Raw genomic sequence first — 72,089 nt, 5'->3', positions numbered from 1 at the left:
GTGTTGTTTGGATTCCTTTTTCTTTTCTGTGTGCATATCTATTATAGATTTTGGGGTTTTGGTACCATGAGAGTTTGTTTGTTTGTTTATTTTGCCATACCATGCAGCTTGTGGGATCTGTTCCATGACCAGGATTGATCCCGGGCCAAGGCAGTGAAAACCCAGAATCCTAACCACTAGGCCACCAAGGAACTCCTTACCATAAGGTTTTGATATAGCAATCTATATATATACAACATTGTTTTAAATTGCTGATTTCTTACTTTCAAATGCATTTCAAATATCCAGCATTTGTACTCTCCTTTGTTGATTACTGGTTTTGATATATTTGTGTGTGAATGATTTCCTACCTTTATTGGTTGTTTGCATTTACCAGTGAGCTTTCTTATTTTGTAATTTTTTTTGTTTCTAGTTGTGGCCTTTTCTTTTCTGCTTAGAAAAGCTCCTTTAGCATTTGTTGTAAAGCTGTGTTGTGGTCCTGAGTTCCCTTAGCTTTTGCTTTTCTGTAAAGCTTTTGATTTCTTCATCAGATCTGAATGAGAGCCTTGCTGGGTACAGTATTCTTGGTGTAGGTTTTTACCATTTCATCACTTTAAATATATCATGCCACTCCCTTCTGGTTTGCAGAGTTTCTACTGAAAAATCAGCACTTAACCTTATGGGGATTCCCTGTAGATTATTCGTTGCTTTTTCCCTTGTTGCTTTTAATATTTTCTCATTATCTTTAATTTTTCAATTTGATTACTGTGTGTCTTATTGTATTCCTCCTTGGGTTAATCCTGGATGGGACTGTCTGCACTTCTTGGATTTAGATGACTGTTTCCTTTCTCACGTTAGGGAAGTTTTTGGCTATCACTTCTTCAAATATTTACTCAGGCTTTTTCTTTCTCTCTTCTCCTTCTGGGACCCCTATAATGTGAATGTTGGTGCATTTGATTTTGTCCCAGCAGTCTTTTAAACTGTCCTCATTTCATTTTAATCTTTTCTTTATTCTGTTCCATGGCAGTGGTTTCCACCATTCTGTCTTCCAGCTTACTTATTCGTTCTTCAGCCTCATATTCTGCTATTGACTTCTAGAGTATTTTTCATTTCAGTTACTGTATTCTTCAAGTGTGTTTAGTTGTTTCTTTATGTTTTCTAACTCTTTGTTTAAAAAAAATCTTGTAACTTTTCACTCTGTAATCCATTCTTTTCCTGAGGTCTTGGATTATCTTTAAGATCATTACTCTAAACTCTTTCTTAGGTTGATTTTCTTATCTCCACTTCACTTTGTTGTTCTTCTGGGGTTTTATCTTGTTCCTTCGTCTGGAACATATTCCTCTGCCATCTCATTTTGTCTAAATTTCTATTTGTATTTTTATGTGTATGGAAGGTTAGTTATGTTTTCAGCTTTGGAGAAGTGGCTCTTTGTAGGGATGTCCTGTGTGTCCCAGAAGTACACTCCCCTCTTGTCACCCAAGGATCAGGGGCCAGCTGTTCCCAGGGTAATGTCTGGACTGTGTTTGCAGACTCAGTTCTGCAGGCCTCAGGCTTGTAGTTTTCTTCTGGTGTTTTACCCTTGGTGGGTGAGGCTGGTCTAGAGGCTTGTGCAGGCTTCCTGATGGGAGAAGCTAGTGCCTGTCCACTGAGGGGTGGAGCTGGATCTTGGCCATCTGGTGGGCAGTGCTGTGTCAAGGGGTGTGTCTAGAGGTGGCTGCAGGCTCAGAAAGTCTTTGGCAGCCTGTCTGCTGATAGATGTGGTGGTGTCTCCACCCTATTGATTATCTGGCCTGAGGCATACCAGCACTGGAGCCTACAGGCTGATGGGTGGGACTAGGTCTTGGTGCCAAAATGTCAGCCTCCAGGAAGGCTCACAGCAATGCATACCATTCTAGTGCCTCCACCACCAGTGTCCTTGTCCCCAGAGTGAGCCATAGCCACCCTCTGACTCCTCAGGACACCCTCCAAGACAAGCAGGTCGATCTGGTCCAGGCTCCTATGAAGTCCCTGCCTTTGCTGTGGCTCATGGTGCACACAAGACCTTGTGTACACCCTCCAAGAGTGGAGTCTCTGTTTCTTCCAGTCCTGTGAACTTCCTGCAATCAAGCCCTGCTGGCCTTCAAAGCCACATGCTCTGGAGTCTCTTCCTCCAGACCCCACATCAGGCTCCCAGAATTCTCACTCCTGTGGGAGAACTTCATCCATATAAATGTTCTCCAGTTTGTGGGTCACCCACCCAGTGGGTACAGGATTTAATTATATTGCAAGTGCACCCCTCCTACCATCTTGTGGTTTCTTCTTTATGTCTTTGAAAATAGACTATCTTTTTTGGTAGGTTCCAGTCTTTTTAGTTGATGGTTGTTCAGTAGTTAGTTTTTTGGTGTGCTCATGAGAGGAGGTAAGCTCAAGGTCCTTCTACTCTGCTATCTTGTCCCGGAAGTCTTGAGTGAGATGTTTAATGATCCCTCCCACTTTATTATTGTTTCCATTTGTATGAAATATCTTTTTCCGTCCCCTCACTTTTAATCTATATGTACCTTTTGCCCTAAAGTCTGTCTCTTGTAGGCAGCATACTGTAGGTTCTTTTTTTTTTTTAATCCAATCTGCTACTTTGTGTCTTTTGATTGGAACATTTAGTTTTTTGATCTTTAAAGTAGTTATTGACACATTTGTATTTATTGCCACTTTAAACCTTGTTTTCCAGTTGGTTTTGTAGTTCTTCTTTGTTCTTTTCTTTTTTCTTTGTTTTTCCTCCTGTGGTTTGATGGTTTTCTTTTGCATTATGCTTTGGTTCCTTTCTTTTCATTTTTTGTAAATCTATTGTATATTTTTGATTTGTGGTTACTGTGTTTTTCAAGTATCTACTTGCCTTAGACTGATGGTCATATAAGTCCAAACATTTTCTAATGATTCTACATTTCCTTACTCCCCTTTCCCACATTTTGTGATTCTGAAGTTCTATTTTACATCTCACTTTCATCCTTTTGCTGTTCACTGTAGTTACAATTACATTCACAAGTTTAAAAAAAAGTTTTTAAAATCTGTGTACTGGCTTACTTAAGCAATCTTCAGTCCTTTTATGTGTTTTCCTTTCCTATTGTGTTTTCCACTTTCTATAGATTCTTGCTCCTTTATTTAGAGAAGACTTTTCAATACTTCTTTTAGGTTAGGTTCAGTGTTGCTGTGTTCTTTTAGTTTTTGCTTGTCTAAGAAATTCTTAGTTTCTCCCTTGATTCTAAAGGATAATCTAAAGGATAACCTAGACTATTCTAGGTTGTAGGTTTTTCCCTTTCAGGACTTTGAATATATCATACCACTCCCCTCTGGCCTGCTATGTTTCTGTGGAGAAATCATATGATAGCCTTATGGGGGTTGCCTTGTAATTGACTCTGTTTTTCTCTTGCTACCCTTAGAATCCTCTTTTTATCTTTAACTTTTGCCATTTTAATTATGATATGTCTTGGTTAGGTCTGTTTCAGCTCATCTTGTGTCAGACTCTCTGTGCTTCCTGTATCTGAATATGTGTTTCCTTCTTTAGGTTTGGAAAGTTTTAAGCCACAATTTTTTTCAAATACATTTTTAATACCCCTTTCTCTTCCTTCTCCTTCTGAAATCCCTATCACACATAGGTTGCCATACTTTACATTATCTCATAGGCCTTTTGTGTAGTTGTCTGGGTTTTTTTTTTTGTTGTCTTTTTTAATTGAAGTACAGTTGATTTACAGTGCTGTGTTCATTTCCAGTGTATAGCAAAGTGTGTTTGTGTGTGTTTGTGTGTGTGTGTGTGTGTGTGTGTGTGTGTGTGTGTGTGTGTGTATGATATTATGGTCTATTACAGGATATTGAAAATAGTTCTATGTGTTATACAGTGGGACCTTGTTGTTTCATTTGTCTTTCTGTCTGGTAATCTGCTTTGGTGATTTCTATTATTCTATCTTCCAGATCACTTATTTGTTCTTCTGCATTATTTAGTCTGCTATTTATTGCCTTTAGTTCAATTTTTATCTCAGCAGTTGAATTGTCTAATTTTGATTGATTCTTCTTCATAGTTTCTAGTTCCTTGTTACAGAGATCTGCATTTCTGTAGATAGTCTTTCTTAATTCAGTTAGATTTTTATTATCTCTTTTTTGAACTCAGGGTCTGGTAGACTGGAGATGTCTGTTTCATTGTTTGTTCTTTGGGGAATTTCTCTTGTTCTTTTAATTGGGAGTAGATCCTCTGCTTTTTCATTTTAGTCAAATGTTTGTGACTTTATGAATTTAGGAGAAACAGTTATCTACTGTGGTCCTGAAGGGCTGTTTTTATATGGGAGTATTCCTGTGTAGACTGTGTGAGTCCAGTATTTTTGGTGCACAGGCTGTTTTTGGTATGGGTGGATGCCTATCATGTCTTTCCTCAGAGCTGCTTGCTGTTGTGCCCTGATAGGAGGTGTGTTTCATGTTGTGGTGAGCAGAGCCTGCACTGGATGTTGGGCAGGCCCCCTTTTTGCTCTGTGGCTGTCACAGCCCTGTTGGGGGTAGGGACTGCTCCCCAGTTGTTGGAATAGAAGCCCCCAGATCCAGTTCTCAGCTGTGGTATGAGGTAGGTGGTACTGGAGTGCTACTGATGGGAAAAGTTGCCATGTATTCCTTCCCAGGGGCTGTCTGCCAGGAAGTTGGACTCTGATGCTGCCTGCCAACCAAAGTGTGCACCCACAAAGTATGCTGCTGCTGGCGCTACCCCTAGACCCACCCCCATTGCAGGAACTCCAATAATCAGCTTTAATGTCAGGTCCATGTTTATGCTATCAAAGCCCACCAGGGATGGAGCTATGCCCCAACCTTGGGCACACTGACAGTGGAGCTTCTATGGCAGACCTGTGCTCTGTCCTGTGTGCACACTTAATGGTGACCTGGACCACACTGCAGGCCCTTTGGGCTGTCTCCGTGAAGCCAAACAGTCCTTTCCCCAGGTCTGTCTGCTGAGGCTTGAGTTTCAGCACCTAGCCACTCCATGCACCAGCAGCATATGGCTTGGGCTGGGAAGTGTGGCAACATCGCAGCCGTCAGTGCCAGTCCGTCTCTACTCTGCCTGGCAGCAAGCCAGCACCCACACATTTCTCTTAAGCAAATTCCAGACCATTCCAGCTTCCTAAGAGTTGCAGTGGACCTTCCAACCAGTGCAGGAGGTTCCCAGGGTGAGGGGACCTTTCCTCTTTTACAGCTCCCTCTCAGGGGTGCAGGTCCCATCCTGATCCTTTTTTTTTTCTCCCCCCCCCCCCCCTTTTTCCTACCTGGTTATGTGGGAATCCTTCTTGCAGCTTTGGTTGTGTGAAAGATCGTCCAGCTTTCAGTTGATATTATGTGAGAATTGTTCCACAGGTAGATGCGTTTTTGATGTGTTTTGTGGGGGGGGGGGGGGAAGGTGAGCTCAATGGTGTTCTACTCCACCATCTTGATCTCCTTCTCACCTGACCTCTTTAAACCATTGTTTCATTTCATCTCATCTGCACGGACTTGGAGAATATTGGGTCACTGATAAGATGCCTAATGCAGCTCTTCTCCATCTCTCCCAATAGAAGAAGCAGTAACCCTTGTTTTTAAGAAAACATTCTTCCCCTGAATACTGACAACCTCCAGCACTAAGAGGAAAAGGGATAAGCTGAAGCTGGACTGAAAGAACTAAAGGCTCAGTTTGAAGAATCTACTCTGGACCCTTGAGGTAGGTCCAGCTTCCCTGAAGGGGGGAATCTTCTTGTGAAATGCCATCAGGGACAAAGGACTACAACTGATGAGTCCTTCTGCCTTGTTTGGTGTCATGTATAGGTCTTTACTTTCAGATGACATTCACTACAAATGCACACATTTAAAATATACAGTTCACACAATGACTTTCATGGGCCCTAGCCACTTTTGACTTCATGGGTCCCTTCATTCATAAAATATTTTAAAAGTACATTTTTGCCACACTCAGAAAGAATGTATTAGTGTTATGTTAAAACATTTTGTTGACCTAAAAGAAAATTAACTTCTTATCTTAAAATGAATTAAAACCTTTTCCTGTGCTTCCTGGCCCCCTATGTGCCATGATGAGATAGAGGAGAAAGGGAAGGTGGATGGAGATGCAAGACTTGGGAGGAGTACGGGGGGCAGAGGAGGAGGGAGAACTGAATACCAAGGTGGTTTTATTCCCTGGCCCCAGAATGGCAGCCCATCTCTGCAACTCCCCCGTACCTGATGCTGCACAAACACATCCTGCCCTGGTCCCTTATCCTCCAGCTGCCTTTCTTCCCATATAAACAGCCTCTCATTCCTCCTCCCATGCCCTGCTTCTGGGGATTCTTTTCTTTTCCACTAGGTCTCTCCAATCTTAGGCCCAAATTCCTCACCCATAGCAGACTTGTCCCCACTAAACCCTCACCTGCACAGACGTTCATTGCTACTCTTGTCTTGTGGTTCTGGAGAGCCCAAAGCATAAATATCTCCCAAGAGAAAAGGAAGTGAAGCCAGATCTTCTCATGGAGTCATAGGGTCTCCCTGCTGTATTGACACAAGCAGTCCCAGGACATTCAGGTGGATTTCTGAAGATGTCAAACTTTAGTGGAGTGGGAAGTATGTACACAGTAAAGACATTGACTAGAGCTTTAATATGTAACCTTGAATCTATATATCCAACATATCACATACATTCAGTTTTGTTTTTTGATGTTCATATGAATTATATAGCCTGCATACTTTGCTTCATAGGTTTTTTTTAACCTCAGAAAGGCTTGGATAGGCATAACACAGGACCTCAAAATTCCACTCCATGTTCTGTAATCTACTGTGTCCAGGACACTTGCACAAGTAGAGCCATATCTTTCTCTGTAAAAGAGCCCCAAGTTGGAAACAACTCAAATGTCTATCATTAATGGAATGGATAACTAAATAACTAAATTCTGGTATATTTAATTAGAAACAAAAAGGGAGGAATCACTGATGACTATTGAATCTATAATTTTTTAGTGAAAAAGCCAGGTATAAGAGCGTATATACTGTATGATTACAAGTTAATACACAGAACTGGTTGAGGAGTGTATAGTAAACAAAATTATGACATAGAAAACAAACCAGGGGTTACCAGTGGAAAGAGGGGAGAGGAGAGGGACGTAGGTGTAGGGGATTAAGAGATACAGACTACTATGTACAAAATAAACTACAAGGACATATTGCACAGCACAGGGAATATAGCCAATATCTTATAATAACTGTAAATGGAGTATAACCTTTAAAAATTGTGAATCACTATGTTGTATACCAGAAACGTATATAACATTGTAAATCAACTATACCACAACTAAAAACAGAAGAAAAAAACCCACGAATTTGTTTTCTGTATCTGTGACTATATTTCCTTTTTGCTATATATTTTTTAGATTCCACACATAAGTGATATCACACAGTATTTGTCTTTCTCTGACTTATTTCACTAAGCAAACTATTCTCTGGGTACAGACACATTGCTGCAAATGGCAGAATTCCATCCTTTTCATGGCTGAGTAATATTCCATTGTGTATGTGTATATACCACATCTTTATTGCTTCATCTGTTGATGGACACTTGGGTTGCTTCCATTTTTGGCTATTATAAATGGTACTGATATGAGCATTGGGGTCCATGCATCTCTTTGGATTACTGTTTTTGGTGATTTTTATATATGCACCCAAGAGTGAAAATGCTGGGTAATATGATAGTTGTGTTTTTAGGGTTTTTTTTTGGGGGAGGGGTGAGCTCCATATTGTTTTCTGTAACGACCACATGAATTTGCATTCTCACTGGCATTGTACAAAGGTTCCCTTTTCTCCATATCTTCACCAACATTTGTTGTTTGTAAACATTTTGATGATAACCATTCTGATAGGTGTGAGATGATGTCTTGTGGTTTTGATATGCATTTCTTAGAGATGTTATTGGTGTTGTTGAAAACGGTTTCACGTGCCTGTTGAAAACCTATATGTTGTCTTTGGAAAAATATCTATTCAGGTCTTCAGTCTATTTTTAGATCAGGTTCTTTGTTTCTTTTAATAGTGAGTTATATGAGCTGTTTTTATATTTTGGAAATTAACATCTTGTCAGCCATATTTGCAAGTTTTTTTTTCCCCATTCCATAGGTTGTGTTTTCATTTTGTAGATGGTTTCCTTTGCTGTGCAAAAATTTTAAGTTTAATTTATTTTTGCCTTTATTTCTTTTGCTTTAGGAGACAGATACAAAGAAATATTTCTATGATTTATGTCAAAGAGTATGTTCTCTTCTAAGAGTTTTATGGTTTCAGGTCTTACATTTAGGTCTTTAATCCATCTTGAGTTTATTTTGTATATGGTGTGAGGAAATGTTCTAATCTCACTTGTTTACATGTAGTTGTCCACTTTTCCCAGCACCCTTTATTAAAAACTGTGTTTCCTCCATTTTTGCCTCCTATGTTGTAGATTAATTGACCATTGGTGTGCGGATTTTTTTCTGGGCTCTCTATTCTGTGCCATTGATCTATGTGTCTGTTTTTATGCCAGTATCATGCTGTTGTGATTACTGTATAGTGCAATCTGGGAGTGTTATACCTCAGCTTTATTCTTTTATTCTCAGGATTGCTTTGGCAATTTTGGTCTTTTGTGGTTCCATATCCATTTTAGGATTATTTGTGCTAGTTATGTGTGAAACATGTCCTGGGTATTTTGACAGGGATTCCCTTATATCTATAGATTGCTTTGGGTAGTATGGCCATTAATATTAATTTTCCAACCCAAGAGCGTGGCATATCTTTCTATTTCTTTGTATCATCTTCAACTTCCTTCATCAATGTTTATAGTTTTCAGCATATAGACCTTTCACCTCCTTGGTTAAGTTTATTTCTAATTATTCTATTCTTTTTGATGTGATTTTAAATGGGATTGTTTTTAAATTTCTGATAGTTCATTATTGTATAGAAAAGCAACAAATTTCTATATATTAATCCTGTTTTCTTCAATTTTACTAATTTCATTTATTAGTTCTAAGTTTTTTGGTGGATATCTTAGGGTTTTCTTTTTTGTTTGTTTGTTTATTTATTTATTGACTGTGTTGGGTCTTCATTGCCGCATTTCTCTAGTTGCGGCGAGTGGGGACTACTCTTTGTTGTGGTGTGCAGGCTCCTCATTGCCATGGCTTGTGTTGTTGTGGAGCATGGGCTCTAGGCATGTGGGCTTCAGTAGTTGCGGCACATGGGCTCAATAGTTGTGGATCCTGGGTTCTAAAGCACAGGCTCAATAGTTGTGGCACATGGATTTAGTTGTTCCACGGCATGCGGGATCTTCCTAGAGCAGGGATTGAACCCGTGTCCCCTGCATTGGCAGGCAGATTCTTAACCACTGAGCTACCTAGAAAGCTAGGTTTTTCTATATAAAGTATCATGTCATCTGCAAATGAGACAATTTTAATTCTTCCCTTCCAATCTGGATGTCGTTTATTTCTTTTTCTTGTCTAATTACTATGGCTAGGACTGCCAATACTATGTTAAATGGAAATGATGAGAGTGGGCATGCTTGACTTGTTCTGGAATTTAGGGGCAAGGCTTTCAGCTTTTCACTGCTGAGTTTGATGTTATCTGTAAGTTTGTCATAAATAGCCTTTATTATGTTGAGATATGTTCTATCTGTACCCACTTTGATGAGAATTTTTAACATAAATGGATGTTGAATTTTGTCAAATGCTTTTTTGTGTGTCTCTTGACATGATCATGTGGTTTTTATCCTCCCTTTTGTTAATGTGGTGTATCATATTGATCAACTTTTGCCTGTGTTGAACCATCCTTGCATCTCTGGAATAAATCCAACTTGATTTTGGTATATGATCCTTTTAATGTGTTATTGGGTTCTATTTGCTAATATTTTATTAAGGCTTTTTCATCTATATTAATCAAAAGTACTGCCCTGTAATTTTCTTTTTTGTAGTATCTCTGTCTGGTTTTGGTATCAGGGTAGTGGTGATACCTTAAACAATGAATTTAGGAATGTCCCATCCTCTTCAATTATTTGGAATAGTTTGAGAAGGCTAGATGTTGGCTCTTTTTTTATATATTTGGTAGAATTCCCCTGTGAAGATGTCTGGTCCTGGACTTTTGATTGGTGTGAGTTTATTTATTATAAGCTCAATTACACAACTAGTGATCAGTCTGTTCAAATTATCCATATCTTCTTGATTCAATATTGACAGGTTGTGTGTTTTTAGAAATTTGTCCATTTCTTCTAGATGGTCCAATTTGTTGGCACATAGCTTTTCATATTAATGTCATGATTTTTTGTATCTTTGTGGTATCAGTTGTTATTTCTCCTCTTTCATTTATTATTTTGTTGTTTGGGTCCTCTCTCTTTTCATTTTGGTGAGCCTGGCTAAAGGTTTACCAATTTTGTTTTTCTTTTCAAAAAGTCACCTCTTGGTTTCATTGAACTTTTCTATTTTTTACTGCTTTTTTATTTATTATCTTTCTGATCATTGTTATTTTTTTTCCTTCTGCTAACTTTGGGCTTGGTTTGTTCTTTTTCTTTCTTTTATAATATTTATTTATTTATTTATTTATTTATGGCTCTGTTGGGTCTTAGTTGTGGCATGTGAGATCTTTTGTTGTGGCACTTGGGCTTCTCTGTAGTTGTGGCATGCAGGTTCCAGAGCACACAGGCACAGTAGATGTGGTGTGTGGGTTTAGTTGCCCCAAGGCATGTGGGATCTTATTTCCCTGACCAGGGATCAAACCTATATCCCCTACATTGGAAGGCATATTCTTAACCACTGGGCCACCAAGTCCCCTGTTCTTCTTTTTCTAATTCCTTTAGGTGGTAGGTTAGTATGTTTATTTGAGATTTTTCTTGTTTCTTGAGGAAGACCTGTAATGGTCTACATTTCCACCTGAGAACTACTTTTGCTGCATACCATGGGTTTTGGAGTGTAGTTTCCACTTTCGTTTGTCCCAAGGTATTTTCTGATTTCCTCTTTGATTTCTTCGTTGAACCATTGGCTTTTTAGTAGCATGTTGTTAGTCTCCATGTGTTTGTTCTTTTCCAACTTTTCTCTCAGCAATTAATTTCTAGTTTCATACAGTTATGGTTGGAAAAACTGCTTGATATAATTTCTGTCCTCTTAAATTTGTTGAGATTTGTTTTGTGGTCAGCATGAAATCTATCCTGGAGAATATCCTATGTGCACTTGATAAGATTGTGTATTCTGCTGTTTTTGGATGTAATGTCTTAGTATCTGTTAAGTCCAGCTGCTCTATTGTATCATTTAAGACTACTATGGAGTTATTAATTTTCTGTCTGGATGGTCTGTCCATTGATGCAAGTGGGGGGCTCAAATTCCCTTACTATTATTGTATTTTTTTGACATACAATAAACTGCATATATTTAAGGTGTACAATTTGATTTTTTTTTCTTTAGTCCATGAGAGGTTTGGTTTGTAACAATAAAGAGACATTATTTCAACACCTGCAATTTTCTTCGTAGTGTCCTACATGTTACAAGGGCTTAAAAACAGTCACATGAAGGTGAGCACAAGCTTTTTCCTGTGATTCTTTGAATTTTTTGTTTGTTTGTTTTGGTGGGGGGTTCTTTGTTTTGTTTTACTTTACAGGGACTTGCATACATATTTCTAAAAATGAAAAAATCAGGAGAGTAGAGATAAGCATCTGAATTAGTCCCTATCACTGCATATTAGCAGATTACAAAGAGTGTTTAATGCAATGCACATTTGTTATCAATGTTCTATAGAGCAAAAGTCTGGAATGGCGTGGCTGTGTTCTCTGCTCACACAATTGGCCAGTATGTCCTACCCACCTGAATAGGGCTGATATTGACCAGGTTGTGGTGTCACCATCTCCCACGAGGCGCTGCCCTCATGGTCCCGTGCTCCTCTGGGATCCTCTTTATTGACCTGAATTCTATCCCCCACAATTTCTTGCAGCTCACCTGAAAGAAAGTGGCTTAGGAGAAAGCCTGGAACTGTTGAGGCCCAGAACTGATCTCTGCCATCTCTTTCTCCAAGAAGAGAATAAAATAACAGAGGTCTTCATAAAACATGACCCATATGAGGGCTGAGATGCCCCAGTGATTAGAGCAAGGGAGAAAAATCTAAAAGACAGTGGAGGCACTAAAAGCCCAGACTGGGGAATTAAGGTCCTCTTTATTTTTCATCACAGGTGGGGATACATCTTGGGAAAGGCGACATTTCCTCTTGAGAGGCCACCATGACCAGGGACTTGTTTTGATCCAGCTGAATCATTCTTATTTCCACTAGGCTTTTGGGATCTACATTCTAGACTTTATTTAATGGTCAGGCTTTTTCTTTGCATGAGAATCTCCCTGGAATTTTAGCCTGAGATGCAGTTTCTTGGGCCTCATCCCCAAAAGTTTTTAACAGGCCCTGTAGTGACTGTGATGTAAGTGTTCTTTAGTTGTGCAGCCAGTTCCCAAGGATTGGAACCCTGTCTGCTGCATGATACCACAGTTACTTATACAAGGTTAATGCTGCCTTCTCTGTTTTACGATACATTCTTCTCTATTATACATGAGTTCAATATGTTCAAAAAGGGTAATGAAATCATCACATGATGCATAAGTGGTACTTGGTGGAGTTGGTGTTTACATTTTGGACGGCTTTTCCTAGGACTGTGTTTTTATTGCTTTAGCACCGACCTAGGATAAAATCTGAATGGAAATATGGTTGGGACTAGAAGACATTGGTAAAAGTTAGTTACTCTTGGTACCTGGTATTTACCTGCTTGACAAATATTTAATGAATGTTCTATCTGGCAGGCTCTTGAGGAGGCACTGGAGAGGAGGGGTCAACAAGGCACACGGAGCACCTGCTCTCAGGAAGATGACCTCTAGCACAGGAGCCAGATGTTTTACAGAGAATCACATATATATTTTAATAATGACTGTGATGTATTTAATACTTGTGTATTCCTTAGTTCTATTGTGTCAGGAGGATTGAACACTGAGTATAAATATGGGACTGTTGAACAGTGATTAAAAAAATTATTTTTATAAATCGTCCTTAGATATTTTTGTTTTAATGGTGGAAATACAAATTTTGATCTAGTGTCCACTGAAACTCAACCATTGTTGGTTCGTGGCGCTCATGGATAGAAAAGCCTGTGGCCGAGACTTACTTGTGTGGTGGCTCTGCTGCCACCAAGTGGTGTGGGAACGTGGGAATCTGCATATCTCTCTGGGCATTATTTTCCTCATCAGTAAGAGAAGGCTGTTATTCAAAATTTCCAAAGTCCCTTCCTGTTCAGCTTTTTTTTTTTTTTTTTACTTCTGAGTGGATGGAGGACTGAGATGTGTGTGAAATGTGCCTAGGAACTGCAGGCAGTTCCTTGTTTGTGTGTCTCCTGAAGGAGGCTGAACTGAGTCCATACACTGAAAACACAGAACTGAGGCAGGAGATGTAAGAAAGAAAATCAGCAGGTTTGGAAGATAAGAAAAACCCAAAGGAAAGAAAGGTAATGGTGGAGGAGGTAGTTGCCAAGGAAGGTGAGAATAAGGACCAGTTGAGTTCAGAAAAGTCAAGAGAAAATGAAGAATGCACACAGCATCATCCAGATCCTCAAGGAGCAGCCTGAGCTGAGCGGGTAAGCCTGGGGGAGTAACTCCACAGTGGACTTGTGTATATGCCAGGGAGATCCACAGGATGGATGAGGGTTGGTCTATACTGCTGGGAAGCACCAGTTCCAAGAGGAGGGGGATACACCATGAGGCTCTACCCTAGACACCACAGTCTCGAATTGGATCTGCCCTCACGTGGATGCCCACCAAGTAAGTGTGGGCTAAGATGGACAAATGATGTTTGGAGAAGAGTCGGAGATGTTCATTCTTACTCTAAAGAAAGGGCCAGGCTAATGGGACCCTTCCATCTGAAACAGAGATAGTAATAATATTCTGCATTTACGGTTTGGAAGGCTTTACATACAATATCTCTTAAATATATGGAGAGCGCTTAATTTGCCTTATGCTGTGTTAAGTACATGGAGTTCAGTTATCAGTAAGATTTCCCTGAGGAAATCAAAGCACTGAGAACAAATACAAATTGACAGTTTTAACAAAATGTGGTGGCCCTCCTCAGTGGGGGTGTTGTGGCAGCCCAGAGGATGCGAGGGTAGGCTGAGGACATCTCTTCCTAATGACAGTGAACCATTGAGAGGAATCCCTGAGAACAATTGTGTCTTCATCAGAGTTACTACAGGTGAGTGTCATAGGACAAGGATAACGTAGGCAGTCTTCTCCCTAAGGAAAGGGATTGCTACATCTGGGAGTAATCAGAGCATCCCCGACAGGACAGTTGGACAGGAATGTAGTTGAGATGATTGGAGATTTGCAGCCACTTTTATTCAATCAGTGAACTAATGTAGCTGAGAACCTGCACAGTTCTTGACTCAGTGACAGGAGTCATAAACATAGAGGAATAAAATATGATCCCAAATTTTCATGGACCTCTCCATCTAGTAACAGGGAAATCATGAGAGATATAGTGGTGGTGGGTTCAGCTAGGCATGATCTGCTAGGCATGATCTCTTGGATGGTCTTGGTCTTCCTTCTGTTTTCCCAACAGCTATATGGTCTCTCGTGGTCCAAGAACCCTGGTCCTCAGTTAGCTTTGAGCCTCTCAGGATACAGCTAACACCTGTGCTCCAAGTTGGCTTAAATCAGTCAACACTGCCAAGGTCTCCAGAGAAAACTGCTAATATCAGTAGCTACTGACTATGTCCTGGCCAGTTGGAGAAATAACAAGGCAAGTTTAGTATGTCTTAAAGTTTTATACTTGCCATAATGATTAGTGATTAACTGTTTTCTCCCTGAGAAGTTAAATGCTTTCTAGACTTCAAGATTCTCTTAATATCAAAAATAATTTAAATATTGACCATATTCCTAGCATTGAAGAACGTGATGTTTTAACCCCAATTTTTAGGTCAAATGACTAAAATAAAAAAGGAGTAAAGCAAACTCCTGGGACTAAACTCCTGGCTTTCAATATTCAAGTGGTTGAAAAACCCACTGACTTGTGTTCTCTTGATAAGAATAACCTAACACTTCCTAATTCCCTCCATTTCTTATTCTATCAAGTTCTATAAAATATAACATTTCTGCTTATCTAGATAACTTGGATTCTAAATTAATTGAGCTCCAACGAAAGCATTTACTGAGCCCTTGTGGGTAAATCATTGCTAATTCCACTGGGGGATACAGAAAGAGGGTATATAAATCTTTACTGAAAAGAGTTTAAAGGTGATGGTTCTCAGCTCAGCCTGGGTGTCTGTAGGTGAGAATGTCAATAGCAGATACCAATAGGCTCCTCCTGATCAAAGGGAAGATACGGCGAGGAGAAATGACAGTGCCTAGCTTTCTACCTCCTGAAGAGTCTGGTCAAAAGCATCTAGAGAATCTCCTGCAGAAAGTGTCCTGGGTGCCAACTGTCATCCTTGACTGTCATGAATTCTTAATATGGGCTCCCTCCTTGTGTTTCATTTCATAGATTCTATTTAGATTTTAGCAAATTCAAGAGAAAAGGCAGAGGGATAGGCTTGAATGAATAATGCATGATTGGGCAATGACGAAAAATTAGGATCACACTTAGTAAGTGAGGTTTTAGGGAATACAATGCATCAGGGGAGTTTAGTGTCATGTATTGAGAAGAAATTTACTGTATTTAGCAGTATCTAATGACTTGTGAAGGCAACAGGTTCCTCAAGTGAACCAAATGATGGCCCTATCTACCAAATAAGGCAGAGAGCAACTCACTTCCATTGGTTTTATGGAAACAAGAGGCCCTTTAATGCACTTAGATAAGTCAGGAGTCTCTGGACATGGACAGCTAACATCTGGTCCACAGGATCCCAGACATGTTATCTTGACACCTGCTTCTTTACAAGGCAAGTTCCAAGAGAAGGACCACAGTATGCTCTCGTGGCTTCCTGGGGGAGGCACACAAGGATCCCTTTGTTCATGCTAGGGTAGGTCTGAGAAAACCATCCCATATGTCACATTCAGACCAATTGAAAGTTCAAAGTCATAAGTTACTGGGGTCCCAAGTACACTGACTCCGCTGCGAACTTCACATCCTCCGTCACATGCTCTTTGTCTTGCATGAGATTTCTACCATTATAGGCTTTTGAGAGGGAAAAAAAGCCACATCTGGAAAAAAGAAAACAACATAATCTAAAGAGACTAGTACTTGTGCAATTTTGTGGACATCAAGGGAGGACTTCTAGGGTTCTACTTTGGCTTTGTCTTGATTTGCTGTTCTAGATTGTGCCTTTTGTTAGTGTCTTAATTTTACTAAACTTTGTTGACCTTAGAAAAGGTGTTTGTTTATTTCTTTTGTTTTTTGTTCCAGTATTAGTTGGCACCTAATTTAATAGTATTGTGACCAGCAGAATAGTGGCCTCCCAGGATATCCCTGTTGCAATTCATGGAACTTGTGAGTATATCACATCACATAGCAAAGGAGACTTTGCAGATGTGATTAGACCTTGAGATGAGGAAATTCTCCTGGACTGTTCAGGTGGGCCCCATGTAATTACATGAGGCCTTAAAAGTGGGAGGTAGAAAAGAAAGTCAGAATGATGTGTAATGAGAAGAACTCTATCTGCTGTTGCTAGTATTGAAGATGGAGGAAGGGGCCATAAGCCAAAGAATGTGGGAGGCCGCTAAAATTTTTTTAGAAAAAGCAAGGAAACAGATTATTCCCTAGAGCCTCCAGAAGTTAAGGCAGCTCTGTTGATCATTTGATTTTAGTCCAGTGAGATCTTTGCTGGACTTCTAAACTATAGCACTGAAATATAATAAATGTGTGTTCTCTTAAGCCACTAAACTTGTGATTACTTGTTACAGCAGCAATAGAAAACCAATTCAAGTATCTCTTTCATTCACATTAGCAGTATGAAACGCTGTATACATTCTTCAGCTTGTTTGTCTGTCTTAGATTCACAGATCAAGAGATATTTGTACACGTTTAAAGCATTATATTAGGTAACTGCCATCTTCTTTCCTTTCCATTTTTTTCTAGGGGATTCTCACTCTATTTTCTGCACAGGATCCAACATAGTTCTTATTTGAATTAATGGCAAATCTGAAGACACAGGTAGCCACACAGGTTGATTTCTTTTGTTTTTCAGAATGGGCTCTTTCTCTGACACATGGAAGGAAAGAATATAATTTATGAAAAGTTAAATATTGGAGAATCATCCATTTAAAAGATATATTTTTAGCAACTTTTTTTTTTTAGAGTGAAGTACTACTTTTCAAAGAGTGAAACACCAGAATGGCTTTTAAGACTTTCCCCCCAAATAATTTGTGACCAGATCCTGACAAGGTCTGAGATTTATATGATTAAATGCTGTTGCTTTCATAAATGTTATGTCCATACAATGATGTTCTTAGAAGTAATATTTGAGTTCTCCATTGATTACTGATCATATCATCAATGCCTTCCAGCCTTGGAGGCACAGGGATGAGGGAAGAATTGCTGGGATGCTTGAATAACTGCAGGGCAAGAGGCACTCAGATTTGCCTACTTTGTCTTTAAGTAATACTTCATAGTTTGGCTGACTTTTCATCCATTCTGCTGATTCTTCCAATGAGTTCCTCTGTATTGACAGCCAGGGGCGCTCATGGAAAATACTTAAAAAGACCAAGTCTAAAAGCAGAAGTCGAGGTCACTCCATCTACTGTGAAAGTGGAGCATGTGTCTACCTCAGGGCTGAGTCTACTGATGAATCTTATTGTTATTGTTGGTGGTGGTTGTGATGTTCATGGTTGAGTTTTTTGTTCGTGTTGTTGCTTTAATTTATTACTGCCTCTAGGATATAAATGCAGGGTGATAGTTTTATTTTAATTCTGGAAGGCAAAAGAACATAACTGAGAACTTTTTCCCAAGGAATGTTTTAAGATCTCTATGTCAATATTTATGGTGTGACTTATACACTTTTCAATTAAAGTTTCTTAATGAAAGGAAAATGTATTTATTTATAGTTTTGTTTCAGTGTGATAGAATTATATGTTTTAGACTATGGTCTGCAGCCCACCTGCATCAGAATCACCTGGGGAACCTCCAGACTGTTTTCCATAGAAGCTGCATCATTTTACATTTCCTTCAATAGTTTAGGAGGGTTGCCTTTTCTCCACACCCACTGCAGCATTTATTATTTGTACGCTTTTTTTAAAGCTCTTTATTGGAATATAATTGCTTTACACTCTTGTACCAGCTTTTAAGGTACACCAAAGTGAATCAGCTGTATTTATACATATATCCCCATATCCCCTCCCTCCCACGACTCCTTCCCACCCTCCCTGTCCCGGCCCTCTGAGGCAACACCCATCATCAAGTTGATCTCCCTTTGTTATACAGCAACTTCCCACTAGCTATCTATTTTACAGTTGGTAGTGTATATAGGTCTATACTACTCTCTCACTTCGTCCCAGCTTCCCCTTTGCTCCCCACCCCCTTAACCCCGTGTCCTCCAGTCCATTCTCTGCATCTGCATCCTTATTCTTGACCTGCCACTGGGTTCATTAGTACCTTTTTCTTTTATCTTTTTTGATTCTGTATATATGAGTAAGCATACAGTATCTGTTGTTCTCTTTCTGGCTTACTTCACTCTGTATGACAGACTCTAGGTCTATCCACCTCATGACATATAGCTCCATCTCATTCCTTTTTATAGCTGAGTAATATTCCATTGTATATATGTGCCACATCTTCTTTATCCATTCATCTGTCGATGGGCATTTAGGTTGCTTCCATGTCCTGGCTATTGTAAATAGTGCTGCAATAAACATTATGGTACATGTTTCTTTTTGGATTATGGTTTTCTCTGGGTATATGCCCAGTAGTTGGATTACGGGATCATATGGTAGTTCTATTTGTAGTTTTTTAAGGAACCTCCAAACTGTTTTCCATAGTGGCTGTACCAACTTACATTCCCACCAACAGTGCAGGAGAGTTCCCTTTTCTCCACACCCTCTCTAACACTTATTGTTTCTAGATTTTTGGATGATGGCCATTCTGACCAGTGTGAGGTGATACCTCATTGTGGCTTTGACTTGCATTTCTCTAATGATGAGTGATGTTGAGCATCTTTTCATGTGTTTGTTGGCCACCTGCATGTCTTCTTTGGAGAAATGTCTATTTAGGTCTTCTGCCCTTTTGTGGATTGGCTTATTTGCTTTTTTGGTGTTAAGCTGCATGAGCTGCTTGTACATTTTGGAGAATAATCCTTTGTCTGTTGCTTCATTGGCAAGTATTTTCTCCCATTCTGAGGGTTGTCTTCTTGTCTTGTTTATGGTTTCTTTTGCTGTGCAAAAGCCTATAAGTTTCATTAGGTCCCATTTGTTTATTCTTGATTTTATTCCCATGATTCTAGGAGGTGGGTCCAAAAGGATCTTACTTTGATGGTTGTTATAGAGTGTTCTGCCTATGTTTTCCTCTAGGAGTTTTATAGTGTCTGGCCTTCCATGTAGGTCGTTAATCCATTTTGAGTTTATTTCTGTGTATGGTGTTAGGAAGTGTTCTAATTTCCTTCTTTTACATGTAGCTGTCCAGTTTTCCCAGCACCACTTATTAAAGAGGCTGTCTTTTCTCCATTGTATATCCTTGCCTCCTTTGTCATAGATTTGTTGACCACAGTTTATCTCTGAGCTTTCTATCCTGTTCCATTGACCTTTATTTCTGTTTTGGTGCCATACCATATTGTCTTGATTACTGTAGCTTTGTAGTATAGTCTGAAGTCGGGGAGTCTGATTCCTCCAGCTCTGCTTTTTTCCCTCAAGATTGCTTTGGCTATTCCGGGTCTTTTGTGTCTCCATACAAATTTTAGGATTTTTTCTTCTAGTTCTGTAAAAATGCCATTGGTAATTTGATAGGGATTGTGTTGAATCTGTAGATTGCTTTGGGTAGTATAGTCATTTTCACAATGTTGATTCCTCTGATCCAAGAATATGGTATATCTCTCCTCTGTTTGTGTCATCTTTGATTTCTTTCATTAGTGTCTTGTAGTTTTCTGAGTACAGGTCTTTTACCTCCTTAGTTAGGGTTATTCCTAGGTATTTTATTTCTTTTGTTGCAATGGTGAATGGGATTGTTTCCTTAATTTCTCTTTCTGATCTTTCATTGTTAGTGTATAGAAATGCAAGACATTTCTGTGTGTTAATTTTGTATCCTGCAACTTTACCAAATTCATTGACTAGCTCAAGTAGTTTTCTGGTGGCATCTTTAGGATTTTCTATGTATAGTATCATGTCATCTGTGAACAGTGACAGTTTTACTTCTTTTCCAATTTGGATTCCTTTTATTTCTTTTTCTTCTCTGATTGCTGTGGCTAAAACTTCCAAAACTATGTTGAATACTAGTGGTCAAGTGGACATCCTTGTCTTGTTCCTGATCTTAGAGGCAATGCTTTCAGTTTTTTCATCATTGAGAATGATATTGGCTGTTGGTTTGTTATATATGGCCTTTATTATGTTGAGGTAGGTTCCCTCTATGTCCACTTTCTGGAGAGGTTTTTTGTTTGTTTGTTTGGTTTTGTTTTGTTTTGTTTTGTTTTTTTTTGTTTGTTTTTTTTTTTTTACCATAAATGAGTGTTGAATTTTGTTGAACGTTTTTGCTGCATTGAGATGATCATATGGCTTTTTTTGTTTTTCCTAGAGGCAAGAAGTTTAGTTTCTTTGGGGACTTCCCTTAAGATCATATGGTTTTTATCCTTCAATTTGTTAACATGATGTATCACATTGATTGATTTGCATATATTGAAGAATCCTGCATTCCTGGGATAAACCCCAGTTGATCATGGTGGATGATCCTTTTAATGTGCCGTTGGATTCTGTTTGCTAGTATTTTGTTGAGGATGTTTGCATCTATGTTCAGCAGTGATATTGGCTTGTGACTTTCCTTTTTTGCAACATCTTTGTCTGGTTTTGGTATCAGGGTGATGATGGCCTCATAGAATGAGTTTGGGAGTGTTCCCCTCTGCTATATTTTGGAAGAGTTTGAGAAAGATAGGTATTAGCACTTCTCTAGATGTTTGATAGAATTTGCCTGTGAAGCCATCTGGCCCTGGGCTTTTGTTTGTTCGAAGGTTTTTAATCACAGTTTCAATTTTAGTGCTTGTAATTGGTCTATTCATATTTTCGATTTCTTCCTGGTTCAGTCTTGGAAGGTTGTACTTTTCCTAGAATTTGTCCCTTTCTTCCAGGTTGTCCATTTTATTGGCATGTAGTTGCTTGTAGTAGTCTCTCATGATTGTTTATATTTTTGTGGTGTCAGTTGTTAATTTCTTTTTCACTTCTAATTCTGCTGATTTTAGTCTTCTTTCTTTATTCCCGGATGAGTCTGGCTAGTGATTTATCAATTATGTTTATCTTCTTAAAGAACCAGCTTTTAGTTTTATTGGTCTTTGCTATTATTTCCTTCATTTCTTTTTCTTTTATTTCTGATCTAATCTTTACGATTTCTTTCCTTCTGCTAACTTTGGAGGTTTTTTGTTCTTCTTTCACTGATAGCTTAGGTGTAAAGTTAGGTTTTTTATTTGAGATTTTTCTTGTTTCTTGAAATAGGATTGTATTTCTAAAAAGTTCCCTATTAGAACTGCTTTTGCTCAATCCCATAGGTTTTGGGTCATGATGTTTTCATTGTCATTTTTTTCTAGATATTTTTTGATTTCCTCTTTGATTTCTTCAGTGATCTCTTGGTTGTTTAGTAGCATATTGTTTAGCCTCCATGTGTTTGTAATTTTTACAGCTTTTCTTCCCTGTAATTGATATGTAGTATCACAGCATTGTGGTTGGAAAAGATGCTTGGTACAATTTCAGTTTTCTTAAATTTACCAAGTCTTGATTTGTGACACTAGATGTGATCTATCCTGGAGAATGTTCTGTGTGCACTTGAGAAGAAAGTGTATTCTGTTATTTTTGGATAGAATAACCTATAAATATTGTTTAAGTCCATCTTGTCTAATGTATCATTTAAAGCTTGTGTTTCCTTATTTATTTTCTGTTTGGATGACATGTCCATTGGTATAAGCGGGGTGTTAAAGTCCCCTACTATTATTGTGTTACTGTCAATTTTCCCTTTTATGGCTGTTAGCATTTGCTTTGTGTATTGAGGTGCTCCTATGTTGGGTGCATACGTATTTACAATTGTTATATCTTGTTGGATTGATCCCTTGATCATTATGTAGTGTCCTTCCTGTCTCTTGTAGCATTCTTTATTTTAAAGTCTATTTTTTCTGATATGAGTATTGCTACTCCAGCTTTCTTTTGATTTCCATTTGCATGGAATATCTTTTTCCATCCCCTCACTTTGAGTCTGTATGTGTCCCTAGGTCTGAAGTGGGTCTCTTGTAGACAGCATATATATGGGTCTTGTTTTTGTATCCATTCAGCCAGTCTGTGTTGTTTGCTTGGAGCATTTAATCCATTTACATTTAGGGTAATTATTGATTTGTATGTTCCTGTTACCAATTTCTTAACTGTTTTGGGTTTGTTTTTGTGGGTCTTTTCCTTCTCTTGTGTTTTCTGCCTAGAGAAGTTCCTTTAGCATTTGTTGTAAAGCTGGTTTGGTGGTGCTGAATTCTCTTAGCTGTTGCTTGTCTGTAAAGCTTTTGGTTTCTCCTGAAAATCTGAATAAGATCCTTGCTGGGTAGAGTAATCTTGGTTGTAGGTTTTTCCCCTTCATCACTTTAAATATATCCTGCCACTCCCTTCTGGCCTGCAGAGTTTCTGCTGAAAGATCAGCTATTAATCTTGTGGGGATTTCCTTGTCTGGTATTTGTTGCTTTTCCCCTGCTGCTTTTAATATTTTTCTTTGTGTTTAATTTTTTTTAGTTTGATTAATATGTGTCTCACCATGTTCCTCCTTGGTTTTATCCTGTATGGGATTCTCTGTGCTTCCTGGACTTGATTAACTATTTCCTTTCCTATGTTGGGGAAGTTTTTGACTATAGTCTTTTTAAATATTTTCTCAGACCCTTTCTTTTTTCTTCTTCTTCTGGGGTACCTATAATTCAAATGTTAGTTCACTTAATGTTGTCCCAGAGGTCTCTGAGACTGTTTTCAATTCTTTTCATTCTTTTTTCTTTATTCTGTTCCATGTGAGTTACTTCCAGTATTCTATCTTCCAGCTCACTTATCCATTCTTCTGCCTCAGTTATTCTGCTATTTATTCCATCTGGAGTGTTTTTAATTTCAGTTATTGTGTTGTTCATCACTGTTTGTTTGCTCTTTAGTTCTTCTAGGTCCTTGTTAAACATTTCCTTGTATTTTCTCCATTCTACTTCTGAGATTTTGGATCTTTAATATCATTACTCTGAATACTTTTTCGGGTAGTTTGCCTGTTTCATCTTCATTTATTTGGTCTTGTGGGGTTTTATCTTTGTCCTTTGTCTACAAGATATTTCTGTGTCTTCTTGTCTAATTTATAGTATTTGAGATCTCCTTTCCCTAGGCTGCAGGGTCGTAGTTCCTCTTGCTTCTGTTCTCTGGCCCCAGTGGTGAGATTGGTCCAGTGGCTTGCATAGGCTTCTTGATGGGAGGAACTGGTGCCTGTGTTCTGGTGTGTGGGGGTGAGTCTTTTCTCTCTGATGATCAGAGCCATGTCAGGGGTTGTGTTTTGGAGTGTTTGTGAGCTTAGGGTGACTCTAGGTAGTCTGTGCTGATGGGTGGGTTTGTGTTCCTGTCTTGTTTGTTGTTTGGTGTGAGGTGTCCAGCACTGACAGTTGGGTGGAGCCAGATCTTGGATTCAGATAAAGGCCTCTTGAGATCTCTTGGTGATTAATATTCCCTGGGGCTAGGAATTTTCTAGTGGTCCAGCATCCTGTACTCAGTGCTTCCCCCCCCCCCAGAGCTTCAAGCCTGATATCTGGTCAGGGAACCAAGGCCCCTCAAGTCACTCATCACAGCAATAAAGGGGATTAAAATTAAAAAGGCTAAGAAAACCCTAGACAAATGATAAACAGTAAAATCAAACAAACAAAAACAGAAACAAGGAAACATGCACATACACAAAAGAAACAAAAATAGAAACAAATAAAGCCAAAAGAGAACAATCAGAGAAACAAAAGAACCCAAGAATGAAATCAAACGATTAAAAAGAAAACTAAGGAAAACACAAAAACAAAATACAAAAGCAAAGTGCCAACTGAAGAATAAAGCAAAGAAACAAACCAACAAAAATGATTTAAAAAAAAAAAATCAAAGAAAAAGGGGAAAGAAAACAGAACAAGACAAAAGCAACATAGAAATATTAAGAAAATTTTAAATATACTAATAAAAAGGGAAAAACACAGAAAAGCAAAGTAGAAATGGGAATATTAAAAAAATAAAATATATATTAAAGAAAGCAAGAAGAAAAAATAAGGGAAAAGAACACAGAACAACAGAGAAACAAATTAAAAATAGAAATACATTAAAAAAAATGTTAATAAACATGAAGATCCCAAAAGCCTAAATTAAAAAAAAAATACTAAAACAACAACAAAAAGCCCCAAACCAGCAACATAATAAATCAGAACATAATAAAAATATTAGTAATAATTATATTTCCCTGAGGTCTCAGCTATAAGTGTCCTTGCATATGCCATGATCCACAATCCACCTCTGCCTCCCCAAGAGGCCCTCCTCTGTCTCTGGGCTGGTCCCTGGACCTACTGTGGACCCTGTGGGGACCACTGAGACTCTCATCTGGCCCAATTCCTGTGTGTGCTTGCCCCTAAAGTTCACAGCTGCCAGAGCTAGACCATTTTCATTTGTGGGAACACTCATTGTTTACTCAGATATTCCATAGACACAAGGTCTACCTAGCTGATCATGAGGACTTAGTCTGCAGCTTGTGCAGCTGATGGAAAGATTTTCAATCCTCTTCCTTAGTCGCCCCATCACTCGGGTTCAGCTTTGGTTTTATCTCCACCTTTGCGTGTGATCCACCCACAGGAGCCTGGTCCTGAGGCTGCCCTGGAGCTCTTGGGTCTGCCCCAGTAAGGACAGGGTGCAGAGGTGATATGACTGCTTGGATCACAGGAGCTCCAGTGGCACCAAATGTGCAGGAAGCCAGTGGCCACAGGCGCAAAAGATATGGCCCTAATGAGGACCTTTTCTGGTGTAAGGCATGTGAGGGCCAGCCCTGGCTGGGCTTTTTCTGGAGCCTGGAAGCAGGCTTGTGAAGGCTATCCCTGAGAGGGCTTCTTTTATTGTCTGTCAGCAGACATTGGCATGTCAGGGGAGAGAGAGGCTACAGTAGTGGCTTCACCCCTGCATGTGACTCAGCAGTATCACCCTGCTTCCATGGCAGTCTGGTCTTCCTCTGAAGGCATTCCATGCTGTGGTTTTCCTCCCTCCCAACCCCTCAGTCCGTCTCCCCACAGCCAACAGCAATTCTCACTCCAGGCTTGTTCTCCAATACCCACACTCCGGCTCCCATCCCCCTCCCACACCTGTGAACACATGTCCAGTCCAGGGAACGTAGGGCCATGGAACGGACCATCTGTGTAGTTCTCACTCTGCTTCATCTGCCACAGATTGGCCACTTCATCCTCCTCTGACAGCCTCAAATGCTTCCCTTATGTCCCAATCAATCCCCCTGTTGGAACAGGCGTTTCCCCAGATTCAGGAATCACTCTTCTGCTTCAGCTCCCCCACCCTGCTGTGCAGGTCCCATCCTGCTTCCTTTCCTCCTCCTTCTCCCTTCTTTTTTTCATTCTACTGTTTTGAAGGGATATTTCCAGTCCTTTCTGGTGTCCAAAGTCTTCTGCTACTGTTCAGCTGGTGTTCTATGAGAATTGTCGCATCTATAGATGCATTCCTGATGTCCCCCTACTCCTCCATGTCCCCCTACTCCTCCACCATCTTCCTTTGTTGAAGATAGACTGTAGGTGTGTGGGTTTATTTCTGGGTTCTCTGTTCTGTTCCACCGATCTATGTGTTTGTTTATGTGTTAATACCATGCCCATTTTGATTACTATCACTTTGTAGTATTGTCTGAAGTCTGGGAAGTTTATGTATCCAGTTTTGTTCTTTTTCCTCAGAATTTTGGCAATTCTGGGCCTTTTGTGGTTCCACATAAATTTTAGGATTATTCTAGTTCTGTTAAAATTATCATAAGTATTTTGATAGGGATTGCATTAAATCTGTACAGTTGCTTTGGGTAGCATGGTCATTTTAATAATATTAATCTAATGCAAGATCAGGAGCTATCTTTCCATTTCTTTGAATCATATTGTTTCCTTAATAATGTTTACAGTTTTCAGTGTATAAGTCTTTCACCACCTTGATTAAGTTTATTCATAGTTTGTCGGGTTTTGTTTTTTGTTTTTGGACAGGATTTTATTTTATTTTTTTAAGCTCTTCACTGGAATATAATTGCTTTACACTATTGTGCCAATTTTTGAGGTACACCAAAGTGAATCAGCTGTATTTATACATATATCCTCATATCCCTACCCTCCCATGACTCCCTCCCACCCTCCCTATCCTGGCCCTCTAAGTCATCACCCATCATCGAGTTTATCTCCTTATGTTATGCAGGAACTTCCCACGAGCCATCTGTTTTACATTTGGTGGTGTATATATGTCAATGCTACTCTCTCACTTCACTTCATCCCAGCTTCCCCTTTGCATCCCCACCACCCGTGTCCTCAAGTCCGTTCTCTACATCTGCATCTTTATTCTTGCCCTGTTAGACAGGATTTTAAATGAGACATTTTTTTTTACTTTCTCTTTCTGATATTTCATTGTTAGTGTAAAGAAATGCAACAAATTTCTGTATATTAATCTTGTATCCTGCTGCCTTACTAAATTCATCTTTTAGTCCTAATCATTTGTTTGTGGAGTCTTTCAGGATCTCTATATAAATATCTACAAATACTGACAGTTTTACCTCTTCCCTTCCAATGTGGATACATTTTATCTCTTTTTCTTGTCTGATTGCTGTGGCTAGGACTTCCAATACTATGTTGAATAGAAGCGGTGAGTGTGGGCATCTTTGTCTTGTTCCTGAATTTAGTGGGAAGGTTTTCAGCTTTTCCCCATTTGGTATTATGTTGGCTGTGGTTTGACATAAATGGTTTTTATTATGTTGAGGTGTGTTCCTTCTATACCTACTTTGGTGAGTTTTTATCATAAATGGATGCTGAATTTTGTCAAATGATTTTTCTGAATCTATTGAGATGATCATTTGTTTTTGTCTTTTGTTTTTGTGGTGTATGACATTGATTTGTGTGTGTTAAACCATCCTTGCAACACTGGAGTAAATCCAAATTGATTCTGGTGTATGATCCTTTTTATGTATTGTTGGACTCAGTTTGCTAATACTTTGTTGAGGATTTTTGTATCTATATTTATTAAAGATATTGGCCTGCAATTTTTTTCCCCACATTGCATGCCTTGTGGGATCTTAGTTCCCCAATCAAAGATTGAACCCATGCCCTTGGCAGTGAAAGCATGGAGTCCTAACTACTGGATCACTAGGGAATTCCCAGTAATTTTCTTTTTTGTAATGTCTTTATCTGGTTTTCGTATCAGGGTGATAGTGTCTTCCTAGAATGAATGTGAGAGTGTTTCCTTGTCTTTAATGTTTTGGAATAATTTCAGAAGGATATTTATAAGTTTTTCTTTGTATGTTTGGTAGAATACCCAGTAAAGCTGTTCGATCATGGACTTCTGTTTGCAGGGAGTTTTTAAATTTTATTTTATTTTATTGGGGTATAGTTGTTTTACAATCTTGTGTTAGTTTATACTGTACAGTGGAGTTCTCTGTGCTATACATCAAGTTCTCATTAGTTATCTATTTTATACATATTTGTATATATGTGTAAATCCCATTCTCTCAATTCATCCCACCTCACCCCTTTCCCCACTTGGTGTCCATACATCTATTCTCTACATCTCTGTCTCTATTTCTGCCTTGCAAACCAGTTCCTATGTACCATTTTTCTAAATTCCACATATATGCATTAATATTATTTGCTTTTCTCTTTTTGACTTGCTTCACTCTGTATGACAGTCTTTATATCCATCAACAGACAAATGGGTAAAGAAGATGTGGTACATATATACAATGGAATATTACTCAGCCATAAAAAGGAAAAAAATTAGGTCATTTGTAGAGATGTGGTTTTTTTTTTTTTTTTTAATTACAGATTCCACTTTACTTCTAGTGATATGTGTCTTCAAATTATGTTTGTTCTTGATTCAGTTTTGGCAGGCCATGCACTTCTAGAATCTTGTCCATTTCTTCTAGGTTGTCCAATTTGTTAGCATACAACTGTTCATAGTATTCTCTTAAGATTTTTTGTTTTTATGTGCTATCACTTATTATTTCTCCTCTTTCATTTCTTATTTTTTTATTTGAGTCCTTTCTCTTTTCTCCTTGGTGAACCTGGCTAGAGGTTTGTCAATTTTTGTTTATCTTTTCAAAGAACCAACTCTTGGTTTTATAGATTTTTTTGTTTTTTAATCTCCATTTATTTCCTCTCTGATCTTTATTATTTCCTTCCTTCTGCTGACTTTGGATTTTGTTTGTCCTTCTTTTGCTAACTCTTTTATGTGTTAGGTTATGCTGCTTGAGATTTTCTTTTTTAATGTTTCTTCAGTGAGCCTGTATCATTATGAATTTCCCTCTTAGAAGAAGAGGGAAATTTCTATCTTAGGATGCTTTTGCTGCATCCCATAGAGTTTTTTAAGCTCTTTATTGGAATATAATGGCTTTATACTCTTGTACCAGCTTTTTGAGGTACACCAAAGTGAATCAGCTGTATTTATACATATATCCCCATATCCCCTCCTTCCTGTGACTCCCCCCCACCCTCCCCATCCCGGCCCTCTAAGGCATCACCCATCATCAAGTTGATCTCCCTTTGTTATACAGCAACTTCCCACTCGCTATCTATTTTACAGTTGGTAGTGTAAATATGTCTATGCTGCTCTCTCACGTAGTCCCAGCTTCCCCTTTGCCCCTCGCCCCAAAGCCTCATGTCCTCCAGTCCATTCTCTGCATCTGCATCCTTATTCTTGTCTTGTCACTGGGTTCATCAGTACTATTTTTTTTTTTTTATTTTTAGATTCCGTATATATGAGTTAGCATACAATATTTGTTTTTCTCTTTCTGGCTTACTTCACTCTGTATGACAGACTCTAGGTCTATCCACCTCATTACATATAGCTCCATTTTATTCCTTTTTATAGCTGAGTAATATTCCATTGTATATATATGCCACATCTTCTTTATCCATTCATTTGTTGATGGGCATTTAGGTTGCTTCCATGTCCTGGCTATTGTAAATTGTGCTACAATGAACATTATGGTACATGTTTCTTTTTGGATTATGGTTTTCTCTGGGTATATGCCCAGTAGTTGCATCCCATAGATTTTTGAAAGGTTTTGTTCTCATTTTCATTTGTTTCAAGGTATTTTCTGATTTCTTCTTTTGATTTCATCATTCACCCATTGGGTTTTTAGTAGCATGTTGTTTAGTCTCCATGTATTTATCCTTTTCCCATTTTTCTTTCTGTGATTGATTTCTAATTTCATACCATTGTGGTCAGAAGAGATGCTTGAAATAATTTCTATCCTCTTAAATTTGTTGAGGATTCTTTTGTGACCTAGTATGTGATCTATCCCAGAGACTATTCCTCATGAAATTGAAAAGAATGTGTATTCTGGTTTGTGGGTATTTTTTGTTTTTATTTTTTTGGTTTTCTGGATGTAGCGTCCTGTAGATATCAATTAACACCAACTGGTCTGTTGTGTCATTTAGGACCTCTGTTGTCTTATCGATTTTCTGTCTGGAAGATCTGTCCATTGATGTTAGTGGGGTGTTAAAGTCTTCTCCTCTTATTGTATTCCTGTCAATTTCTCCCTTTATGTCTTTTAGTATTTGTTTTATGTCTTCAGGAGCACCTATATTGGGTGCATATATGTTAGTGAGTGTAATATCTTCTAGTATTGATCCCATTATCATCATATTGTGTACTTCTTTGTCTTTCTTTATGGACTTTGTTTTAAAGTTTATTGTGTCTGGTGTGTGTTTTGCTACCCCCACTTTCTTGTATCCATTTGCATGGAAATATCTTTTTCCATTCCCTTACTTTTAGTCTGTGTGTCTTTCACCCTGAAGTGTCTTTTGTAGGCAGAATATTGTGGGTTTTTTTTTAATCCAATCTGCCACTCTGTCTTTTGATTGGAGCTGTTAGCCCATTCACAAAGTAATTATTGATAGGTATGTACTTATTGCCATTTAAATCCATATTTTCCAGTTGTTTTGTAGTTCTTTGTTCATTTCTTCTTTTTTGCTTTTCTTTTGTAGTTTGATGATTTCCTTTTATAGTATGCTTAAGTTCCTTTCTTACTGATTTTTGTGAATCTATTATGTATTTTTTATTTGTGGTTACCCTGGTTTTCAAGTATGTTGACCCATAACTATATCTACTTGCTTTAAACTGGAAGTCATACTAGTTCAAACACATTATAAAAGATCTACATTTTTACAATCCCCTCCCCCACATTTTGTGACTTTGATGTCCTATTTCATATCTTTGTGCTTATCTTCTTACTGTTACTTGTATTTATAATTGCCTTCATCATGCTTTTTTATTGTTTAAAATCTCTACTGGCTTATTTAAATGATCTTCAGTCCTTTTATGTATACCTTTCATATTGTGATTTTCATTTTCTATAGATTCTTGCTTCTTTTCTATTTAGAGAAGACCCTTCAATATTTCTTTTGGGGGAGGTTTAATATTGCTGAATTCTTTTAGTTTTCACTTGCCTGGGAAACTCTCTCTCTCTATCTATCCTAAGTGATAATTTTGCTGGGTATAGTATCCTAGGTTGAAGGTTTTTCCCTTTCTGAACTTTGAATATATTATGCCACTCCTTTTGGCCTGCAAAGTTTCTGCAGAGAATTAGCTGATAGTATTATAGATGCTCCCTTGTAACTGACTCTCCATTTTTCTCTTGCTGCTTTTAGAATCCTCTCTTAAATTTTGCCATTTTCAATATGATATGTCTTGGTGTGAATCTGTTTGGGTTCCTCTTGTTTGGGATCCTCAGTGCTTCTTGTATCTGGATTTCTGTCTCTTTCTTAGGTTTGGAAAGTTTCAAGCCATAATTTCTTCAAATACATTTTCAATCCCCTTTTCTCTTTCTTCTCCTTCTGGAATCCCTATTATGTGAAGGTTGGCACGTTTCCTATTGTCCCATAGATCTTGTATGTTGCCTTCGTTTTTAAAAAATTTGTCTTTCTGTCTCCTCTTCTGATTGGTTGATTTCCATTAGTCTATCTTCCAGATCACTTATTCATTCTTCTGTATCATTTAGTCTGGTATTCATTGCTTCTAGGTTGGATTTTTATCTTGGCAATTGAATTGTACATTTTTGACTGGTTCATTTTTATAGTTTCTAGATCCTTGTTACACTGACCTGCATTTCTGTTGATAATTTTTCTTAATTCAGTTAGCATTTTTATTACCTTCTTTTTTATTGAAGTATAATTGATTTGCAATGTGTTAATTACTGCTGTACAGCAAAGTGATTCAGTTACACATTTATATACATTCTTTATATATTCTTTTCCATTATGGCATATAATAGGATATTGAATATAGTTCTCTGGGCTATATAGTAGGACTTTGTTGTTTATCCATTCTACATATAAAAGCTTACATCTGCTAACCCTAAACTTCCATTCCATACCTCCACCAACACCCTCCCCCTTGGCAACCAAGAGTCTGTTCTCTGTGTCTGTGAGTCTGTTCCATAGGTAGGTTCATTTGTGTCATATTTTAGATTCCACATATGTGATGTCATATGGTATTTGTCTTTCTCCTTCTGACTTCACTTAGTATGATCATCTCTAGCTGAATCCATGTTGCTGCAAATGGCATTATTTTGTTCTTTTTTATGGCTGAATAGTGTTCCATTGTGTGTGTGTGTGTGTGTGTGTGTCTGTCTGTCTGTGTATGTATCTCACATTTTCTGTATCATATCTTATGTATCCATCCATCTATTGATGGACATGGACATTTAGGTTGTTTCCATATCTTGGCTACTATGAATAGTGCTGCTATGAACATAGGGGTGAATGTATCTTTTTGAATTATAGTTTTATCCAGATATATGCCCAGGAGTGAAATTGCTGGGTAATATGGTAATCCTATTTTTAGTTTTCTGAGGAACATCCATACTGTTTTCCACAGTGGCTGCACCAACTTAAACTTCCACCAACACTATAGCAGGGTACCGTTTTCTCCACACCCTCTCCAGCATTTGTTATTGGTAGACTTTTTAATGATGGCCATTCTGACTGGTGTGAGGTGGTACCTCATTGTAGTTTTGATTTGCATTTCTCTAACAATTAGCAATGTTGAGCATTTTTTCACATGCCTATTGGCCATCTGTTTGTCTTCTTAGGAGAAATGTCTATTTAGGTCTTCTGCCCATTTTTTGATTGGGTTGTTTGTTGCTGTTTTTGTTATTGAATGTAGGAGCTCTTTGTATATTTTGGAGATTGAGGTCTTGTCAGTCGCATCATTTGCAAATATCTTCTCCCATTCTGTAGGTTGTCTTTTCATTTTGTATGTGGTTTCCTTTGTTGTGCAAAAGCTTGTAAGTTTGATTAGGTCCTATTTGTTTATTTTTGCCTTTATTTCTATTAAAAGACTGACCTAAGAAAACATAGGTATGATTTATGTCAGAGAATGTTTTGCCTATGTTCTCTTCTAGGAGTTTTATGGTGTCATGTCTTATGTTTAAGTCTTTAAGCCATTTTGAGTTTATTTTTGTGTATAGTGAGAGGGTGTGTTCTAACTTCATTGATTTATGTGCAGCTGTCCAACATTCCCAACATCACTTGTTGAAGAGACTGTCTTTTCCCATTGTATTTTCTTGCCTTTTTTGTCAAATATTAATTGACCATGGGTGTGTGGGTTTATTTCTGGGCTCTCAATTTTGTTCCATTGATCCAGATGTCTGTTTTTGTGCCAATATCATGCAGTTTTGATTACTATTGGTTTGTAGTATTGTCTGAAGTCTGGGAGGGTTATGCCTCCAGCTTTGTTCTTTTTCCTCAGAGTTGCTTTGGCAATTCTGGGTCTTTTATGGTTCCATATAAATGGTAGGATTATTTGCCTACTTATGTAAAAAATGTCATGGGTAAATTGATAGGGATCACATTAAATCTGCAGATTGCATTGAGTAGTATGGCCATTTTAACAATATTAATTCATCTAATCTGAGAGCATGGGATAGCTTTCCATTTCTTTGAATCATCTTCAGTTTTCTTTATTAATGTTTTATAGTTCTCATCAAAGAAGTCTTTCACCTCTTTGGTGAGGTTTATTCCTAAGTAGTGTATTTTGGGGGTTGTAATTTTAGAAGGTATCATTTTCTTACATTCCATTTCTGATAATTCATTGTTGGTGTGAAGAAATGCAACCAATTTCTGTATGTTAATCTTGTATCCTGCTAACTTGCTGAATTTGTTTATCAGTTCTAGTAGCTTTTGCGTGGAGTCTTTAGGGTTTTCTATATATAGTATCATGTTATCTGCATATAATGACAATATTACATCTTCCCTTCCAATTTGAATACCATTTCTTTTTCTTGTCTGATCACTGTGGCTAGCACTTCTAATACTATGTTGAATAGAAGAGGTGAGTGTGGGCATCCTTGTCTTGTTCCAGATTTTAGCAGGAAGTCTTTTGAGTACTATATTGGCTGTGGGTTTGTCATAAATAGCTTTTATTATCTTGAGTTTATTACCTCCTTTTTGAACTCCAGGTCTAGTAGACTTGTGAGGTCTGTTTCATTATTTGTTCTTTCAGGGGATTTCTCTTATTCTTCTAATTGGGAGTAGATCCTCTTCCTTTTCATTTTACTTAAATTTCTCCGTCTCTATGATTTTAGGAGAAATATTTATCTGCTATGGGAGTGTCCCTGTGTAGCCTCCATAAGTCTAATATTTTTGGTGTGAGAGCTGGTTTCAGTAGGGATGCCAGCCATGCCTTTCCTCTGTGTGTGCTGACCATTATCCCCTTGTTAGCAGGGTGTGATGGGTGGTGTAGTATCTATAGCCTGTGCTGGATGTGAGGTGGAGCTTCCTCTCTGCACCATGTCATGGCCTGGTCAGGGGCCGGGTGTGCTCTCCAGTTGTTGAAGTAGAAGCCTTGAGGGCTGAGTTTGATCAGACTCTGTTGCACTTGGGTACATGCCCTGCCCCAAAGGAGGTGAGTGCTGAAGCAAGTGAGGCCTGTGTGGTCACAGAGGACCTATTCTCCACCTGTGTAGGCATCTACAGCTCCACTCAGAGGCAGCCCAAGATGGTGTCCTTATTGTGTTTGTTCCACATCTAGTGTAAGACTGTGGTGTGGAGTGAGCTGGGGCTGGAAGTTGGGGGGTTGTGACTGTAGGGATTGAGGTGGCTGCACTGCCACCTGAGATCTAGGCTGCCTCTCTGGCAGACTTCACCCAGGACCTGTCTGCCCCAGATCTAGTGCAAAGCTGGAAGCCCAACCACTGTGTACTCCTGAGTGTGCTCACAATGGCTGTTGCAGCCCCAACTGGACCACACCCCAGGCCCTCTGGGCTGTCTCTGCCTAGCTAGATCATGTCTTCTCCCAGGGCCTGTCTGCTCAAGATTCATTGGTTGGCCCTTGCACACTCCTGTTTTGCCACCTCCCACACTAATGTTCACCACGTCTACACCTGTCACCCTGAGCCCTTGCTGACTATGGCATCTGAGGCCACACTTGGGTCACACCCCATGTATCCTGGTCTGTCTCTGTACAGCTAGATTGAGTCACTGCTAAGATCTTGTGCCAGGTTGTAGCACGGAGTGAGTGGGCCAGGGTGTTTGCCCCTTCGGATTGGGAAGTACAGCAAGGAAGGTGCTCCTGATGCAAGACTCTCTGCCCTGATTGTTGACAAAGCCAGCATGTACTCTTGGTGAGTAGAGACTAGCCTTCTCCAAACCTTCTGTCTCAGCAGATGTCCCAAGAGGCAAGGGGGCCTGGCCAATCCATATAGGATCCCATGACTGGGATACCCAGATTGTGATTCTACCTGCTCACTCCCCAGAGCCAGGGTCTACCCTTGTGAACCCTTTCCTCCTTGCAGATGCCTCCCAGGGACCCAGGTCCTGACCTGATTCTTCTCTTTCTTTCCTTCTGTCCTACCCAGTTACAAGCAGATCTTTCTTGCAGCATTAGTTTACAGGAGTTCTTCTGCCAGTTTTCAGTGAGAAGTGCTCTACATGTCAATGTATTTTTTGATGTGTTTGTGGGGGATGGGAGCGCCACATCCACCTCCTCCACCATTTTGATTCTGTTTCAGATGGTGAGCTTTTAAATGACAGTTTGTCTTTCCTATTTCTACACTTTCGCCCTGAGGACTGGTATAGAAATTAGAAACTAAGCAGGTAAAGAAAACTTTATTTCTTTATACACATTTTGCTTTAATAGCCACCAAAAAGACTGTTTCATTTCCTCTCACTGACCCTGTCCACCAGTTATGCTAGCCTTCAACATATCGCTATAGCAACATATATAAATATATATCATACATTTATACACACATACACACATTCGAAAGCACTGTGGAGACACAGACTAGGCTTTAGCACAACTGGGGGCCCCTCACATGTCACTTAAAAATGATCACTGGTTTGCTTTACACAAGACTTTCAGTGGGCTTGGTGTGGCCATCAGTCCCCAGTTTGCAGAGAAAATTTGGGATGACAAAATTGGAAAGCATATTTAGAGTAAGGTCAGTACACTTTTTGGAGATCATAATAGAATAGAAATAGGAGATCTAGGCTAAGCATGAGATGGCATCTGGAAGTCATCACTTTCACCATGTGGATTCAAAGCTCTCAGGTGCTGCCGTGTAGACGGACCCCCAGTGTAACTGTGACCCAGCTGTACTGACCCAGGTCAGGTCATCAGGGCCCTGCCAACACTGTCCTGCAGGGCACTGCTGCTCAGTCCTGTGCTTTTAGATCTGCCGTGGAGCTCCAGTGTCGGGACCACATGCTCCACTGCTGGGGAGCAGGGCCCATTTCCCCTGAGTTGACCTTCTGGGGATAGATGATGAGGGGTGAGAAATGTACTATTCCTGGTTCCCATGCCCCTTGGGTGTTCAAAGCAGTGTCACAAGGTCCTTACACACTGTGCCTGTTTTGCTTAGTGCTGGGCCCAGTGGTCCTTGGCTGGTTATTCCTCAACTGCAGAAAAGCCCCTCTGCCTTTCACCCTGCACCACCAGGCCACATCTGTGACTCCTTCCAGACCCTCCAGCAGGTGAGGAGTGGGGCCCAGATCCTCCTCAGCAGACAGGGAGCTGTGAAAAAGGGGGGCAGGCCCATCCTTCCTGCTGTTTGGAGGACCTCTGGTGGCTTCGCTTCTTGCTTGGCTCCTGGAAGGAAAGGGTCACAGGACTGGAGTGCATGGAAGAGCCCTTAGGGATTTCACCTGGAGGCCAAAAGAACACAATCAAATTGAGTCCATTATCAGGCCTTGCTGGTGGCTAACTGAGGCTGGAGCGAGCGCTGAGTGGTGACAGAAGCCAGAAGCATGGTGAGAGCCTGTCAAGAGGATGAGCTGAGGGGTGGGCTGAGGTCTGGAGGAGCAACTGGTGCCACCAGGTTAGAGGACAAGCTTCCCACCACCTCCTGTGGTCATATCTCTGCTCAAAGCCACTGCACACCGGGTGGCCAGATCCTACCACCCCCTCTTCAGGTTCCAGTTCACTCTCCAATTCACTTTGGAGCAAAAGGATGGCTTTTGTGATTGCTCAGGAAAAGACGTGCTTAGTATGAAACAGGCACATATAGACAGCCTGTTGTAGGGAGGAGAGGACATTTTGCATGGAGGTCCCCCTGTTACATTCACGTTCTGTTTACTTGATGAGGAGAGGGAGGGGCCAGGTCAGCAGGGACCTCAGAGTTCATCTAAGTCTAGTGCCCCGTCTTACAGATGAGGGTCAGTGGGCTCATAGAGATTGGGTCTCTGTGAGAGACCACAAAGCCACACAGGCAGTTAGTGAGAAGCCTGGGATTAGAACCCAGGCTTCGGGATCTTTCCAATGGCCTAGGGGAAGTGGGAAGGATACTTCCAAACTGGGGAAGCCAGCGGGTAAGAGAGGCTGTTGGGTTACCTTTGCTGGGACAGGAATAAGGCTTTACAGAGGCAATCTTGTAAGTATTCTTCTAGAAAGGCTCAGGAAAGAAAGGAATCATCAGAGAAAAACAGAAGAAATTAGAAAAAAAAAATCCAAACCAAAACAAACAAACAAAAAAACAGAGTTAAATTATGGCCCAAACTATTTTCACACTGTGGGGTCAACATTCCCTTAGGTTACAATTTACGAACATTCCTAGGAATACACTCAATTGCTTATGGTAAAGCTTTAAAGTCCAAGGTAAAAGGTTTAATTTTGATTTCTAAGCCATTTCTAAGACCTCAAGTTTTTCTTCAAAGTGGTTGCTAAAGAATATGTTAGTGTTTTAAATGAATGTAGAGAAATGTCTACCATATAGATAATATCTTTCCCTTTAAGTTTCAGTTTTTACTTATTACCAAATTCTCTTTTAGATCACTAAAACCCAACGATTTTCTTTTGTGTTGTTGCTTAAAGAAAAATATGTCAACATTAAATTGCTGTTTTCAGCCCAATAGTGTGCAGTGAAATCAACTTATTAGGTTGCATCTTTCCATGATTTTTTCACATAGTGGTTTAGGAAACCCCAGAACACATGAGTGCCCTCAGGATCCCTTTACTGAAAGCTCACAGGGCAGACTCCATATGTCCTCTGACCTCGATAATCAACTGAACTGCATTTCTCCCCACTCCTGACCTGGCATAAAAGAAAGAGAATTGGGATAAAGAGAGAAGATTATGGCAAAGTGAGAGTCAACTGAGAGGTCAGGGGAGATTGCCGATTGGAGTGGGAGGGCTGATGGGGATGGAATCTAGAGGGATGCTCACTGAGGACCTGTGCTCCTACAGATGGACCAGCAATCTCCTCCTGGAAGGTCAGAGCAGGTCAAGGATCGCCTGCACACTCTGATGACACATGGTGATAAGTTTGGGGTGGGCTCTATGGCTCTGACTGTTGCAATGGTTTCCTTACCTCCAGATTAGTCCTTGCCTTCTTTAAAACATCATGTGTCCTGGTCACTGAAACAACAAAACAGCCCCCAAAGGCAAAATTACCAGCATGGCCTATACTTGCCTTATGTGTTCTAAAGCCTGTATTTTTTTTTTTTTTATAATTTTTTTGGGGGTACACCAAGTTCAATCATCTGTTTTTATACACATATCCCCATATTCCCTCCCTCCCTTGACTCCCCCTCCACCCTCCCTCGAGTCCCCACCACCCTCCCCGTCCCAGTCCTCTAAGGCATCTTCCATCCTCGAGTTGAACTCCCTTTGTTATACAACAACTTCCCACTGGCTATCTATTTTACAGTTGGTAGTATATATATGTCGGTGCTACTCTCTCGTAAAGCCTGTCTTACTGGCCACTCAGCTCGGGGTCTCCTGCCGCCTGCCCCCTTTCAACTGCCCGCATCCCCTCCTCTGCCTCCATGATTACTGATGGCACAGGAGGTTCAGGGACATCATATCAGTCTCCCCCATCCGCTAGGCTCTCTGGTCACTGTCCATTCACAGCACAAGTGGGGAGCCTGGAAGGGTCCCCTCATTCCCTGCCCCATTCCCTGGCTGGGAGCACCCACACTGGCTGAAGATGAACTGCTCCAAGCTCTCCTTCTGCTGGTTGGCGGTCTTCAGATGCTCAGCTGTGCTCTGAAGGAGACTCTCCTGTCTGGATAGTTTGGTTCTCAGTTCCAGAAGCTCCCTTTTCATGGACTCTCCCTGGGAAGAAAAACAGGCTCTCTGTCAGAAGGCATAAGCACCCTGTGTTTCGTGGCTCTTTACAACTCTAAATAGGGTTCTACAATCTTCTTAACTATTTCTGGATCAGATTCCCCTCGTTAAAGCCTCTCAAACCCTCCAGCTGGTGATGGCTCAGGATGGGCCATGAGGTGGGAACACTGAGGACCTGGAAGCCCCTGTGCAGATTAGCACAGGCTACACGCCTGTTGCTGCAGAGAACCTGACTCCAGGCCACACTGAAACCCAGCTGTGAACAAGAGCTCCGATTTAGTGCTGACATGGTTATATCACTTGGGCATCACAAGTAAGACTTGATCATTAGGAATATTATGCCTGAGAGACAGGTCTGACCTGAGAGAGTCAGCAAGTTTGTAAATGTATCTGGGAACCTCAAGATGGGAAAGCACTCCCTCTTTGGACTTAGCATAAATGAGTCCCCTAAAGTGTCAGTGATTTTAGTCTGGAGTTAGAACCCCTGGGAGGGATTCTCAAACCTGCCTATCTAAGTTCACCAACCAGAGAGCTGCCTGAGGTCTGAGAGCACCTTGGGGAGGCTGGCTCTCCCCAGGCCTGACCCAGAGATGCAGATTTAAGTGATTTTCTGGGATTCCAGTGGGGGGCTGAAAGAGGCTGGGCAACTGCTGGTGACATTTTGTGATCCTGCCTGACGATGTGGACCTGGGGGTGGGGGTGGGGTTAGGTTGGGAAAGGGAATGTTGACGTTTTAACACGGCCCTGAAGTTCAGCTCAGTGAGACTTCAGAAAGTTAAAGAGATGGAACATTTATGGGTTACCAGGGCTCTCATGTCTCTGCCTCCTCCATGTCCTTTCCTTTTCCTCTTTGATTACTTCTCCTGGGGGTCAGAGGTGGGGGAGAGGGGATGTAGTCAGAGCTGCACTGAAAGCAGCCACCACAGAGGAGAGGTCTCCCTCCCTCCAGGGACACTCTCTTCAAGTGCCCTTTGTTCCAACTGACCATTTGGCTCCTTATCTTCAAGATCTGCCGACCAAGGAGGCAGGGGATATTTGGGGGCAGATCCAGTAGAGAATGCTGGCTTCTTACCACTTTGCCACCCAGCGCAGGGCCATGGGAGCTTGGCAAGGCTGCTCGCCAGAACATGGTGAGGAGGGAGGCGGACTCCTCCAGCCGGTGGTGCAGGGCGTTGGCACTGCTCCTGAGCTCATGGATGGCTTCACTGCCCATCACCTGGGAAAAGAGGGTGGTAGCCATGGGCATCCCTGCAGCTGAGAGATCACTTTTTTTTTTTTTTTTTTTTTTTTTTTTTGCTGAGCCCAGGCCTCAGCTTCCTTTGTGAGTGAGGTATGGACATGGGCCTGCTTGAACCTGTGAAATCCTTTCCTAACCTGGAAGCCAAGGTTCTTTGACCTCAGGAGGGACCACCCAACTTGCAAGAATTCATTTGATTCCAGCTTCCCGCACACTCTTTAGCTTCTAGTCCTGCTTCATGCTCAAGAGTCTATGGTCCCTATTTTTGCACTGGTCCCCCTTGCCCTTCCCTGAATCACACCTTATGCTTCAAATAGGCTGCACCATTTGTGGTTCAAAGGACTGAGGTGCCGCTCGCTTTACCTGGCATGTTCTCCTTCCCAGAGAACCTGAACATTCCCTAGTGGCACCCCCCACCCCATGAACCTGTTACTTTCCTTGCCTGGGATAATAGCTGATTCTGGGTTCGTGCCCTCATACCCAGGGCACTTCTAACACTGCCTGGAGCTCCTTGTTGTATGGTGTGGGGCTCCCTCTCTAGTGTGGGGGCTCCAGGGGGCAGGGCTGTCCCTGTATGCCTGTGCATCTCCAGTAGCTCAGATAGCAAAGCAGCTGGTACCTGGATCTCTCCCTGGGAAAGGGCTCTGAGAAACCTTGCTGCCTGCTCTCCTCCCCTCCTCAGTCTGCCACGCTCCTCACCCCTTCTACACATCTGCCCATATGGATGCAGATTCTCCATTTCCAGCCAACTAAGTGATTTTATGCTGCCCACAGATGGTCATATGCCAGCGTGACTTTAGCAGATAATAAGCTACCAAAGGGTACTGGGTGCAGCATTGTATGTATGTTGATGCTTAATGTGCTCTACTGATGAGGATGGCAATGCTGCACCTGCTATTCTGTGGTTCTGAGGGGAAATATCAAGTCAGCTGCATCTGGAACCAGAACAGAGCTTGTAGTGAAATTAGCAGATGAAGATGAAAGGCCTAGCTAGATTAAATGGAAAATGTATCCTCAGTTGGTAGGAGATGTGGAGCAGGCAAAAAAATAGTGGGAGAAGGAGCTAAAATCAGAAGAAGAAATGGCCTAAGGAAAAGGTGCACCTAAGAGCTCAAACGTGATTACCTCTGTGCCTAGAGCTTCAAGGCCAAGGAAGTTGCAGGTTGATCTCATGAGGGATGCTACCTTCTTGACCAGCAGTATGCCCTCTTCAATCTGCTGTCTTAGGGCACTATAGTCATCAACGTGGCCAATGACATGGCGGCCATGCTTATTGGCAAAGGAGCCATCAGTAGCATCACCCTCCAGCTTGGGAGGGTTCTTCATTACTGGAGAAGCATCCAAACCCAGCTCTGAAGATAAAACCACAATAACACAGAATACACTGTTATTTATAGTCATCCTTAGTTCAATCCAAAAGGGACATCAGATAGTGAAAGAGGCCACAAACAAGAATGACAGTCTTGGAAAGTACAAGTGTGAAGTCCATAGATATTCTGGGTTCTAGATTTTTATAATCTTTCTTACATCATCTCATAATGATAAAATTGCCAGGAGGCAAATTTTATCCTTATTGACAAATGAAATATTCAGGACAGATATTTAAAAATTTTAAATTTGGGGGTTGAGAAGACACAGACAAGGAAATTAAGCTGGATACAGAGAGCACTTTCAAGAAGGAAGAGATTATAGTGCAATGAAACAATACCAGAGCAATAGGAAAACCACAGGAAGAAGAAAAATGACCAAAAAGGCAGCCACAGAAGGTGGAATGAGTAGGGCTAAAGGCCTTGGGACATGTGGAGAAAAATCTCTAAATTCAGATAATGTGCCTATAGAGAACCAAAAGTTACTTGCAGTGTCATTTTCCATCATTAGACCCTGAATCCCATAGTTGCCCTATTTACCATTTTTCCTGTTGAAGGTTGTGGTCCCTGAGCCAGAAGCAGCAGAAGAGGAGCTGGGGAGGACCAGAACTGGAGAATTCATGCCCACATCCCGAACTGGAGGGGAGGCAACTGAATCTAGGGAGTACAAATAACCACAACTTTAGAAACCCTGGAACACACTGCTCCCCAAACACATGCACAGCCTGTTTTCACCACTGGGGTCTACGGCAACATGACTCTCCTCTTACAAAATCATCACCCATGTACCACAATCAAAACCAATAGCAAACAAATCACTTAGTTTGGATCAAGTTCCTATAATTGAGGGCTGTTCCATGAGAAAACAACTTCTAGTTTGAAACATTATTAGGTATATTTTTCTAACCCCAGATTTGAATATAATATTGTATGTAGTATGTCTAATACAATGCTTTGTAATTAAATATAAATATGCATAAATATATGCAGTATACATGTTAAAAATATTTGATCAAAGAATGAATGGATTTATGGGCAGATTAAACTCAGCACTCTAATCACCATTCTGGTGAGTCAGTACTAGAAAATATGTAGTAGTATAAGAAGGGAGACATACTAGAAGGCATGTAGTAGTATAAGAAGAATAGGAGACATAAGCCTTGGTGAATTTGAGGTGCCCTATTGGAGACCAGACAGCAATCCTCCAGGGGAGTAATTGGAAAATATCTGAAGAGACAGAAATAATTCTGCTCAGGCAAATGTGACTTAGAACCTGCTTTCCAGCTCAGGCCTCTGTGCTGTAGGATGGGGAGGAGGAGTGACTGAGCCAGTGGGGATGAGTCCTGGCTGGTGTTGCGCAGAGGCACTGAGAAGGGAAGCCTGAGAGGGAGCAGAAGCAATACCAAGACAGAGCATAGGGAGGCAGAAGGAACAGACAGGAAATCAAAACCTCTGCTTCGAATCCTGGGTTGGCCTCTTAACTCCTTAGCACGTCAGTTAATTGTCTCAATGCCTAAGTTTTCTCATGTGAAATACAGAGATAGTAAATCCTCCCCTAGCTCTGATGAAATTATTTGAAAAATTATCTGAAAACATGGTAAATTTTAAAGCACTCTGCAAATATAAGGAATAAGCATTAACATATATAGCTGTTAATTGTTGAGTACTTATTGTGACAGGCAGTTGTAAATTATTTCATTTAATGCTCCATATAACTATGCACAGTATATATTATACATATCTTCATGTTAAAGTTGAGGAAACTAAGGCTTAAATGCCTGAGGAGTTTAAACACTTTTCCCAAGGCAAACAGCATGTAAGTGGCAAACTCAGAATCTGGAGCCAGATCTGACCCTAAATCCCATCATCTCAGGCACTGTATCAAAGCATCTTCGATTTCACCATGATCTTAAGGAGTGTGGCAGAAGTAAGATTGTCCCTTCCACCACAGACATCCTGGGGACCTCCTCATTGGCTGAGGGCTTGCTGATTTCCTTTTCCTTCCTACCTTGGAAGAGCAGCTGCTTGTTTCCAGGGTCAGTGTTGTTGGGGAATTTCTGGTTAACAGAGGAGGGGCTGAGGCTGGCTTTGCTGGCACCACCATCCAACTGCTGTTCAAGCTGCAGTCGCAGACAGTTGTTCACCTGAATGCTCTGCTCCAGCTGCCCTCTCAAAGCTCGGATCTCTGCCACCAGGCGGCTCAAGTCACTGCCCAAAGGGACTTGGTGACAGGCATCCCAGGTGTAAGCTGAAAGTAGAGAGAGGAGGGAGTCTGGTGGCACTGAACCAAATATTTCCAAGCATTTGTCAGAACACTCCTCTCTGACATTCCTTCCTACCAAGGTCCCAGGAACACACCTATGACAGATGTCACTTTTCCTGTGTGGGGTCTGGCGCACACTGAAATGGCCTACACTCCAGCATGGAGTTTCCTTGAGGCTCAAATGACCCTTGTGCATCTAGAGAGCATTTGATTGGCAGATGAAGTCAAGCCTATTATTTCATCTCCTTATTAACCTTAGTCTTGCAGGCTAGAGAGCAGGGTCTTCTAGGGCAGGAGATCAATACCGAACTAGAGAAGGGAACGGGCTGAAGGAGAAGGAGATGGATGACCTCCACATTTAGGAATCAAAAGGACAGGAGGAAGACATCAGGCCTTTGGGCAGCAAATAATAATGGGAGTGGGGTACCACAGAGCAGGGATCATAACTAATTGGACTTCTCAAGTTCTTTTTACCTTCACTCACCACTCATAGCCTGTTTCTATGTACTGGGGGAAGAAGAGATCTAAGAAATATTTTACAAGACCATAAGTGCTCATCTAAAAATGTTGAAGTCAAATGTATTTAAAAAGGTAAAATTTGTTTTGGTTTTTAGCAAGGCAGTAGGATGCATATACCACATAATACATGTACCCAGTTGTATCAGGGCCACAGGCCTTAACCAAACACATCAATATTTCTGCAATGAGCTATGTGAATATTCCCACTAAATGGGATAAATGAAGAGGAGTGCAGGACAAGATGGCAGAGTAGAAGGACCTGAGCTCACCTCTTCTCATGAAAACACCAAATTCACAACTAACTGCTGAATGACCATCAACAAAAAAAATCTGGAACCTACCAAAAAAGATATTCTGCATCAAAGACAAAGCCACAACGAAATGGTAGGAGGGATGCTTTCATGATATAATCAAACCCCATATCAGGTGGGTGGGAGACCTGCAAACTGGAAAACAATTATATTGTTTTATATATTATAATATATAATTATTTTATATATTATAATATAATTAAAATAATTATAGGAGTGAGAGTTCTGAGCCCCATGTCAGGCTCCCCAGCCTAAGGGTCTGTAATAGGAAGGAGGAGATATCAGAGCATTTGGCAAGTGGGGCTTCAGTGTAGGATCGCCACAGGACTGAGGGAAACAGAGACTCCAGTCTTAGAGAGGGCACACAAGGTTTCATGAGCACTGTGACCCAGGGCAAAGTAGTGACTTTATAGGAACCTGGGCCAGACCTACCTCCAGGTCTTGGAGGGTCTCCAGGGGAGGCAGGGGTTGGCTGTGGCTCACTGCGAGGACATAGACACAGGTGGCAGAAGCCCCAGGCAATAGTCAACAGCGTGAGCTCTCCTGGAGATTGCCATTTTGGCACTGAGACCTGGTCCCACCCAACAGCCTACAGGCCCCAATGCTGGGTTGCCTCAGGTTAAACAACCAAGGGGATGGGAACAAAGGACCACCCATCAGCAGACAGGCTCCATAAAGTTGTCCGGAATCCAGTGCTGCCTCTAAACATACCCCTTTACCTGGCCCTTTCCACCAAAGGGACAAGACCCAACTGCACTGACTAGTCAGCAGGCACCAGTCACTCCCAAGAGGAAGCCTGCACAAGCCCCTAGACCAACCTCACCCACCAGGAGTCAGACATCAGAAGCAAGAAGAAATAAAATCCTGCAGCCTGCAGAAAGAAGACCACAAACACAGAAAGTTAGAAAAAATGAGACAGCAGAGAAATATGTTCCAGATGAAGGAACAAGATAAAACCCCAGAAGAACAACTAAATGAAGTGGAAATAGGCAATCTACCTGAAAATGAATTCAGAGTAATGACAGTAAAGATGACTTGAAATCTTGGAAAAAAGAATGGAGACACAGATTGGGAAGATACAAGAAATGTTTAACAAAGAGCTAGAAGATACAAAGAACAGAGTTGAATAATACAAGAACTGAAATGAAAAATACACTAGAAGGAATCAATACCAGAATAAATGAGGCAGAAGAATGGATAAGTGAGCTGGAAGACAGAATGGTGGAAATCACTGCCATGGAACAGGATAAAGAAAAAAGAATGACAATAAATGAGGACAGTTTAAGAGATCTCTGGGACAACATTAAATGCACCAACATTCTCATGATAGGGGTCCCAGAAGGAGGAGAGAGAGAGAGAGAGAAAGGGCCTGAGAAAATATTTGAAGAGATAACAGCTGAAAACTTCCCTAACATGAGAAAGAAAATTATCACCCAAGTCCAGAAAGCACAGACAGTCCCATATAGGATAAACTCAAGGAGGAACATACTAAGACACATAGTAATCAAACTGACAAAAATTAAAGACAGAGAAAATATCAAAAGAAACAAGGGAAAAGCAACAAATAACATATAAGGAAATCACCATAAGGTTATCAGCTGATTTTTGAGCAGAAACTCTGCAGGCCAGAAGGGAGTGGCACAATATATATAAAGTGATGAAAGGGAAGAAACTACAACCAAGAATACTCTACCCAGCAAGGCTCTCATTCAGATTTGACAAAGAAATCAAAAGCTTTACAGAGAAGTAAAAGCTAAGAGAATTCAGCACCACAGACCAGCTTTACAACAAATGCTAAAGGAATTTCTCTAGTCAGAAAAGAAAAGGCCACAACTAGAAACAAGAAAATTATGAATGGGAAAGCTCACTGGTAAGGCAAGCATACTGTAAAGGTAGGAAATCATCTGCACACAAATATGATATCAAAACCAGCAATTGTGAGGAGAGTACAAATGCAGGATATTGGAAATGCATTTGAAAGTAAGAGACCAGCAACTTAAAACAATCTTTATATATATAAAGATTTTTATATGTATATAAATTTAATTTTTGTCAATTTGATTACAATCTTTATATATATATATATATATATATATATATATATATATATATATATATAGACTGCTATCTCAAAACCTCATGGTAACTGCAAATCAAAAATCTACAATTAATATACAAACACACAAAAGGAAAAATCAACCCAAACACAACACTATAAATAATCATCAAGTCACAAGAGAAGAGAACAAAAGAGGAAGGGAAGAAAAAAGACCTACAAAAACAAATCCAAAACAATTACCAAAACAGCAAGGAGAATATACATATCAATAAGTACCTTAAATGTAAATGGATTAAATGTTTCAACCAAAAGACACAGACTGGCAGAATGGATACAAAAACAAGACCCATATATATGCTGTCTACAAGGGACTCACTTCAGATCTAGGGACACATTCTTACTGAAAGGGAGGGGATGGAAAAAGATACTCCATGCAAATGGAAATCAAAAGAAAGCTGCAATAGTAATACTCATATCAGACAAAAGAGACATTAAAATAAAAATTGTCATAGGAAACAAAGAAAAATACTACATAACGGTCGAGGGATCAATCCAAGAAGAATATATAACAATTGTAAATATATATGCACCCAAAATAGAAGCACCTCAATGTATAAGGCAGATGTTAACAGATATAAAAGGAGAAATCAACAGTAACACAATAACAGTGGGGCACACTCCACTTACATCAATGGACAGGTCATCCAGACAGAAAATCAATAAGTAAACAGAGGCCTTCAATGACACATTAGACCAGATGGAATTAATTGATATTTATAGAGCAATTCCATCCAAAAGTAGCAGAATATACATTCTTCTCAATTGCATACAGAACATTGTCCAGGATTGACCACAGGCTAGGCCAGAAAGTAAGCCTTGAAATATTTAAGAAAATTGAAATCATATCAGGCATCTTTTCTGATTACAACACTATGAGATTAGAAATCAGCTATACAGGAAAAAAAAAACTGTAAAAAACACAAACACGTGGAGGCAAAACAATATGCTTCTAACCAACCAATGGATCACTGAAGAAATCAAAGAGGAAGTAAAAAAAAAGAAACCAAGAAACAAATGAAAACAAAAATACAATGATTTGAAACCTATGGGACACAGCAAAAGCAGTTTTAAGAGGGAAGTTTATAGCAATACAGTCTTACCTCAGCAAAGAAGAAAAAGCTCAAATAAACAACCTAAACTTACACATAAATTTATTTATTTCTCCTCTGAAAAATAAATAAAATAGAGATAAAGAAAACAGTAGAAAAGGTCAATTAAACTAAAAGCTGGTTCTTTGAACAGATAAACGAAATTAATAAACTTCAGCCAGACTCACCAAGAAGAAAAGGGAAAAGGCTCAAATCAATAAAATTAGAAATGAGAAAGAAGTTACAATGGACACCACAGAAATATAAAGATACATAAGAGACTACTGCAAGAAACTATATGCCAATAAAATGGACAACCTAGAAGAAATGGGCAAATTCTTAGAAAGGTACAATCTCCCAAAACTGAACCTGGAAAAAATAGAAAATATGAATAGACCAATCACAATTACTAAAATTGAAACTATGATTAAAACAATTCCAGCAAACAAAAGCCCAGGACCAGATGGTGTCACAGGCAAATTCTATCAAACATTCAGAGAAGAGTTAACACCTATCCTTCTGAAAATATTGCAAAATATTGCAGAGGAAGGGACACTCCCAAACTCGTTCTATGAGGCCACCATTACTGTGATACCAAAACCAAAGATACCACAAAAAAGAAAATTACAAGCCACTATCACTGATGAATATAGATACAAAAATACTCAAGGAAATACTAGCAAACCAAATCCAACAATACATTAAAAAGGTCACACACCAGGATCGAGTGGGATTTATCCTAGGGATGCAAGGATTTTTCAATATCCACAAATCAATCAGTGTGATAAACCACATTAACAAATTGAAGGATGAAAACGATATGATCATCTCAATAGATGCAGAGAAAGCTTTTGACAAAATCCAATGCCATTTATGATAAAAACTCTCCAGAAAGTGGGCATAGAGGGAACCTACCTCAACAAAATAAAGGCCATATATGACAAACCCACAGCTAACATCATACTCAATGGTGAAAAGCTGAAAGCATTTCCTCTAAGATCAGGAACAACACAAGGATGTCCACTCTCACTGCTTTTATTCAACATAGTTTTGGAAGTCCTAGGCATGGCAATCAGAGAAGATAAAGAAATAAAAGGAAACCAAATTGAAAAAGAAGATGTAAAACTGTCACTGTTTGCAGATTATATGATAGTATACACAGAAAATCCTAAAGATGCTACCAGAAAACTATGAGAGCTCATCAATGAATTTGGTAAAGTTGAAGGATACAAAATTAATGCACAGAAATCTCTTGCATTTCTATACTCTAATGACAAAAGATCAGAAAAAGAAATTCAAGAAACAATCCCATTTATCATCACATCAAAAAGAATAAACTACCTAGGTATAAACCTACCTAAGGATGCAAAAGACCTGTACTCTGAAAACTATAAGATGCTGATAAATAGAAGATGACACAAACAGATCAAAAGATATACCATGTTTTTGGATTGGAAGAATTAATATTGTCAAAATGACTATACCACCCAAGGCAATCTACAGATTTGATGCAGTCCCTATCCAATTACCAATGGCATTTTTTGCAGATCTAGAACAAAAAATCTTAAAATTCGTATGTAGATACAAAAGACCCCAAATAGCCAAAGCAATCTTGAGAGAGAAAAATGGAACTGGAGGAATTGGGCTCCCTGACTTCAGACTATACTACAAAGTTACAGTAATCAAAGCAGTATGGTATTGGCACAAAGACAGACTTATAGATCAATGGAACAGGATAGAAATCCCACAAATAAACCCATACATCTATGGTTAATTAATCAACAACAAAGGAGGCGAGATTATACAATGGATAAAAGATAGTCTCTTCCATTAGTGGTGCTGGGAAAACTGGACAGCTACATGTAAATGAATGAAATTAGAACATTCTAACACCATACACAAAACATAAACTCAAAATGGATTAAAGATCTAAATGTAAGACCAGATACTATGAAACTCTTAAAGGAAAACATAGGCAGAACACTCTTTGTCATAGGCTGCAGTAATATCTTTTTGGATCCATCTCCTAGAGTAATGAAATAAAAACCAAAATAAATAAAACGGACCTAATTAAACTTAAAAGCTTTTGCACAGCAAGAGAAACCATCAACAAAATGAAAAGACAACCCACAGATTGGGAGAAAATATTTGCAATCAATGTGACCAACAAGGGATTAATCTCCAAAATACACAAACAGCAAATGCAGCTCAATATTGAAAAAAATAAACCACCCAATCAAAAAATGGGCAGAATATCTAAATAGACATTTCTCCAAAGAAGACATACAGATGACCAAAAAGCACATGAAAAGATACTCAACATTGCTAATTATTAGAGAAATACAAATAAAACCACAATGAGGTCAGAATGTCCATCATCTAAAAATTTACAAACAATAGATGTTGGATATGGTGTAGAGAAAAGGGAACCCTTCTATACTGTTGGTGGGAATGTAAATTGGTACAGCCACTATGGAGAACAGTATGGAGGTTCCTTAAAAAATTAAAAGTAGAGCTACCATATGATCCAGCAATCCCACTCCTGAGCATATATCCGGAGGAAATCATACTTCAAAAAGGTACTTGCACCCCAATGTTCACCTCAGCACTATTTACAATAGCCAAGACATGGAAGCAACCTAAATGTCCATCAACAGATGAATGGATAAAGAAGATATGGTACATATATACAATGGAATATTACTTAGCCATAAGAACAAAATAATGCCATTTGCAGCAACATGGATGGACCTACAGATTATCATACTAAGTGAAGTAAGTCAGAGAAACACAAATATCATGATATCACTTATATGTGGAATCTTAAAAAATGATACAAACCAACTTATTTACAAAACAGAAACTGACTCATGAACTTAGAAAACACAAACTTATGGTTACTGAAGGGGAAAGGAGGTGGGAGAGGGATAAATTAGGAGGCTGGGATTAACATATATACATTCTAATATAAAATAGATAATCGACAAGGTCCTACTGTATAGCACAGGGAACTCTACTTAATACTCTGTAATAACCTATATGGGAAAAGATTCGGAAAAACATAGATATATGTATATGTATAACTAAATCACTTTTCTGTACATCTGAAATGAACACAACATTGTAAATCAAATATACTCCAATATAAAAAATAAATTTTAAAAAATTTTTAAAAGTGAAAAAAAAATAAAAAGAGAAAAAAGTGTGAAGACTTAACCTGATTTCAAAATTTACTATAAAACTAACAATGAAGACAGTTTGGTACTGGTGTAAGAATAGGCATATTGATTAACGGAACAGAATGGAGAATTCAGAAGTAGACTCACATATATTGGCTAGTAATTTTTTTTTTTTTGCCTTGGCAATTGTTTTTCAATAGAGATGCCAATCAATGTCATGGTGATGAAAAATCAATTGTGTTTCTATATCTTAGCAAAAAATTTTATTTGGCAATTGAAATAAAAATGTTATCCCACACACATGTATCCCACACATGAGAAATATTTATATATAAATTAAAATAAGAATGATGAGTATACCAAAAATTACAAAATCCTACTAACAGCAGTTATGGTCAACTGATTGTCAACAAAGCTGCCAAGGAAATTCAATGGGAAAAGGGTAGTCTTTGTAACAAATGGTACTGGAAAAACTGGATATCAATATGGGACAAAAAGAACTTTAACCTTTTTCTCACATCATATGCAAAATTAACTCAAAATGAAATGTACGCCTAAACATAAGAGCAAAAGCTATAAAACTGCAAGAAGAAAAATACAAGGAAATCTTTATGATCTTGAGATAAAGATTTTTTAGCTACAACATGAAGAAAAGCATAAATGATAGAAAAAAATGGATTAATTAACCTTCAACAAAATTTAAATGTTTTGCCTTTCAAAGACACTAAAAAGACTTGGAGAAAATATCTGCAAATTATTTTTCTGGTTAATTATATCCAGAATAAAAATTTCTTTAAAAAATCTTTGAATTTTCTCACTGGGGAAAGGTCAGGGTGGGAGCAGGTTGCCTGCAACATTGGCTGCATGGGTGATCAGAATTCACAACATTTGAGACGTCTTCAAATGATGATACCATCAGGACAGTTCTTTGTATTTTTTTTTTTTTTTTGAATCACTGTATAATCTGGACTTTGATTAACTTGTCTCAGACCATCCAGGTGGGTGAAGTTTGACTCTTGTGGCCTATTTTTAAGGATGTCTAGGCTGTATCTTGCTCATGTCACCAACCTCTGGGCTTTGTGTGTGAGAGCGCCCCTCTCTTCTTATTGGGACCCTCAATGACTGAGGTTTGTTTCTGAGACAGAACAAGGTAGGTTTCCAAGATCTCCACAACTCCCAAGGTAAAGAATTCATCAGGATCCTTAGCGAGAGCAGGGAAGCTCATAGGGTGGGGAAGAGGGGAAAACATACCTTTCAGCCCCTTCTTGGAATTGCCATTAAGTGCCTCGTGGATCTGCAGCTCTGACTGGAGGGACTGGAAGAGCTGCTGTTTCTCTTCACACTGTTGCTGCAAGAGGGCCAGCTTATGCTGCAGCCTGTCAGGGGAGAAGCAAGGGACCACTGAGCTGGTAGGGCCCCACCAGGGCAAGAGGCTATGAGCCAACTTTGGCATCATAGAATTTCAGCCCTAGATGTCAACTCAGGGGTCATGAAAACCATTGCTTTTAATTTACGGATGTGGCAACAGAGGCTCAGGAAGGTAAAGTAACTTTGCTTGGAGTCATGCCATTAGCTACCATACCTAGGACACACTACCTGGTATTCTTACTGCCCCACAGTGCTCTTTTCATGTTGTCAAGAAGTTACAGGGTTTATGCTGGGGACTACCATTATGGCTGGTGTAGAAGCTTCCTAGGTTATGGAGGGACTAACATCCTAAAACTAACTGGAAGCACAAGAATGTACTTTCTGTAGAATCTGATATGCTGAAGGCTTCCATAACAGGGTTTTACTGTCTCAACTTTGGAGTGAAAAAGGCATTCCCAGAGAAGTCCTTCCTTCTGTTCAAAGTTACCCATAAATCCAGATTAGCAGAGGGGATATTGAGGTTTCCAAAAAGGACCATTAACTGTCTTGCCAATATCCCTTTTTCTAAATCCGAAAATGGGGCCACCTTCCTTATCAATGGGCTCCCTCTAACCTGGAGTCTTTCTCCTGGAGAGATAGCCGTTCCTCCTGGAAATGCAAGATCTCCTGTTGCTTCTCCTTCAAGTCTTCCAAAAGCTGCTGTTGTTCCACCTTTTGGTGCTCTAGCTCCATTTCCAGCTCTTGAAGTTGGGACCGAGAGGTCAGCAGAGCCTCCCTCAGACATTCTGTTTCCTGGGAGTGCTCTGGTGAGCAGAACACAGGAGTACTTATATTGTAGGGCCAAAGGTCACAGGAAGATGAGCCCAAGCATATCCATCATGACAATCAGAACTAAGGCAAAAGGAAGGCCAGCTTATGCTGCCAGGGGAGGCAAAGTGACTGTCTGACTGTCCACACACTCAGGGGAATGGGAACCTCTTTCTCTGCAATGCCCTTTGATCCCCTGATTTAATACGGCCCACCATGCTTTTAGAGAAAACACTCTGCTTCCTAACGCTCTTTATTTTCTAACCGCTCACGTACCTACTGTGCAATAATCCATTCTTGAGTTTTTCCAGGGATCAACATAAAAATTTCTTGACTACAGTTTTTAGTATATAGTATTTTCATCATATTGAAAAGAGAGCCATCTGTTCTTTCCTGGTCTGGCAGCATCTCTCTGATCTTCAGGATTTCTCAAAGGCTATTGACAGGGACTCTGAGAACAGGGCTCTGGTGCTGTCAGTCATCTGGGGTGGAATCACCTGGGCCTGGCAGACTGAGCTCATTTAAATCTTCCTGTCTTCTCACCTGTGAGGTCTGTTCTGGTCTTTCCAGGCACACAGTGGTAGTTTAGTAGTTCTACCTTCTCCCTTATCTATGGCTTTTGTTATCTTCCCAAATGGTGACCTTTCCTCTCACATCTCTTGCTCCGAGGAGGCTAACTTGGCAATATCTCTTGATGTCTTTTTCCTTTTCCACAAGCATTCTTTCATTCTGGGCTTCATCCTCTTAGCCACTATTCTTTGTCTGTTATGGCTATTCAATAAATATTTGTAAATAAAAATAATTTGTGATTGAAAACATTGATTTCATTAAGTCAACTAACACTAAGGTCAGCTGTCCCCCAGGCCACACAGGAAATGATGCCCACACGTGGATGCCCACTGAATAGTGTTGGGAACGCTCTGGAGGACGTTTTGGTAGCACCTCCAGACACAGAGTCATGAGGACTAGGGACCAAAGAGGAGCCCTGGGTATATGAGTAGGGAGGTGGTGAGGAGACATGGGGATAGCAGATCAGCACTGGGAGGGACACAGAGAGCTGCAGCAAAGTCTGGAGAAACCTGAGAGAGCACACAGGCTTCATGTTCCTTCCTTTCCTGGGTCCAGACTAGCTGTGAGTTGTGTGCAGGTAGAACAGGCACTAACTGGTATCCAGTTTGATAGCTAATGACTGAATGTGGGTTGCACAGAAGTGGTGGGTTTACTAGAGCGCCTCATCCTTGGAGCCTAGGAGTCTAAGGACCCATGGGTGGGAATTGTCAGGAAGCAGCCCTTTCTAGGCTGATAATAGCTCTGGGAGTTGGGGTTGGTGGGTCTGGGTAGCTCAGTTCTCTCTTTCTTGTCTCTTTGCTTCTCCAGTTGCTGACTGGTGTGGCCAGGGAAAAAAGGGACCCAAGAGTGACCACAGTTTGTGGCTTTTGACCACTCACCTCTGGAAAGATGACTGAGCTGAGCCTGAAGGCTCTGGTTTTCTTCCCTAAGGACTCTGTTCTCACTGCAGAGCTGAGGCGTGGACTCCAGGCTTGGATTGTAGAAGTTAGAGGTGGGTCCTGTCTCGGGAAGTGCAAGCAGGCAAGTCACACAGTTGGGTATCAGAGCCTCCCTGTGTTGCTCACTCTGTGTCTCCAAACACACTGTCTCAACCCAGCAGAAAACCCTGAGGACTTGAGTCCTGGGCCTAAAGCCTGTTGGGCCGAATGCCTGGCTTTCGAGGGGCTCCTCTGCGTGGGTTCTTTGCATGCATTTCGCATGCCCTGGCTGCAGCTGTTCAGGAGGCTCTCCTCCCTAAGTAGCGGCTGCTGCGGTGTGGGCAGGACAAGGGCATGTGGAAGGGACGGCCTCCAAGTGTCAGCAGCCTGGGGGAGAGTGCGGGGAGGAAGGCCACCTCGGGAAGCGGCTGGGGGAGGCCCTGCAGACCTGGCTCTACCACTTGCCAATCACAGGACCAGGGCACAGAAGTCAGCAGGCAGCATGTGAGCAGGTTAAGGATGGATGAGAGAGAGGATTCTGGGGACCATAGCTGGTTAGATGTGCAGTGAGGAAAGCTACTCTCTGAGCTCAGATGCAGCTGCAAAGGGAGGAGAATAGTACTTACCCCCCTGCCTTGTTGACTGTAAGGAGCAAGTGGAGGGAAGCAGACCAAGGTGCTTTGAAAATTTTGAAGCTCTGCCCAAGGGCAACTTTCATATTCTCCCTAATTTATGACCAGAAATAGGAAGCCGAGGGCCTCTCCTACCGCTTCCGTGGGCAGCGGAGCTGAGCCTGTGTTCCAGCCGCTCCCCCAGGCAGTCGTTAATGCAGATGGACTCCTCCAGGCGCTGGCGCAGGTTCTGGATTTCACCAAGATGCTCATGTAGCAGGTCAGTCCCTGCAGCCACCCAGCAGGGCAGGAGGAGGTTGGAGATGAGAAGCTGGCCCCCTGCCTTTGGAGCCCACGTTAGGGGCTGGGGCTCTGCCAGCAAGATGCCTAAACATCACTGTCCTCTCACAGGGGCATCTAGAAGCTCAGGTGACTTGTTTAAAGAGTCAGTTGGCTTCAAACACAGGACAGCTGATGCTAACCAAGCCCCATGGGCCTCCTCCATACAGGGGTGTGTGTAAGGGAGTTGTAAGTGCACATGTACAGTTACTAGGGTAGGTGCTAAGTGTCAGGGGTTTCACATGGTTTAAAAAAAAATCACTGAAGGGACTCTCTTGGTGGCACAGTGGTTAAGAATCCCCCTGCCAGTTCGGGGACATGGGTTCGATCCCTGGTCTGGGAAGATCCCACATGCAACTAAGCCCATGCACCACAACTACTGAGCCCATGTGCCACAAGTACTGAAGCCCATACGCCTAGAGCCCCTGCTCTGCAACATGAGAAGCCACCACAATGAGAAGCCCACGTGCAATAACAAAGACCCAATGCAGCCAATCAATAAATACATTAATAAATAAATTTTTAAAAAATCACTGAAGGCTGTGGAAGTCAGCCTAGCACTTGCTAAACGTCTGGCCATCTCCTGAGCTAAGTTTGCACGTAATGAGGCAGGCCTCTCCTCTGCCCTACTACCTTTCCTCTTACTGACCCTTGACTGAACATTTGTTAGCAAGGGACAAAGCCCTTCCTCCACCCTTAGAGAGAAGGCTTAAGGTAAAAGTTAGGTCCTCACGTCAGCTCATCCTATGTGGTTAATGACTACTACTCAATGCTTCCCTCAAATTACTTTTAACGTGAAAGAAAGAAAGCCCACTTAACTGTTTCCACAGGGACATGTCAGGTGGTGTCCACTGCAGAGGAGCTGGAGTGATTGTACTACTGCCTTCCCTTAGTGTTTCAACGAACCGTTCCATTGCCTCATCAAGGCCAGTGCCTTTGGTGGCTGAAGTTTTCAATACTTGCCATTCTTAGTCCTCCAAGCTGGTAACCCAAGTGAATATGCCATCTCCAAGGGAGACATGGCCTGGCCCATGTCTTTTTTACTAGCAAACAGCACTAAAATGGCTTTTCTCTGCTCTTCTTCCTCCAACACAGAAACTAACTCTGATTTAGAAAAGCCAATTAGGTCTCGGTCACAACTGTCCACCACACGAATGGCTGCATCTGTGTTTGCCTAATAACATCTCCAGTAGGGCCTGCTCCTTGTCAGTATGGCACCGATCCAGGGGTCTGAAAGCTGATTAGAGAGTTGGGAGAAACACCCCCAAGAAAAGAAAAAGGATGCAGAAAAGAGCAGTGGGAGGGGTGCTCATGACAGACTACGTCAACTGCCTCATTTTGCTTTAGACACAGCCTTTTTCTGAAGATCACAGTTCTCTTGCTGTTGGCACTGAGCTGCATCCCAGCATTCTCCCGTACAGCTACACCTGTCCAGGTGGTGAGATGCCTCTTGGACCTGACCAGGGGAGCTAGGAGTGAGAGGGAGAGTTTGAATTGGGTTTTCTCCACAAGACATGTTTATGGGGTGGGGATCTGTGTAGAAACGCCTCCCTTTCTGTACAACTCCTGACTGATGGAAGAATATTCTGTGACTGTTGGTGCCTGGCATTCTGGAAGGGTCTGAGAGTGGGCTGCGAGGGGCCCAGGCTGCAGGGACAGAGAAGGACATGAATGTGAGAGCACAGAGGTCTCCGCGGACTTGCTCCTACCCCTGCTCAGCACCGAGGCCCTGGGCAGGGAGGATAACGGATGCACTCAGGAAGGACTAAGCACTGAAAGGGCCCTTTCCTTTTATCCCCACGCCGTGAGCCAGACACCAGGGGAGAAATGGAAGAGCCACCCAGGTAGGAAAGGGGTGGCTCCTCAATGAGATGTCACTTCACAGGCGGAGCTGCTCGGCTGTGTGCTTTACCTGTGGGTTTGGATCTGGGCTGATACCCGCAGGAGCCCGGGGAGAGGTCCCCACATATGCTCTCTGCAGGAAGCCACATCCTGTCCCATGGCCACTGCTGACCAGCGCTGTGCTGCCCCTGGAGGAGAGTGGGGCTGGGCGGGGTTGGGCCCCCATCCTGGGAAAGGAGACATTTCTCCTTGAGAGGCCACCTTGCCAAGGGACTTGCTGTACTTAAGCTGCATCATCCTTGTTGCCACTGGGGATTCCTAGGCTGTTTCTTTAATGGTTCGGCCTTTCCTTGCGTGAGAATCTCCTTCAGATTTTTGTCTGAAATGCAGTTTCTTGTGCCGTCTCCCCAGAAGTTTTTAACAGTCCCATAGTGACCGTGACGTAGTGTTCTATAGGGTGCAGCTAGTGCCCAGGGATTGGAGCCTGTCTGCTGCATGATATCACAGTTACTCATCCAAGGTTAATACTATTTTCTCTCTTTTACATTGTACAGTGTTCTCTATTAAGCTTGCGATCCATATGTTCCAAGGGGGTAATGAAATCACCATGTAAAGCAAGCTAGGTGCCTGGTGGAGTTGGTATTTGCATCTTGGACTGCTTTTCCTAGGACTGTGCTTTCATTGCTTTTGCACAGACCTAGGGTAGAAACTGATCGGAATTAGGGTAGAGAGTAGATGACACTGGTAAAAGTTAGTAACTCCTGGTAACTAGCAGTACATAAATACTGCTTGACAAGTATTTACTGAATGTTCTATGTGGCAGGCTCTTGAGCAGGCACTGGGGAGGAGGGGGGAACAAGGCACGCAGAGCACCTGCTCTCAGGAAGATGACCCATAACACAGGAGCCAGATGTTTGTAGAGAATCACATACATATTGATATATTTTTTAAATTAATGACGATGATGTATTTAATACTCATGGGTACCTTGGTCCCATTGTGTCAGCCAGGATTGATAACTGAGTATCAACAGAAGACTATTGAACAGCAATAAAATTATTTTTGGAGAATGTCCTTCAGTTTTTTTTTTTTTTAATTACTTGACATTTTTTGGCTGCATTGGGTCTTTGTTGCTACTTATGGGCTTTATTTCTAGTTGTGGCTAGCGGGGCTACTTCATTGCAGTGTGCAGGCTTCCCATTGCGGTGGCTTCTCTTGCTGCAGAGCACAGGCTCTAGACGTATGGGCTTCAGTAGATGTGGCTCGAGGGCTCTAGAGCACAGCCTTAGGAGTTGTGGCGCACCGGCTTAGTTGCTCTGCAGCATGTGGTATCTTCCCCGCCCAGGGATCGAACCCGTGTTTCCTGCATTGGCAGGTGGATTCGTAACCACTGTGTAACCAGGGAAGTCCCCCTTCAGATATTTTTGTCTTACTAATGGAAATACGTATGTTTGATCTAATGTCCCCTGAAATTCTACCATGGGTTCCTGGTGCTTTTGGACAGAAAGGCTTATGGTCAAGGTTTGTGTGGTGACTCTGCTGCCACCAAGTGGTGTGGGCATGTAGGGAACATCTCCATACAGATCTCAGCTTCCTGGTCAGTAAGATAAGGTTATTCAGGTTCTCCAAACCCCCTTCTTGCTGAATTTTTTTCCGAGGGCACGAGAGACTGAGATGCATGTTAAATGTGCGCTGGGACCTGCAGCCAAGAGCTGACCTTGGTCCCTTCTCTGTGTGTCCCCTACAGGAGCCTCAACTGAGCTCACACACCAAAAACACAGAAATGAGGGAGGAGATGGAAGAAAGAAAATCAACAGGTCTGAAGGATGAGAAAAATCCAGAGAAAAACAAGGTAATGGTATGGGAGGTGGTTGCCAAGGGAGGTGAGACGAAGGACAAGCTGAGTCCAGAAACATCAAGGGATAGTGGGACGTGCACAGAGCATCGTCCAGGTCCTCAAGGAGCACCTCAGCTGAGCAGGGAGGACTGGGAGAGTAAGTTACTCCACAGTGAACTTGTGCACCTGCCGAGGAGATCCACAGGATGGTTCAGGGTTGGCTTATACTTCTGGGAAGCACCAACTCCAGGGGGAAGAGGATGGGACCTTGATGCTCTGTCCTAGACCCCCCAAACTCAAACTTGGAGCTTCCCAGTGGTGGATGCCCTCCCAAGTAAGTGTTCACTAAGACGGATAAATAATGTGTGGAGAAGAATTAGAGATATTCATTCTTCCCAGGGACCAAGCTAATGGGACCCTTGTTTCTGAAGCAGAGATAGTAATAATATTCTTCTGCATTTACCGTTTCAAAGGCTTTACATACAACATCTCTGAACTATATGTTGAGTGCTTAATTTGCCTTATGTTGTGTTAACAATTTGGAGTTCCTATATGAGTAATATTTCCATGAGGAGATTAAAGCAGTGAGAGGAAGAATACAAGTGCATAGTTTCAACAAAACGTGGTGGCCCTCAGTTGGGATTTTGTGGCAGCCCAGAGGATGGGAGGGGAGGCCAAGGACTTCTCTTCCTAATGACAGAGTGAACCATTGAGAGGAATCCCTGAGGACAGTTGTGTCTTCATCAGAGTCACCACAGGCAGGTGTCCTAGGATGAGGATAGCGTAGGGAAGGCTCCTATTAAGGAAAGGGATGCTACATCCTGGGAGAAAGCAGAGCATCCCTGACAGGACAGTTGGACAGAAATGTCGTTAAGATGAGTGGAGACTTGCAAGCATGTTTATTCAGTCAGTGAACAAATATTGCCGAGAGCCTCCTCGGTTCTTGACTCAGTGCCAGGAGTCATGCACACAGACGAATCAAATGTTGTCCCAAACTCCATGGAGCTCTCCATCGAGTAACAACAAAATCATGAGAGGTGTAGTGGTGGTGGGCTCATTGGAAGAGATGATCAGCGCTGCTTAGGGATGACCTCATGGGTGGTCCTGGTCCCCCTTCTCTTTTTTCCAACAGCTACATGGTCTCTCCTGGCCCAAGAACCTGGTTCTCAGCCAGATTTCAGCTTCTCAGGATACAGCTCACACCTGGGCTCCATGTTGGCTCAAGGCATTCAACACTGTCACGGTCTTCAGAGATAACTGCTAATATCTGTAGCTACTGACTATGTCCTGGGCAGCTGGAGAGACAACGAGGCAAGTTTGATTTGTCTTATAGGTTCATCCTTGTCATCATGATGCGTGATTAGCTGTTTCCTCTCAAAGTTAAATACTCTCCAGTCTTCAAGATTCTCTCTCCATATCAAAAATCATTTAAATATCAGCCATATTTCTAGACTTGTAGAATTTGGTGTTTTATCTCTAATTGTAGATCAAATAACTAAAGTGAAAAGGAGTAAAGCAAACTCCAAGTTTGCAGTGAGATGTAGGATGGTCTGGGATTGAAATCCTGGCTTTTGCTATTCAGATGGTTGATAAACCCAATGACTTTTGTTTTCTTAAAAACAGAATTACCTAACACTCCCGAATTCCCTCCTCTTCTTTGTCCTATCAAGTTCTATGAAATATAACATTTCTGCTCGTCTAGATAACTTGGATTCTCAGTTAGTGGAGCTCCATGAAGACATTACTGAGCCCTTGTGAGTAAATCACTATGGTCATTCCACTGGAGGATACAAAAGGAGGATACATAAATCTTTACTGAAAGAAGTTGAAAGGTGATGGTGCCCAGCTCAGCCTGGGTGTCTGTAGGTGAGAACATCAATAGCAGACAGCAATAGCCTCATCCTGATCAAAGGGAAGATGTGAACAGGAGCAATGACAGCACCTGGCTTTCTCCCTCCTGAAGAGTCAGGTCACAAAGCACCTAGAGAGTCTCCTCCAGAAAGTGTCCTGGGTACCAACTGTCATATTTGACTGTCACAAATTCTTGGCATGGGCTCCCTCACTGTGTTTCCTTTCCCAGATTCTGTTTAGATGGTAGCAAATTCAAGAGAAAAAGCAGAGGGTTGGACTTGAAAAGAATGAATAATGTGTGGTTGGGCAATGAATCTTTAAAAGATCAAGATCCCATTCAGGAAGTGAGGTTTTAGGGAATGCAGTGCATAGGTGGGGTTTAGTGTCATGCAGTGAGAGAAAATTTATTGCCTTTAGAGGCATCTAATGACTTGTGAAGGCAGCACATTCCTCAAATAACCCAAATGATAACCCTTCCTACCAAATGACAAAGAGAGCCTTTCACTTCCACTGGTCTTATGGAAACAAGGGGCCCTTAATGCACTTAAATTAGATAAGCTTGAAAATGGCTCTTCCTCTAGGGCCATGGAATGAAACAGATCCCATGGTCGGTGACCTAGGAAGAGGCAGAGCAGGTTTTATGACAATAGCCACAGGTGGTGGCGAAAAATGTCTTGAGCTTTTGGAGCTGCAAATGAGTTCGCTCAGAAGAACCTTCCATGTAACAAAAACATGTTTAGCAAAATTTTGTATCCCATGGACACTAACTGTTCAGCCCATTATCTGCAATCATCCTGTACATAATTAATCTGTATTGTCTCGGACCACCAAGGACCTTTGAGAGGAGTTCAGGAACCTGCACATCAGCACACATACCTGAAATGGAAATGGCATATTTTTTTCACAAGCTAAAAATAATAAAGTTCTTTCTCGTTTTCAAATTATAGTCTTTGAACTAACTGAAGAGCTGACTACCAAAATATCAACGGGTAATCATGCTCACTAATATGCAGCTTTACACACAGCTTATGATGATTTTGATAAACAACAATGTATAGCAATTGTTTGTACAGATTGCCACAATGTCATCCTGGAATGTCAGTGGAAGTAGTGAGTGACATTATACCACCTGTCAGACCCCCCACAGGAAACAGGTAAAAAGGACGGGGTCAGCCAGCTCACTGTATACAATGGTATGTAATGTACATAACTCTTAAATTGGTTGATCATAAACCACTGAGAGTAAATCTATGTTTATACTGAGTTTTGGGTCCAGTCAAATAGGCAGAACATTCAGAAACAACTGTTTGGACTGTGAAAAGAATGGAAATAAATTCTTTGCTCATGAGTTAGAAGACTCACTATTTTTGAGGTGTCAATTTTCCCCAGTTTGATTCAGTGCAATCCAACTAATAAACACAGTGAGCACCTTTGATGGTAACTGATCAGCTGATTTTAAAATGAATTTGTAAATGCACAAGACATAGCAGAGTCAAAACACTTTCTATAAAATGAGGAAAAAAGTTGGATGGCTAACTCTACCTGGTTTCAAGAACTATTTTCAAGTTGTAGTAATCAAATCACTATGGTATTCTGTAGTGGTCAGTCAACAGATTAATGGAAGAGAATAAAGACTCCCCAAATAAACCCATATTTATAAAGAGCCTGACCTTTTTTGACCAATGAAAAAAGGTAATCCAGAAAAGACACTCTTTTCAACAAATGGTGAAGAAATCTTTCAAATGGTGATGATCTCTTTCAACCTTTTCAGCTAGTGGATATCTATATCCATATGAAAAGTAGTTAACTAAATGAGCAGAATCCATATCTCACACCATGTACAATAAGTAACTCAAGATAGATCATAGATCTAAATATAAACCTGAAAACTGTAAAACTTGTAGAAGAAAACATCGAGGAAAGTAGTTGTGACTTCAGCTTAGACAGAGATTTCTTAGCTCAATACCAAAGATATAATCAATAGAACAATACGTTGATAAAAAAGACTTCATAACCATTGAAAACTTTTGGTCTTTAAAAGGCACTAGGGGGCTTCTCTGGTGGCCCAGTGGTAAAGAATCTGCCTTCCAATGCATGGGACACAAGTTCAATCCCTGGTCCGGGAACTAAGATCCCACATACCATGGGACAAAGAAGCCCACGAGCTGCAACTACTGAGCATGCAAGCCACAACTAGAGAGCCAGTGTGCCACAACTACAGAGCCCACATGCCGTAACTACTGAGCCCACACACCACAACTAGAGAGAGAAGCCCACATGCCACAACAAAGAACCTGTGCGCCACAACAAAAGATCCTGTATGCCACAGTAAAGATCCCGTATGCCCCAGCTAAGATCCAGTGCAGCTAAATCAATATATACTTAAAAGGCACTGGTAAGTAATGGCAAGTCAAGCCACAGTTAGTAAAAAATATTTATAAATTGCATATCTGATAGAGGACTTATACCCAGACTATAAAGAAACTCTTAAAACTGAAAAAGAAGACAAAGAGATCAACTTTACATTGGGGAAAAGATTTGTATAGTAATTCTGGAAACAGGCAATGTAAGTCATCCACCTAAATCTTCTCTTGTAAAACTGCTTTGATGAATCAAGAACATTCAAATTTCTATATATCTTTTAGATTAGCTTATAAATGTCTACCAAAATATCTTCTGGAAGTTTGGTTGGGTTTGTAGAGATCTGTTGATTAATTTGGTGAGAATTGACATTTAAAACATTGAGTCATCGAATCTACAAGTTTCCCATTTATTTATTCTCTATTTATTCAGTTCTTTAATTTGTCAAAGTAATGTTCTGCGTTTTCATTGTATTGTTCTTACACATGTTTTGTACAATAAGACAGTGCAATAAAAAAATTGGTCGGGGTTTGGGGTGGGATGAATTGGAAGATTGAGATTGCCATATATACATTACTAATAAGAAAATAATTATCAAATTGTACACTTTAAATATATGCAGTTTATTGTGTGTCTATTGTACTTCAATAAAGGTTCTAAAAAATTAAAAATATTAAAATAAATAAATTAGTTAATTAAAAAAAAAAAAGAATTGGTCAAAAGACCTGATGAAATATGAAGTTTTTGCAGAGTCTCGACAGTGTGGGCAGAAATGTGCAGATGTGCATTGTCATGCAAGATTACCATGCCCTCGAATAGCAGTCCTCTGCATTTAATCTGAAGTTTAGGTTTCAGCTCTTCAATAAACATCTCACTGTAACGACCACTGTTGATTGTTGAACATTTTTCCTGGCAATGTTCCAATATTGGCCCTTGGGTATCGCAGGAAATTGTAAGCATCAATTTTCCTGATGATGGTTGAGTTTTGAACTTTTTCTTGGTCAGTGGTTGAGGATGTTTCCATTCCATCCTCTTCCATTTACTCTGAAGCTCGTAATGATGAATCCACAGCTGATCACCAGTAATGATTCTCTTTAAGAAACTTTCACCTTCCTTAGAGTATGGCTCCAAATTTTCTTTGCAGATATCCAAGCACTTCTGTTTATGCTGTTCCATGAGTTGTTTTGGGTACCCATCTCACAGACACTTTTTGAAACCTAAGTCTATCATGGATTACTTCGTTTTGAGGTGTTAAAGTGGCCTCCCTATAGTTCTGATCTTGCTCCATTGAACTTTCACCTGTTTGGTCCCCTGAAAACATCCCTGTGAGGACGAAGATTCACTTCTGATGAAGAAATGAAGACAGTGGTGCATTCGTGGCTCGCAGCTCAGCCTAAAACATTTTTTAATGAGGGAAAATGAAAGTTTTTTAACACACGGACAAAGTGTATTGAAAAGCAAGGAGATTATGTTGGAAAATGATGTATTTGTCTTTTCTAAAAGTTAAACTAAATTCTACAGCCAGAACGTGGATAATTTTGACTCACCTTCTTGATGAGTCTACAAAGCTACAGTAGTCAAGACAGTATGGTACTGGCACAAAAACAGAAATATAGATCAATGGACCAGGATAGAAAGCCCAGAGGTAAATGCACGCACATACGGGCACCTTATCTTTGACAAAGGAGGCAAGAATATGCAATGGAGAAAAGAGAGCCTCTTCAATAAGTGGTGCTGGGAAAACTGGACAGCTACATGTAAAAGAATGAAATGAGAACACCAAACACAGAAATAAATTTGAAATAGACTAAAGACCTAAATATGAGGCCAGACACTATAAAACTCTTAGAGGAAAACATAGGCAGAACACTCCATGACATAAATGACAGGAAGATCCCTTTTTGACCCACCTCCTAAGAGGAATGGAAATAAAAACAAAAATAAACAAATGGGACCTAATGAAACTTGAAAGTCAAGAAGATGAAAAGACAACCCTCAGAATGGGAGAAAAAATTTGCAAATGAAGCAACTAACAAAGGATTAACCTCCAAAATATACAAGCAGCTCATGCAGCTCAATATCAGAAAAACAAACAACCCAATCCAAAAATGGGCAGAAGACCTAAATAGACATTTCTCCAAAGAAGACCTACAGATAGCCAAGAGGCACATGAAAAGATGCCCATCACTTATCGATAGAGAAATGCAAATCAAACCTATGTATCACCTCACACTGGTCAGAATAGCCATCATCAAAAACCCTAGGAACAACACATGCTGGAGAGGGTGTGGAGAAAAGGGAAAGTAAACTGTTGGTGGGAATATAAATAGATACAGCTACTGTGGAAAGCAGTATGGAGATTCCTTAAAAAACTAAAAATAGAACTACCATATGACCCAGCAATCCCATTACTGGGCATATACCCTGAGAAAACCATAATTCAAAAAGATACATGTACCACAGTGTTCACTGCAGTAGTGTTTACAATAGCCAGTACGTGGAAACATTAGCACTGTTTACAATAGCCAGGACACGTGTCATGTCTATCGACACATGAATGGATAAAGAAGATGTGGCACATATACACAATGGAATATTACTCAGCCATAAAACGGAATGAAATTGAGTTATTTGTAGTGAGGTGGATGGACCTAGAGACTGTCATACAGAGTGAAGTAAGTCACAAAGAGAGAAACAAATACCGTATGCTAACGTATATATATGGAATCTAGAAAAATAATACTGGCGAATAGCATGGCAGAGTGGGAATAAAGATGCAGGTGTAGAGACCAGACTAGAGAACACAGAAGGAAAAGGGAAAAATGAGGTGTAGTGAGAGAGTAGCATTGACATATATACACTACCAAAGGTAAAATAGATAGCTGGTGGGAAGCTACTGCATACACAGGGAGATAAGCTCGGTCCTCTGTGACAATCGAGAGGGATGGGATAGGGAGGGTGGGAGGGAGGCTGAAGAGGGAGGAGATATGGGAATATATGTATACATATAGCTGAGTCACTTAGTTGTATAGCAGAATTTAGCACAACATTGTAAAGCAATTATACTCCAATAAAGGTGTATAAACAATAACCAATGAAAAGAAAAGATGCATGTATAAACAGAGCTGATATATTCATACAAATGGAATACTACTTAGCAATAAAAAGAACGCACTGTTGATGCATATAATAAGATGGATATACTTTAATCATTATGCTGCATGAAGGAAAGCAGACAGAAAAGAGTATGTATATGGATCCACTTATATAAAGTTGTTAAAAAGGCAGATTCATCTATTCTGGCAGTGGTTGCCTGTGGCTGAGAGTTGAGGGAGTGCTGGACTGCAAAGGAGCACAGGAAAGTTGTGACAGAAGGGAAATACCCTGGATCTTGATTGTAGCTGTGGTTTTAATAGTATATACATCTATCAAAATGCGTTGAATTGTATACTTTATTTTTTTCAGCATCTACCCAGAAGTGAAGCATGTCACTTCCACGCATATTGCTTTGGCCAAAGTAAGTCACAGAGCTATTCCTAACTCTTTTTTTTGGCAAAAAATTATTTATTTATTTATTTATTTATTTATTTATTTATTTACTTACTTACTACCTTACTTACTTACTTATTGGTTGTGTTGGGTCTTCGTTGCTGCACACAGGCTTTCTGTAGTTTTGGTGTGTGGGGGATACTCTTCATTGTGGTGTGCAGGCTCCTCATTGTGGTGGCTTCTCTTGCTGAGGAGCACAGCTCTAGGTGTGCAGGCTTCAGTAATTGTGGGACACAGGCTCAACAGTTGTGTTGTACAGGCTTAGTTGTTCCACAGTATGTGGGATGTCATTGGGACAGGGATCGAACCCGTGTCCCATGCAATGGCAGGCAGATTTGTCACCACTGCGCCACCTATGAAGTCCCTTATTGTATACTTTAAAGTGGTGCAGTCTCTTCTACCTGTATCATATCTCAAGAGGATCCATATAAAAATCCACTGCAATTCTTTCTTCATACTAGCAGTGTTTAGAAAATAAAATTCAGTGAAACATAATAGAGATTCACATCCATAATCATTAAATGCTTAAGAACACATATACTGAAGACTCCTGAAAACCATTGCTGAGAGAAATTAAAGACCTAAATAAATGGAAACATATGTCATATACATAAATTAGATGAGTCAATATTTTTAGAATGTCAAATCAATGTTATTCCGAATAATATTGCAGCAGGCATTTTGTGGGGGAATTTGCAGGCTAATTATGAAATGTATATGAAGTCAAAGTATGTAGATTGGCCAAGACACACTGAAGAAAAATTAAGTTGGAAGACTTACTCTACTGGATTTCAAAATTCAGGTGAAAACTATAGTAATTAAGACACTATACTATTGGTGTATGTAAACACAACACAATTATATCAATGTGAAAGAGTAGAGAGTAAAAAATTTACCCACATCCGTATGCAATTATTTGATTTTTTAAATAAAGTCACCAATATGCATAGCAGAGTAATAAAAAGCTTTTCTGCAAAATATGATAAAACAAATGACTATTCATTTAGAAATAATTTAATATTAAAAATCACTTCTTTATAAAAACAGATGATTGAACTTGGTGTACCCCCCCAAAAAAAAAAAAAAAAGAATTCCAGCCAACACATGGGACAGGATAACAGAAAAAAAAAAAAATCACTTCTCTCCATATACTAAAGTTAATTGGAGAGGTTCTTTTTAAAATTGCAATGCTTTTTAAAGAATGATGGAATGTTTTCTTGACTAAGGCATAGACAAAAATTTCTTATACAAAATGGCAAGGCACTCACCACAGATTAAAAAATTGAATAAACTGGATTTCATACATTATTGAATCTTTAACTTACCATAATTTCCATTTAAAAAGTGAAAAGGCAACCCATAGACCCGCAGTTATTCCTTGCAATACATATATCTGACAAGAGACTTCTGTGAAATATATAAAGAACTTTTATATATCACAAAGAAAATTACAAACAATGTAGTGTATTTTTGAGCAGGAGATTTGAAGCAGCATTTCTCAGTAGAAGATAGCTAAATGACCAATCAGCTTTTGGAAACCAAAATGGGAAGCCACTATAGACATCAGAATGGCTAAAATTTAAAAGACTGAATATATAAAGTATGTGGGAACATACAGAAACTGGAACAGCTCTATATTGGGGGGAGAAATGTAAAATGACGCAACGATTTTGCAATCTCTGTGTCAGTTTCCATTCATTGACCAAGCAATTCTCTTCTTAGGTGTATGTACCTAGGAGAAACACGTGGATGTGTGGACAAAATAATTTGTGCACCATTATTCATACTTACTTTGTGCAGAGTAGCCAAAAACAAATCTGTTTATTACCTGAAAAATGGATAGTCCAATTGTGCTATAATCATAAAACAGAATATTTCTTAGCATAAAAATAAAGCCAAATTATCGACGTGGCCAATTAAGATTGAACCTCAAAACCAGATATCGTGTGAAAGAACCCAGGAAAAAGAGAACATACTGCATCATGCCATTCATATGAAGTGCAAGAGTAAACAAAATTATCTCTGATGAGGAGATCAAAACATGTTTGTCTTTGGCAGAAGGGGATGGTCTGGCAAGTAACGCAACAGAACTTTGGGGAACGGTGGGGAATGTTCTATACCTTGATCTGGATGGTGATGATACAATGCATCCGTATGTTAAATTCACTGATCTGTACTTCTAGGTTTGGTGCATTTTGTTCTAGGCAAATTACACCTCAATGTAGAACTGAAGGCATTGAAAAGAGGGATGACAAAGGGTAAAACAAGTGATAAACGACAGAAAATAGATGAGATATTCAACATATAAATAACAGGCTCCCTTGAGAAGAAACCCAAAGCAATGGAACAAAACAAACACTCAAAAGTATACTTAATGAGAAAAGTAATAAAATTTAAAAGTCCAAATGATATTAAAATGACACACTGCCCCCTTGGGAAAAATCACCCTAGAACAACAAATGCAGATGTAGTCTTGTAAAAGTACTGCCATTCAGTTTAATGTAAAGGTACAGGGTTGCCTTTGAAGGACAAATTGAAATGGTTTCTAATGATCAAACCTCTCCTTGCCAAATTTTGATGTCAGGAAGTTTTATAACCATTCTGAGCTTTTGTGTCATGAGGAAAAGAACAACACCTGACTTATAAGATTGTTCAGAGGATTAAATATGATCACTTGAACTATAACAAGTGCTAAGAACATACTTGACTTTGTTCTCCTTTATTCACCTTAAACTGATAGAATGCAATTGGCAGAGAACACATAATGTGTCCTAAAATAACTATTTTCCCACCATTTCTAGAAAGAAGTCCTGTTAATAGTAGAAAGAATTGGAGAGGGACAAGAGCCTTTTGAACAGCCATCCTTCAACCCTGGAGCATGGCTAGTTTCCTTCTAAAAGAGAGATGAAAGTCTTGACCAGGGCTCACCCCTGCAGTCTTCCCTGTCTGGAATGAAATGAGGAAGTCCACTATAGCTTTAGAACAACCTTGACTCCCAAGTGTTCCTCAGAAAAACAATCAGTTGTTCCACGCTAAAGATACTGAACAATTTTTGAAACCAGGAGGGGTCAAGGCTAAACTGAACCACATCACCAGAACTCTCACTTGAATCACAGCCAGGATATTAATACGGTTTCCCAGATCGCTGTTATAGCACATGAAGGCTCCACTGCAGTGGGTGACAAGCCTGTGGATATCAATCAGGTCTGTCATTGTATATATACAATGTATATATATTCATTGATAGGAAACAAAATTCAAACATGTCCCCCATCCTAAAAACCCAAGGAAGTTCTCATCCGAAGCAATGTGTTGGAAAACACCCAGGCATAATCTTTGTGATCTTTGATGAGGTAATGATTTCTTAGATGGCATCTTAAGCAAAAACAACAGTGAATAAATAGATCAAAGGATTTCATCAAAATTAAAATCTTTTGTGCTTCATGGTGTCTTAACTCTGTGAGCTACCGAGGGGAGTGGTATGATTTGTCAATAAGAACGCTGACCAATACAAGGTCTTTATTTTCCAGCCCTGACAAGTTTCTTCAGCCTGCCTCTTGGCCCTTTCCCCACGTGCTTCATGCTATGATCTGACTGATTAAAAATATCTGAAGTCACCAAACACTTCATTCTTTCTCTGGCTCCTGGGTTTTTCTACATGATGTTCCCTGTGTCTGAGACATTCTTACCTGCCCTTTATTTACCTATTTATTACTCTTATTCAGTTTTCAGGGTCTATCTTGTTGTCACTTTGCCTGGAAATTCTTTCCTGACTCTCAAGCCTGTGTGAAAGGTCCCTTTCTGACCGGTACTTCCTGAACTGCAACCCATAAACTATTGCATTTTCATAGACTATTAACTCATTTATATCTACCTCTGGATTATGAGAAAATAACATGTTTATATGATTCATCCTTTGCAATGAACACCTATTGTTCTGCCTGCCCATACTTGCTCTTATTCTGGAAAATATTCTGTTTAATTCAGAATGGGACTGCTATCTTTTTACTGATTCCAACCTCCCTGGTAATTAGTAGGGTGGAAACCTGATGCAAGCTGGGCCATTCAGAGACCTCTGTTAGGATTTTTGAACAAGAAAGGTGACAAAGTGGCCTTCAGATCCATTCAAGTTCCAAATTTTGAGATGCGGGTCTGGGGATTTTAGAGGCCATACCTCTTGTGTTATTTATCTATTGTACAACAAAACACCACAAACCAAAACACATTAAAACAGCACACATTTATAAAAAAAAAAAATTAAAATCTTTTGTGCTTCAGTGGATACGAATAAGGAAGTGAAAAGACAATCCACACAAGCAGAGAAAATTGTTGCAAAACTTATATCTGACAAAGTGTCTAGTATCCACAAGATGTAAAGAACTCTTACAATTCAAGAGGAAAAGGAGAAAAAACCGAATATATTAATGCAAAAGGGATTTGAACAATCATTCTCCTTAGAAGACTTAAAAATGGCCAGTAAGCATGTGAAAAGGATGCTCAACACCATTAGTCATTAAGCAAATGGAAATGAAACCCACAATAAGGTACCACTTCACCCCCGCTAGTATGACTGTGATAAAAACATACACAGGGAGATGTGAAAGGTGTGCAGAAACTGGAATCCTCTTACACTGCTAGCGGGAATATAAAATGTTGCAATTGTCTTGGAAACAGTTATCAGTTTCTCAAATTCAATATAGAGTTGACACTGACATACTGGGAGCAGTTCCACTCCCAGGTTTGTACCTAAGAGAATTGAAAACATGGTCACAAACTTGCACCTGAATACTCAAAGCAGCATTATTCATAGACGTCAAAAGTAGAAACAACACCAAATGTCCACCAACTGAGGAATGAATAAACACAATGTAGTAGAGTCATAAAGTGAAATATTATTTAGGTGTAAAAAAAAATAAAATAATGAGACATGCAAAAACATGGATGAACCATGAAAACGTTATGGTAATGAAGAAGCCAAATACAAAAGGCCATATGTCTGATGATTGCATTTTGAAGATATGCCCAGAAAAGGCAAATCCATACAGAGAGAAAGGAGATTA

At 40.3% G+C, this 72,089-nt stretch overlaps 1 protein-coding gene across 1 annotated transcript; it reads right to left on the bottom strand.

Annotated features, from left to right (window-relative positions):
* Positions 1-36,329: 36,329 nt before the first annotated feature.
* Positions 36,330-57,580, bottom strand: LOC130834686 (myomegalin-like). Its single transcript, XM_057705255.1, has 10 exons — positions 57,502-57,580; positions 55,407-55,538; positions 52,959-53,148; positions 52,229-52,353; positions 43,507-43,746; positions 42,039-42,155; positions 41,257-41,483; positions 39,967-40,110; positions 38,744-38,882; positions 36,330-36,475 (listed from the first exon to the last, which is right to left on the bottom strand). The coding sequence occupies exons 1-10, from the start codon at positions 57,578-57,580 to the stop codon at positions 36,330-36,332; spliced, it is 1,539 nt and encodes a 512-aa protein (XP_057561238.1).
* Positions 57,581-72,089: the final 14,509 nt, after the last annotated feature.

The sequence above is a fragment of the Hippopotamus amphibius genome, chromosome 1 (genome assembly GCF_030028045.1).
Source record: "Hippopotamus amphibius kiboko isolate mHipAmp2 chromosome 1, mHipAmp2.hap2, whole genome shotgun sequence".
Lineage (NCBI taxonomy): Eukaryota > Metazoa > Chordata > Mammalia > Artiodactyla > Hippopotamidae > Hippopotamus > Hippopotamus amphibius.
Note: the sequence above shows the minus strand (reverse complement) of the source record. Positions and strands in the feature narration are given on the sequence as shown.

Excerpts from the sequence above, each read along its gene's own strand:
- LOC130834686 (XM_057705255.1), bottom strand. The coding sequence starts at position 57,580 with ATGTGGCTTCCTGCAGAGAGCATATGTGGGGACCTCTCCCCGGGCTCC. Across the intron at positions 43,747-52,228 it reads TTCCAAGAAGGGGCTGAAAG|CTTACACCTGGGATGCCTGT; the intron begins GTATGTTTTCCC and ends CTCTACTTTCAG. Across the intron at positions 38,883-39,966 it reads CTGCGCTGGGTGGCAAAGTG|GGAGAGTCCATGAAAAGGGA; the intron begins GTAAGAAGCCAG and ends TTTTCTTCCCAG.